The sequence below is a fragment of the Apium graveolens genome, chromosome 9 (genome assembly GCF_009905375.1).
Source record: "Apium graveolens cultivar Ventura chromosome 9, ASM990537v1, whole genome shotgun sequence".
NCBI classification, from domain to species: Eukaryota; Viridiplantae; Streptophyta; class Magnoliopsida; order Apiales; family Apiaceae; genus Apium; species Apium graveolens.
The window spans coordinates 20,019,860-20,091,948 of NC_133655.1; the positions used below are offsets into that span (position 1 = coordinate 20,019,860).

At 35.3% G+C, this 72,089-nt stretch overlaps 4 protein-coding genes and 1 long non-coding RNA gene across 6 annotated transcripts; 2 read left to right on the plus strand and 3 right to left on the minus strand.

Annotated features, from left to right (window-relative positions):
• Positions 1–12,108: 12,108 nt before the first annotated feature.
• Positions 12,109–12,558, minus strand: LOC141685085 (uncharacterized). The gene has a single exon (XM_074490211.1). It carries the CDS (start codon positions 12,556–12,558, stop codon positions 12,109–12,111), a length of 450 nt encoding a protein of 149 aa, XP_074346312.1.
• Positions 12,559–18,972: 6,414 nt separating this feature from the next.
• On the plus strand, positions 18,973–23,612 carry LOC141687470 (uncharacterized). Its single transcript, XM_074492763.1, has 5 exons — positions 18,973–19,126; positions 21,556–21,627; positions 21,919–22,085; positions 22,313–22,424; positions 23,013–23,612. The coding sequence occupies exons 1-5, from the start codon at positions 19,082–19,084 to the stop codon at positions 23,235–23,237; spliced, it is 621 nt and encodes a 206-aa protein (XP_074348864.1). The 5' UTR covers positions 18,973–19,081; the 3' UTR covers positions 23,238–23,612.
• Positions 23,613–24,365: 753 nt separating this feature from the next.
• On the minus strand, positions 24,366–27,992 carry LOC141687133 (uncharacterized). 2 transcript variants are annotated; one of them, XM_074492301.1, is made up of 5 exons: positions 27,857–27,992; positions 27,313–27,575; positions 26,246–26,389; positions 25,879–26,084; positions 24,366–24,720 (listed from the first exon to the last, which is right to left on the minus strand). In XM_074492301.1, the coding sequence occupies exons 2-5, from the start codon at positions 27,555–27,557 to the stop codon at positions 24,560–24,562; spliced, it is 756 nt and encodes a 251-aa protein (XP_074348402.1). In that variant the 5' UTR covers positions 27,558–27,575; positions 27,857–27,992; the 3' UTR covers positions 24,366–24,559. The 2 variants fall into 2 exon arrangements, with proteins under 2 accessions (XP_074348402.1, XP_074348401.1); XM_074492300.1 differs by having other exon boundaries at positions 27,313–27,580; positions 27,857–27,987.
• Positions 27,993–28,803: 811 nt separating this feature from the next.
• On the minus strand, positions 28,804–39,359 carry LOC141684781 (protein TPLATE). Its single transcript, XM_074489901.1, has 7 exons — positions 38,079–39,359; positions 35,414–36,010; positions 34,291–34,652; positions 33,809–34,112; positions 31,497–31,619; positions 30,683–31,138; positions 28,804–29,609 (listed from the first exon to the last, which is right to left on the minus strand). Exons 1-7 carry the CDS (start codon positions 39,207–39,209, stop codon positions 29,091–29,093), a joined length of 3,492 nt encoding a protein of 1,163 aa, XP_074346002.1. The 5' UTR covers positions 39,210–39,359; the 3' UTR covers positions 28,804–29,090.
• A 24,080-nt stretch (positions 39,360–63,439) lies between these two features.
• LOC141683690 (uncharacterized) lies at positions 63,440–63,995 on the plus strand. The gene is made up of 3 exons (XR_012560406.1): positions 63,440–63,537; positions 63,641–63,726; positions 63,831–63,995. It is a non-coding gene; the product is annotated as an uncharacterized LOC141683690 (long non-coding RNA).
• The last annotated feature ends 8,094 nt before the right edge of the window (positions 63,996–72,089 follow it).

Below are 72,089 nucleotides of genomic sequence, written 5' to 3' on the forward strand. Positions count from 1 at the left end.
CTAAGCTTCATGTTGATTGGTGATCTTGAGATAAGTAAAAGCTTAATTTCTAAGTTAAGGTCAGCCATCTATCAAATTGGAGAAGACACTGAAGAGAAGAGAAAGTTGGGGAAAAAGCTTGTTAAAGTCCTACGAGACAAGGAGGAAGAAAGATTGAAAAACTTTCTGGAAATAACTATCAGTTATCTGAAGATACTGAAGTAAGCTTTACTCCTTGTACATTTTGTAGATTGGTTTTGGCATCATTGAGAATGGAATTTGTGCTTCATTACATTAAGCATAAATTTGGGGGAGATTGTTACATATTGAATTCTCAATGATCAGAAGAAGCTCAGGATCTAGCTGTTCGAGTGTCGTCAGTATCTGATGTGTCGTCGGGATTTGACACATCATCAGTATTTGGATGTCATCAGTATTTGAAGACAGTCTGCTTAAAGGATTTGTTCTGTTCCTTGTAATGTGGAGCAGATATCTTTTACGTCTGAGTTATAGGGCTTTATCTATTCAGTTGAAGATATGTATCAGTTTCAGTTAGCTTTTGATAATGCATATCTTAGATTGATTTGTTGTAGCTGTGTAGTATATAAACACAGTTTAGGTCATCACTTAGAAGAGAGATCTCGAGTATCATTCGACCTAGCAGCTCTCAAGAACATCAGTATTTCTTGAGAGGATTTTGTAACAGTTTTTATCAGAAATATAAAAAGCTGTTATATTTCATTACTTGTTCGAAACATTTATACAATTGTATCCAACCCCCTTAAACAATTGTATCTTTACTGGACAACAAATAGCCACAATTAAAAATTTCCTTTGTGTTGTGGCCATGGGGAAAGGCCCGAGGATATTCATCCCCCACATAGAAAAGGGGATGGGGGATTTGATGGAAGTTAGCATCTCGGGGGGTTGTCGGACAACTGGTGCGTGCTTCTGGCAACGATCACACTTCTTCACATAGTCTTTGGCATCAGCCACCATTTTCGGCCAATAGAAACCTAACCTGGTTATCTTGTGCGCAAGAGCTCTGCCCCACAAGTGTTGTCCATAAATTCCTTCATGTACTTCTTCGAAGGCCAAACGTGCCTTATCAGGCCTAAAGCATCTCAGGTAGGGAACCACGAAAGACCTCTTGTATAAAATTCCATCAATCAAAGAGTACCTCAGTGCTCGTACAACCAATCTTCATGCATTCGCCACGTCAGTCGGGAGCCAACCAGTTTGAATATGGGCCTTGATGGGATCTATCTATGATTCTCCAAGCCCTATAGGAGCAACAAGCTTAACATCTATGCTGCGTGTTTTTAAAACACGAAAATACATGCTCCCAGAACTTTCTTCTACCTCTAACGAAGCGAACTTGGATAATGCATCAGCCTTAGCATTTTATTCTCTTGGGATGTGCTCAATATGGCACTCATCGAATTGGGTCATCACAGCTCCCACCAAGCGCACATACTTCGCCATGGTTTCATCTCTTGCTTCGAACTCTCCCTTGACCTGGGATATCACAAGTTTCGAATCTCCACTAACTTTCAAGTTTTTGACTCTCAACATCCCTGCTAGGCCTAGGCCAGCTACTAAAGCCTCATACTCTACTTCACTATTCGTAGTTAGAAAATCTAACTTCATAGTGTATTCAATCAAGAACCCATCGGGGATTTGTAAAACTAACCCTGCTCCACTCGAATATATTTTTGATGCTCCATCAAAATAGAGAACCCAAAATTCCTTGTCCTTGTTCTGTCCTCCTTCATTCCCCCTTTTTTCCCTCCATGTCCTGAGGTACAGTTCCTTCCTACCCCCCGACTTCTTGGTTGGGGATGGTATATTCAACCACGAAATTAGCCAAGGCCTGGGCTTTTATAGCCGTTCGTGGCTTATATTTTATGTCGAATTCCCCCAGCTCAATGGCCCATTTAATCAACCTCCCACTGGATTTAGGACTATGAATGATGCTTCTCAAAGGATGATTTTTTAGTACCTCAATCTTATGAGCCTGGAAGTAAGGACACAATTTTCTTGAGGCCATCACTAGGGCTAAAGCAAATTTTTCAATAGTCGAATAATTTAACTCAGCTCCGTGTAGAATCTTACTGACATAATATATGGATTTCTGGACTTTAAGTTCCTCCTTAACCAATACGGCGCTTAAGGCATTTTCTGAAACGGCCAAATTCAAGTCCAAAATTTCATTAAGAACTGGTTTGGCCAACAGCGGTGCTTGAACCACGTATTTCTTCAGCTCCTCAAATGCCACCTGGCTTTCTTTTATCCATGCAAAATCTTTCACCTTCTTTAAAGCCTTGAAGAAGGGCAAACACTTGTCACTAGACTTGGAGATGAATCGACCCAAAACCGTAACTCTCCTAATGAGTTTCTGGACATCCTTTACGGAACGTGGAGGTTCCATGTCTAAGATCGCCTTTATCTTGTCTGGGTTTTCCTCAATTCCCTTTTTGAAGACCATCAATCCCAGAAATTTTCCAGATCCCACTCCGAAAGCACACTTTGCAGGATTTAACATCATTTTATGGTACCTCGGGACCTCAAAAGTTTCCCTCAAATGGGTAATGTGGTCAGTCTTTACAAGACTCTTGACTAACATGTCGTCTACATACACTTCCATAGTTTTCCCAATAAGTTCTTTAAAGATCTTATTTACTAACCTTTGATAGGTAGCTCCTGCATTTTTGAGACCAAATGCCATAACAAGATAACAAAAAATACCAAAGTCAGTAATGAATGATACCTTTGGGATGTCATCCTTATGCATCTTGATCTGATTGTATCCACTGAATCCATCCATAAAGCTTAGCATCTCGTGACCATCAGTTGCATCTATCAGTGTATCTATCCTTGGCAACGGGAAACAATCCTTTGGGCATGCATCATTCAAATCAGTGAAATCCACACACATTATCCATTTTCCATTAGCCTTCCTCACCATTACAGGATTCGCTAACCATTCCAAAAAATATATCTCTTCAATGAAACCAACCTCTAAGAGCTTCTCTACTTCTTGATTGATTGCTTCCTGCCTCTCAGGGGCAAAACTTCTTTTCTTTTGCTTCACGGTCTTTCGATTTGGATCCACGTTCAGTTTGTGAGTGATCAGTTTCGGGTCTATGCCAGGCATATCAGCTGCCGAGCATGCAAACACATCACTATTCTCTTGTAAGAAACTCACTAACTTTCCTATAAGGGACTCCTCCAGTGATGCTCCAATGAAAGTCACTTTCTTGGGATTCTTGGGAGCCAAAGGGATCAGAATCAAGGCTTCTGTTGGCTTTCCTCTTTTCTCGTCATTCTCACGAATATCCAGATCTTCAATAGGCAAAACCCGCCCCCCGACTCCATCTGCCCTAAGGGAGACTACATAACAACTCCTTTCTATCTTTTGATCTCCTCTCTCTTCCCCAATCTCGTTCCGGGTGGGAAACTTCATCACTGAATGGTAATAAGAGGGGACTGCCCTGAAAGCATGTATTCCTGTTCTTCCCATGATTGCATTGTAAGTTGAACCGGCCTTTACCACCACAAAGTTCAACATCTGTGTTGCTTGCCTTGGTTCATGACCTATAGTCAAAGGCAACTTAATTATCCCTTCCACGGGGCATTCGAATCTAGCAAATCCATATATCGGCATATATGTCAGAGTTAATTGAGAGTCATTATATCCCATCCTTATAAAGGTGTCATAGAGTAAAATGCCCACCCATGCTCCTTTGTCTACAAGGACTCTTTTCACCGGACTGTTCCCTATTATGGGTGTTATGACTAGGGGATCATCATGGGGAAACTTGACACTTTCCAAGTAGAAATCATCAAACACCATTGCTACTCCTGTCTTGGCCCTTTTCGGAGCTTCCCTCACTATGTGCATAACTTCTCTAGTATAAGCTTTCCTTGAGTTCTTTGACAGTCCAACAACAGTTGGTTCTTCGGGATTGAGTCAACGTCTTACTCGGTTCTAGGATACTTGTCCCTAGCATTATATTCTAGATCGGTCTTTCGCTTCTTGCCACCAGTGGGCTCGTTGTTTACCACTGTCTTCCTTATACTTTCCTCCACCTTGATATACTTCTCAGCCCTATCTTGGAGCTATAACATGCTTTCAGCGGAGCTCTTAGCTAAGGACATCTTGAAGAATTCATCTCTAGTTCCCTGCTGCAATGCTATCATAGCTATCTTATCGTCGAGATCTGGGACCTTCAAAGCTTCCTTTGTGAAACGGTTCAGATAGTCTCTTAAGGGCTCCTTTGCTCCTTTCACGATGCTCATGAGAGATGCTGAACTTTTCTCATGTACTCTTCCACTGATGAATTGCTTAATGAAAGCTTCGCTCAAATCCTTAAAGGATCCAATCGAGTTTGGAGGTAGACGGCTGTACCACCTTTGAGTCATACCCGACAGGGTTTGAGGAAAAGCCCGACACTTAATAGCATCGTTCACAGGCTGTAGCAACAGGGCGTTAGAAAATGTCCTGACATGATTTACCGGACCGCCAATACCATCATATGCCTTGATGGTGGGCATCTTAAACTTCTTTAAAATATGGGCATTCATTATCTCTTCAGTGAATGGTGGAGTTGTCAGGATCTCCTAGGGGCATAAGATCACTTGGATCGGCCCTTGGAGCAGCAACCCTTTTTGATATTGTACCATCCAGGTCTATGATTGGAGGAGGATCTCTCCGCCTCGGAGCAAGTGGGGGTCTTTGGGTCAGGTGTGTCTCCAAGTCGCGTTTCAGCCTTTGGATCTCAGCTTCGTGAGCCCTGATTCTCTCCTGGACTTCTTGGAGACTCGTCTCTTGAGTGCTCCTAGGGCGCTGGTTTGTATCAGAAATTGGTTCTTTACCAACACGCCTCCTTCTTGGAGCAACATCGTCATCCGATGACTCGAAATCTCTATCAGTATAAGGTCCAAAGAATTCTTGATCCTCCGGAATAGGAGCCAAGCCACATATATATTGGGGCGTCCGCCCTTGTGCTTCACTCCGATTAGAGTGTCCACTCCCCCCAACCTCGGGGTATAAGGGCATCCCGTAGGAGGGTTAGTGGCCACGATCATTGAGTATTCATACCAACGGGTCAAGAATTCACAGGTGCATGCAGCTGCTGAAATTGGGGATCGTCCTTTAAGGAGCTGGGAGATTCGTCCCTTGTGGCTGAGGCTCAGTGGCTCCTACCAGAGTACCCTCTTGGGTGGAGGCATAGGTTGAGTGCAGGGGTATCTCCACAACTGATGAGATCGTTTGGGTCGTTCCAGCTGGTATTCCTTCAGGGGCGTTGTTTCTGCTCTGTGTGTTCACCATGGTTGTTGTTATGCTTTCCCACAGACGACGCCAAATGTTATGGGTAAAAGATTAGGGTGTATTTAATGCTAAGGTTCGTAAGCTTCGAGGCTCGATTTGACTGCTCTTGTGCTTCGTGACTCAATCTTCCTTCACAAGATGCCTACATACCTTGTTGTTTGCCAAGGATCAAGTCAAAAAATGTAGTTCTAATTTGTGGGGTGAAGCCCCTTATATAGGCATAGACTGCCTTGAATTAGATTAGGGTTAGAAGATTTGGTGAACAAGTCTCATGAATTAATCTTCTTCCAGAGTTTATTCCTTAGCTTGAAGGCTGTTCACAAAAAAATTCTTCAGTCTAATCTACTTAACATTTTTACAAAATCAAGGAATACAATTACAGAATACAAATATAGATTATCATACAACTTATCCTTAGGGCTGTCAATATGAATCAATCTTGTTATATATAGGCATGTCTTGCACAAAAATATACACATGATTTGATCTCATTATTATACACATATGCCCTTTCTCGCACATAATTTATGTCTCTATATACAGAGATAATACAAATAATGGAAGAGCCCTCTTCGACCTCACCGCGCCCCATTCGCTACTTTACCGCACAATTAGTGTCAAGGGCATCATCAGCTACTTTGGGGAACTTAATCAAATTAATGAGACAATTGTCAAATAAGAATATGACACAAGTTTCTAACGTAGTGTCTACTATCAATATGAACCCATGGCATAAAGCTAATATTGAGTTAGCAATATTAGCACAGTTTAATAAAAGTTTGTTACATTCCATTTGGAGTTAGTTAGACAACATTGACTAGTTAAGTTGACCGTAGCAATGCTTATAAATAGTTCATTCCTCTGTATTTGAGAGCTTAAGTTTTTGATATAATATTTTGTTCATTTCTTTCTTCTTTTTCTTCTTCTACATTTTGTTAAACACACACAACACGCACTTACAAAAATCTGTTATGGTATCAGAGCTCATGATTATTCGTCATCAATATCAGATCCTTATCTTCGTCTGTGCGATCTGGTAAACAATTTTTATTCATTTTGTATCTACAATTGATTAAGAGGAGATATTGATTGAGATCGATCTCGAAACCCTAGATTTACGATTTTGTTGAGTTTTTTTTCAATTTTTCAATGTTTTTACACAATTAGATTGTGTTGATTCATCAATACCACTATAGTATTGTTGATTATCGATTGAGATCGTTTTAATAGATGCTTTTGAAGACTGAGAGGATGAAACCCTAGTTTTCTATAATCATGGTGCATAACAGTTTTGCAAATGTTTTTCAAGGACTTAGTAACAGTACTGGTGCTAATAAAAATAATCTCATTCCTGAGGATGATGATGTAGCGAAAGATACCCATGATGGAGTAAATTTACGGAATAGCACAAATTTCATCGACAATAATTCACATCCTTTATTTTTACATAATAATGATCATCCAGGCCTCGTTTTGATAGCTACGAAACTAGTAGGTCTAGATAATTTTGGTTCATGGAATCGATCAATGCAAATAGCTTTAAATGCTAGGAACAAGTTTGTGATTATGAATGGAGTTTTTGGGAAACCTTCAGAAGATTCTCCACTGTTGGCACAGTGGGAGAGAGTAAATGATTTAGTGATTACTTGGATTTTGAACTCAGTTGTCGATGAGATTAGTGATGGTTTGAATTATGTCACAACTGCTCGAGAAGTCTGGTTAAAGTTGACATAGAGGTTTTTTAGAACTAATGGCAACATGATTTATCAAGTTTTAAAGGATATTCACAGTCTAGATTAAGGAAATAAGTCATTAGAGGTTTATTTTCATAAGCTCAAGTTATGTGGGATGAATATGTTGTTTTAAAACCAAATGTTAGTTGTACTTATGGAGCATACAAGGTACAGATTGAAAGAGATCAGAAGAAAAAGCTATTACAGTTCTTATGGAAATGCAGCTGTGAGAGGCCAAATTCTATTGATGAATCATCTTCAAACCGTGTCTCAGGTATATGCTTTTGTAAAACAAGATGAGAAGACTCGACAAGGATATCAGAATAATGTTACAACAGTTAATCCATTTGCTAATTTAGTTGTGACTGGTGGAACTGCAGACTCAGCAAACAAAAGATTTCCATCTAATAGAGGAAATTTTTAGTCTGGAACTACAACTGGTAATCTATCAAAATCTGGTCTCAAGTGTTCCTATTATAATTTTAATGGTCACACCAAAGAGAATGGTTACAAGTTGATTGGGTATCCACCAAATTGGAAAAGGAAAGAAAAGCCTGGTATGACTAATTCTCCAGTTGTTGGAAAGTTCAGAAATTTTCCCAAAGTTAATCTTGTAAATGTTACAAGTTCTTCTACAGCTCACAAAATGTTCATCCTGATCAATCTAACTCGCAGTTCAATCAGTTGCAATAACAAATCAATCAGTTGAGTCAAATGATGACTAACTTTGTTGGTATTGGCAAGAAAATGTCCAGCCATGAGGAGCATATGACAGGTATGGCTGTAGCTTATACTAATCTTGTGCAAACATCTAGAAGCTCACATATATGGTCAATAGATACAGGGGCGACTGATCACATGTGTTACTCACTTCAACTATTACATAACATAGTACCTTTAAGTACACCCATTCATATAGTCTTGCCAAATCGATCTCATGATATGGTTAAACATAAGGGATCTTTCTATTTTCATGACAAATTAACACTACATAATGTGTTGTTTGTACCTACTTTTAACTACAATCATATATCTGTTCCAAAATGGACATCAGATACTCATGGTATAGTGACATTTTTCCTTGATCACTGCACTTTTCAGGTCCATAACTAGAAGAGTACTATTGTACTTGGTAAAGTGAAATCATGACTATATCATATGGACTTATCATTTTTCTAGTCTTAATTCAGTGTCTAAACAACAATTAAATGCTTTATTGCATATGAGAATAGGACATGTATCTACCCCTGTGCTATGTAAAATCTCAGCTATATCTGATGACATTTCAGCAAAATGTAATAAACTTTGTCTAATTTGTCAATTGTCTAAACAAACAAAACTGTCTTTTTCTTTGAGTTCTTCTCATGCTGCAAATTTGTTTGATCTTATGCATGTTGATTAGTGGGGTCCATATGCACATGAAACTACTTCCAGTTGTAAGTTTTTCCTTACAATAGTAGATGATCATTCTAGAGCCCTCTGGACTTTTCTTCTACCTACTAAGCAACATGTATATCAAAATTTGACTCATTTATGTATATATGTACAAAACCAGTTTCACACTACTGTTAAACAACTTAGAAGTGAGCATGGGATAGAGTTCTTTAATCATAATTTTCAATCATTTTTACTTGAAAAGGGAATTATTCAGCAAGCTTCTCATGTCAATACATCTGCCCATAATGGTATGCATAGAAAACTTTTATCAATTGACAGAGCTCTTAGATTTCATGAAGGGTTACCTATCAAATACTAGGGTGACTGCATTTTAGTAGCCACGTTCTTGATCAATAGATTACCTACTCTAGTATTGGACTATAAAATACCTTTCAATTTTCTATACAAATTTCCTCCCACTTAGACACCATTAAGGTTTTTAGATGCTTATGTTATGCATCAGTTCATAATTCTGATAAAATTTCACCAAACTTCTTGGTAAAATTTGGTTAACCTCATGGTCATAAGGTTACAAACTTCTTGATTTAAATACTAAACAGACTTTCATCTCTAGACATTTGGTCTTTCATGAGACAGTGTTTCCTTTTCTGAATAATACCCATACTTCAACATCTAATGATCCTCACTTCTTTCAAAATTGGATTGAATATCCCCCTCATGTACCACAATATATTCCTTATCCTATCTGAAATCAGGTTGTTCAACCTCCATTAGTATCTAAAGATGTACATCTTTTTGGAGTACCTTCAGATTTTTCCCTTAATAACCATCTTCTTGAATGTCTTGATGATTCTGCAGATTCTGATCATCACATCTTTAATGGTTCTAAGTCATCATCTCTTGATATTTGGACTAATTTACCACCTGAATGTGATACTCTAACTAGTTTACCTTCATACATTGAGCAACCTGTTGGTAGACATTCTACTGGAGAAAGGAAAAGACCAAACCGGTGGTCAGATTTTGAGACTGGTAAATCAAAAGCTTCAATTGTGATTAAATATCCTATGGCTAATTTTGTATCTTGTCATTCTTTTTCTCCCACACACTCAACATTTCTTGCTAAGCTTAGTCATAGTCCAGAACCTACTATATTTCATCAAACCATTAAGGATCTACATTGGATTTCTGCAATGGATAAAGAATTTGATGATTTGAAGTATGGGTTTTAGTTCCTTTGCCTCCTGATAAGAAATTAATTGATGTAAGTGGGTCTATAAAATCAAATATCAGGCTAATGGTGAAGTAGAAAGGTATAAATCACGTTTGGTTGCTAGAAGGTATACCTATGAAGAGGGAGTTGACTTTCATGATACTGTTGCCTCTGTGACAAAAGGTGGTACAGTCAAATTAGTTTTTGCATTGGTAGCTTCTAAACACTGGTCGGTTTTCCAGCTTGACATAAATAATGCATTTTTACACGGTTTCTTACATAAGAAGTTTACATGGACTTACCACTTGGTTATAAAGTATCTTCTTCAGTTTCTAATCTGGTCTGTAAATTGGTAAAATCAATTTATGGTCTTCGTCAAGCTTCTAGGGAATGGCATACATTATTGTCTTCTAAACTACTTGACTATGGTTTTACTCAATCCATGGCTGACTATTCCATGTTTAATCATTCAGAAGGATCTAGTTTTACCATTGTCGTGGTCTATGTGGATGACATATTGGTCACAGGTAATAGTGTCACCTTTATACAATCTCTTAAAACAGCTCTTTATGATCAACTCAGCAGTAAAGACTTAGGTGAGGCTAAATACTACTTAGGGTTGGAAGTTAATAGAACTGATGCAGGGATTGTACTCAGTCAAGAGAAATTTATTCTTGACATGCTTGCTCTTGTTGGTCTATTAGATGCTAAACCTCTTTCGATTCCTTTAGATCAACATATTAAGTTGTTTGCTTCTGATAAATTTGGGCCTTTAATTTCCAATCCTTCCTTGTATAGAAGTCTGGTGGGAAAACTTCTTTACTTAATGTTTACAAGACCTGATATTAGTTTTTTGGTCCATTTGCTCAGTCAATTTATGCAAGCACCAAGAGGGAAGCATATGAACACAGTTTTCCGAGTCTTGAGATACCCGAAATGTTCTGCTGGTTTGGGTTTATTTTTTCCTTCTTCTAATGATCTTGTTTTAAAGTGGTATTGTGATAGTGATTGGGGAGGTTATACAACTACTGGGAGTTCTATCACTGGATATTGTGTTACGCTTGGTTCAGCTTTAATATCTTGGTCTTCTAAGAAACAGACTGTTACTTCTATGAGTACTGCCGAAGCAGAGTATAAGGCGTTAGCTTCTATTACTATAAAATTGATGTGGCTCAAGTATTTAGTAGCTGATCTGCATGTTACTTTTTCTAGTCCCATTTCTGTGTTTTGTGACAATCAAACAATAATTGATATTGCTTCTAACCTTGTTCAACATGCTCGAACCAAATACATTGAGCTTGGCTGTCATTTCATTCATGAGAAAGTTCAATCTGGTGGCATCTCATGATACTGACCAACTAACTGAGATGCATTTTTTAATGATTTGAGCTTCAAATCATTTTTCTCAATTATTTCCCTTAAAACTGCTTCTACTTCTCCAACACACTTAAGCTTGTTCTTGAGATACTCATTTTCTTGCTTAGAAGCTTCAAGACCAACAAGCTGCAGTTCTAGCTCCTGTTTCTCAATCTCAAGTTTTTCATTAGTTTTTCGACAGCCTACTCACTTCCTCAGTGGCTGCCACCATGCTTGTATAAATGTGAAACATTTCTACACTCATCTTTTTAACAGTTTTTTTTATACTGTGCAACATTTAAATCAATGGTAGTTAGGATAGGTACCTCGGACTTAGATACAGATGATTCTCCTTGCTCCAAAGCCATTAGAGCATAGTTTCCAAATTCTTCATTCTCATCTCCATCATCTGTATCACCCCAACTTTTACCTTCAACAATATAAGTTTTTCCCGGCTGCTTTCTTAGAAGTGCTTTTTACTTAGCTTCCAGTTCCAAATAAGCCTTGTCCTTTTTCACCTTTTTTGGCTTCCTGCATTCTGTGGCAAAGTGACCAAGTTCATCACAATTGTAGCACCTTATTCTTGATATGTCCACATATCCTGACTTGTAGCCAGCTTTTCCAGTTGCATGTAACTGAGTTTTTCCAATTGTTGTTGAAGGATGATTGGCCTTTACCCTTGAAATATTTAAGCTTCTTCACTCTGATGTTTGAAAATTTTCTTGCTAGATAAGCCATATATTGGTCCATTTCATCCAACTCATCAAGAGTGTATAACCCATCCTCTTCCAGCTCTAAAATTACTTGTTTTTTAGGTTCCTTGTTTTCTGCTCAACAGCTTATATAACTTGAGTTTGGGGTTCTATTTCATCTTCAGACACTTTGTTGTCATTAGCTATCAAGGCACTTGACACATCCACAACATGTCCTTGACTGACTTTTAGGGACTTTCTCTGCATCATCTCCAGCTCATAGGTTTTGAGAATTCCATACAAAACCTCCAAGGTTATTCTCCCTAAATCTCTTCCTTCTCTTATTGCAGAGATCTTTTATTCCAAGTGATCAGGAAGAGTGAGCAAAAATTTCAGGTTTATTTATTCAGCTTCATAGTACTTGTCATGAAGCTGCAAGTCATTTACTAGTTTGTTGAATCTCTCAAAAACTTCAGTTATGCCTTCTTTTAGTTTTTCCATAAAACCATCATACTGTGACACCAAGATCCTTCTTTGGTTAGATCTCACTTCTTCTTTTCCTTCACACAAGATCGCAATCTTCTCCCAAATTTGCTTAGCAGACTCATAATTGATAATGTTGTTGTACATCACATTATCAAGGGACTCAATGAGTATGAGTTCTAAGCCACTGTCAAGTGCAACTTTTTCTTTTTCAGGTTCAGTGTAGGTAGATGGATCTTTAGGACCAAAGTGTGCAGGAATGACCATGTCTCCTTCTGTTGACTCGGGAATCTTTTTCATATGAATAAAGGGTCCATGTCTAAGAATTTCAATGTACATTGGATTGGCAATCTTGATGAACAACATCATTTTCTTTGTTCACAGAGTGTAGTTTATCTTGTCAAAGATAGGAACTTGACACTAGTGATTTTCTGTGCACTCATACTTCCAAGATCTTTATCTGTTTACTTTCATATTTTGCTCTGATACCACTTATTAGGTATGAAATGCAACACGGAGGGGGGGGGGTGAATGTGTTTTATCGAATTTTAATTAACTTGTGAAAGTGTTTGGTTATTTAGAACAAGACATGTGTATGAATTTGCAGAGATAATGTACTAATGTAAAATACACAAGAAAATATCAAAAACTCACTTGATTTATTAAAATCAAATTTATTTTGCTATAAATCTGTGTTCTTAAAAATAAGAACTCAGCTACAATTCTTGAGAGAGAATTCAAGATTATTTTAGATCTGTTTTTGTATTTCTAAACAAAGGACCCGTGAATGCTTTATAAATCAATATGCACGGGATTACAAAACTTGCACTAAAATAGACTAACACGGTTTCTAAAGCTACTTTGTACATTTTCCATTTCCAGTGTTAGCAGATATGTGTAGAATCTAATAGGTATGTGACCCTCTTTTATCCAGTGAATCTTAGCCCTTGATCTTGAATTCTTCATGCTGCTTTTGTAGTCTTTCCAATTCAGTGATATAATTGTTTGTTGACTGATAATCTTGAATCTTCAAGTTGTCTGTATTCTGAATTATGAAGTAATTTGTCGAGATTTCTTTTGTTCTGTAGAGATGTCACACATCGATAAGTAAAATGACTTATCGATATCTTGAGTTCTCTACATGTGTTAATGACTTATCGAGGTCTCCAGTTCTCTACATGTAGAATGACTTGTCGATATCTCCATTTCTCTACATAGGCTTTTGACTTGTCGATATCTCTAGTTCTCTATAGGGCTGTGTATTCGGTTAAAACCGAACCGAACCGAATTTTTATTCGGTTAACCGAAACTGAATTACCAGAAAAAACTCTGCCGAACACCGAACCGAAACTTATTCGGTTTGAAACCGAAACCGAAAAAAATTAATCGGTTATTACCGAAACCGAAATATAAAACCGAATTTTAAAAGAATAGGCTAAATTTATCCAAAAAACAATCAAAGAATTTAAGTTTAAAGGCAACAATTTAAAATAAACAGAATTACAAGTTTTTGATGCTTCATAACATTAATTTGCATTCAAAACTTAACAACTTGGCTAATATTAAATGAGTCTTGAAATATAAGGAAATTGCAGTGATATTGCTTGGCAGAATGCCAGTTGGCACTTGGCAGAATGGCAGGTGATAAAACTCCAGACTCCAGTCCAAATTCCAGACTCCAGAGACCAGATCTCCATTTCTGCATTTCTGCACTGCTCTCCTGCAAGTCTGTATGAAAAAATAGATAGAATTCAGGATAAAATAGAAAGAATTCAAAAAGTATTTTAGATGAGCCTGAGCCTTTTGATCTTTTATACCATAAGAACCAGACTTTTGATCTTTTATACCATAAGAATGAATCACAATGCAACAACATTTTACTATACTTCACACTGCAGATCTAAAGGTGAACCAGATGATGAAGCAAATACACAGACCAGTAGACCACATACCACATTAGCTTTAATCTTCACAATCTGTAATTTACCAGTATAAAAATGTATGCAACTTACTTTAAAAGAATCAGTCCAGAGACTAAAAGAATCACTGAATCGGTACATTTATAAATTATAACAAACGACTATACTTATACACTTATACTTATACATACAAAATAAACAAAATCAGCTCTAAAAAGTAAAAATCAAAACTTTACAGGATGATATGTCAAGCTACCCGACAGAAGGCCTCAATCTGTAAGAACTAAGAAGCACAGTACTTCTACTTCATGTTAACCAAAGAATTACAGCTCTTACAAATGTGTTAGCAAATCCACATTTTTATCTACAATAAAAATCCTAACTAAATAACAGAGAAAAAATCCATACTACATATTAATCAATCTGCAGCAACAGTATATTTTCCATGCTGCATCTAGTGCACTGTTAGTGTGACCACAATTTCCAAGGCTGCTACATTATCAACTTAAAAAGAAGAATGATTTAAAATATGTTTGCACTTCATAACAAGCAAACTTAATGGCAAATATATTATGTCGTTCCGATTCACACAATAAAACATACGTTCACAAGTTCTCCAGCTCTTATAAGTTATATACTGTACAACTCTTAATTGTCAAAAAATACGAATTCAATTCAAATACAACCTGATCAACTATCATATTCATAACTGAATAAACATAAGCAAAACAATAAACAAACCCAATTATTTCAAGATAATAACATAAGCAAAACAAACCCAATTATTTCAAGATAATAATCATATCTTCAATCCAATTTGAAATCCCTAAATCCCCAAATCGAACAGTCCAATTTGAAGTATAAACTGAAGTACTTACTTCTCAGAAGTATAATCGACGCCGGTAGTGTGTGGACTGTGGAGGATCGGAGGTCGACGCCGGTAGCCGGTGTCCGGTAGGCGGTAGCTTCAAATCCATTACTCGCTTATGTTATGTCTGTACTGTAGAAGTGTAGTGTATAGACTGTAATTTGTAAATGTGAAGTACAGAAAGAAAGTATAGTAGTACTAGTACATATAATATATAAATAATAAATTATTATTACATATAAATAATTTCGATTACTTTAAACGGTTTTCGGTTAACCGCGGTTAAAAACCGAAAAACCGATTTTTTAAAAAATCATTACCGAAAACTGAACCGAATTTCATATTTTGGTTAACCGAACCGAAAAAATATCGGTTATTCGGTTTGGTTTTCGGTTAACCGAACCGGATGCACAACCCTAGTTCTCTACATGAAGATTTGTCTTGTCGATATCTCTAGATCTCTACATGAAGAAATGACTTTTCGATATCTCCAGTTCTCTATATGTTCTTTTTGACTTGTCGATATCTGAGATCTCTACATGCATATTGACTTATCGATATCTCTTAGGGCTTCTCTATAAGTCATTTTGGACTTCTCGACAGATTTCTCGATATTGCTTGATCTGTCACTTGTCGATATCTGACTTAGAATATTTTTCTTAGAACGGTTTTATTCAAATCCAAGCTGCTACACTTCTCTCTGAGGCATGATCAGGATTTGATCTTCTTCCAGGGTTTATTCCTTAGCTTGATGGTTGTTCACAGAAAAATCCTCCAGTTTAATCTACTTAGCATTTTTACAGACTCAAGTAGTACAATTACAGAATACAAACTTAGATTATCATACAACTTATCCTTAGGGTTGTCAAGATGTCTTAGTCTTGTTAAGTACAGACATGTATTGCACAACACTTACACGTTAATAACTTTTAGTAATTCAGTTAGTCAGCAGATTAAACAATTGTTAATCTCCCTCAAATATTAACGCTCTAAGAAATTAAATGATGCTCATGCACTCACATTCAATTATGCTAATCATAGATGTACCTATAGTGGTTAAAATCTCTCGATCTATACCCGTATTTACAAACACTTAATTTGATATCAGCCAATTACACAAATTAAATATTAAAATCTAATCAATTACAAATCAAATCACCGTGAAAATCATGTCAATATTATAGTGTAAACATGACTTCCGCTCTTATTCCCTAGAACTACTAGGTAATAATTAAACAATTGAAACATCTACAAAAGATATGGAACATAATTAAACTAATAAAAATAAAGAATAAATCCATATAAGAAAAACTGTAATATTCAATTAAGTCATCAGAAGAAAATCCATGACTTCTTCTAAGTAAGTGTGCATATAGAATCCTAATATTATTCCAGGACTGTGTAAAATAATATGTATCTCACCTCAAAGTGTGATCATCTCTCTAATATAAAGAAAGCAATTTTATATTCTAAATTGATTATAAAAAAGTATTCATAATTGAATAATTGAATAAGATTCTTAATTAAAATTCTTAGTTGAGTTTTGACTTCACTTTCTAGGATGTTCAACTGGGAATTTTCTTAATGGACTTAGAATTAAAGAAAATGTCACAAGTTTCGCGTTGTCCGCAAGATAATCAAAATCAGGTTTTTGAATTAAGATACGACCCAAAATGTATATGCACCCCGTGTAGACTTATTATTTTGAATTTTTGTGTGATATAGCTCCAGAATCAACTATTTTCCTTCATATTCATTAAAGATTATGAAATATTTATTTTTCTACGATAAAGTATTAAAATTTAATAAATAAATATCGAAAATAATGCAAAACATAATAAAAAAGAGATTAAAATCATTTAAATATATATATAAAGTTATCATCTCAAAGTTAAATTATAAAATCGATTCAAAATTTATAACGGTATATTCTTGATTGATTTCAGTTATTTTTAAGTTTTTTCGAGATCGGATGTGAAATCTGTTATAATTGTATAATATGTACTATGAAAATTAATTTTAACGTATAATAGCATACTTTAGTCGTAGTTGATTTTTAACTAAAATAATGTCTGATTAAGAATTTGATAATGAAAATCAATTCAACCAGAATAAGAATATAATTGTGTCTGATTTCAAATTGAAATAATGATTTATTAGTAATTACTTCGTGCCTAAAAATTGTGTATTATTTGAATATGGAAAATTAGTTTTAGATTGTATAACAATGTAATCGTGATTTGTTTGAAATTGAAATATTAGTAATTAGTTTTTATCTTAAAATTATGTATTATATGAATATATTAAATAAAGTAAATATTATATTTAAATTAGGATTGTTAACTAAACACGACTAATAAATAAATGGGTATGGTAAAAAAGAAAAACTTTCAACCTAGTACGACGCGGGGATACATAATTTACGGGGTTCAACTGCTCAAAATATTCGCATTATCCACCCAACATGCACACAGACTACGCATCTAGAAGACATGTATTCAATTTATTAAAAAATTGTAAAAATTGCGCATAATCATCATGCTTGTTGTTTTATTTTTGAAGTTCGGATTATTAGGGCTGGGCATAAATTAGCCAAACCGACCAAAACCGTCCAATCCAAACCGACCAAACCGAATTTCACGGTTTATTAACGATTTGGTTCGGTTACGGATTGACATTTTAAAACCGATTTTTTTCGGTTCGGTTTCGGTTTTTATGTCCAAACCGACCGATATAACCGAACCGAACCAAATATTTAAATTAAAATATTAATACACATATATTAGTAAAGTGCAATTAATAACAAATTATAATGTATGTAAACTATAACATATAAAAGAATTAATCATAATATATTTTATTCAAAGATATAAATATTTATGTATGTGTTATATTTTCACTATTTTTATTTTTATTCAATAAAAGCATAAGAATTGGTCGCATCTTTTTCGTTTTCTTGCCTTTTTTTATGTTTCAAAGTCATTATTTTTATATATTCTTTTTGAATATGATTATAATAGAAAATATAATTTTATAATATGATACAAAATTTTGATTCTTATTTACGAATTCAAGTTTAATTTAATTTATAATTTTGTTTTTATAGGAAAAACGGTTTAAACCGAAACCAAACCGAACCGAACCGTTTTAAACGGATTGGTTTGGTTTGGTTTGGCTTTTTTACATAACGGTTTGGTTTTGGATTGGATTTTAGGAAAACCGTTAATTTCGGTTTGATTCGATTTAAACCCTCCAAACCGCCTAAACCGACCGATGCTCGCCCTACGGATTATGCATGATCATCATGAGTGCGTTTCTATATTCACATCTCCAAGATATGTATTGACAGATAAAATAATGACAAAAAATAGGCATATCAAAAATACATACACATGTTCAAAATTCGTATTCAATGGTCATTAGGACGGATTCCGCCCTCCAGCTCATGAGTATTTTTAAAATTTAGAAATTGACCGTAATTGTTTCTAAAAACAATTCTTAACTTGTGATCGGTTAATCAGATACTGTGAGCTAAAACACGTTATAGTAAAGTATTACTCCCTCCGTCCCGGCCATTTGTATACAAATGGTTTGGGCACGGAGGACAAGATATAGTAGTTAAATAATGTTAGTTTTGGGAATTTTGGTAAGATAGTGGGATGAGAGAGAAGAATAAAGTATAATTTAGTGAAAAAAAAAGTATAAAGTTGGGTAAAGTGGTGGGACCAATCAATATTTAATGGATAAAGTGAGTGTAGTGGGGGTAAGTAGTGGATGTAGTTGATTTTTATATTATTAAATTTTTACTATTTTTGGTAAGTTTGAAATGTATAGAATTGAATGGGATATTCAAAAAAGGAAAGTGTATAGAATTGAATGGGACAGAGGGAGTATTAAATTGACGCTTTTCTAAAAATAAATAAATATGAAAATAGTTTACGACCAATAGGACATAACTCTAGGCCCATATAAATCAACCCAAGAGTCCTCTCTTCGGCTAGGGTTTAAGAGTTGCGAAGCCCAATATCCCACTAGACACTAGAGTACAGGGAACAAAATAATTATATAATTATTTTGAGAGCGAGAGAGAGTAGAGAGTAGAGAGATGGCAGCTTCTTCATCTAAAATTGCTTTCAGTGGCAATCTTAAGGTCAGTTTCTCTCTCTATCTTTCCCCATTTCTATGTTCTTGTATGTATCATTTTATACTTATATGTGAAAATATAAAATTGTTTATAATCAGTGCTGTACAAATAAAATTAGTATGAATTAATGTTATCACTTGATTTATGTACATTTTGTACTAATTTAATTTGGTTTTGTTTTTTGTTTGTGGGATTTGATTTTTTTTAAATGTATGCTATGTGTTTGTGAAATGTTGTGAATGAGTATGTGCTTTCATTATTTGCATCTCATTTGCTAAATAATGGTTATGGGGTTTTACTTTTAGCCGGTTTATTAAAGAAATTAGGTTTCTTGGAAGCAATTCAGAGTTGCAGGTGAGCATCTCGAAAGTGTTTCAGATCACAATGTTTGAGCATAAATCAGTCTTTTTGAGTAGTTTATCTAGCAAGTGGTTTGCAGTTTGTCTTGTTTTTCCTGTTTGTTTCTGGGAGACTATGCTTCTTTTATTGTGACTCTTACAACATGTTATTGTGGTTTTACTCATTTTAGTATAGATATCAGCTTACGGAAACTGCGTTTTCTTTGTGCACCACTACAGTTGCTGCGTAGTGAAGTCTATGTACAAATTTGACATGGTTTTTTGGCATTTTTCAATTGTTTATGTGAACGCAGGGGGTTAGGACCTTTAGCATTTTCCGTTCTGAATTCTTTCCAACAATATACAGTGACGTGAGTTGTTTTTGTTATGCTGAAAGAAACGAAGCAAAACTGATCTGATGCGAACACAACTAAAAAGAGCTGAATTGAACTGAACTTAATGGTGTAAATTATAGGTCTTAGTAGGTAGGGAGTTGTACACAATGTATTTTTTACGGTGTAGGTTATGTGAATAGAAGTTGAGTAATGTCTAATATGTGGTGGATAAGTCTACCTTCACTTAGTGTCCTGTCTAGAGTTGAGGGGGTTATTTGTTTGGGTTTTAAATTTCTGTTTCAGGGGTCTTGGGTCTTTATATGGTTGAGAGAATTGTTTACCTATGTTTTTCTGGTTTATTGGAGTTCTTTGGAGGGAAAAAGATGTCCTTGATACTTAACCATGACTTTTTTTTTCTTTTTTTTATTATTGGCAAATTTCAATGGTCTATAATTTGAAATTGCTTAGGATTTTTATTGTTTTTTCAAAAGTATTTTACTCTAGACTGAGGGTAGTCACGTTTTATTAAATAACTGAGCCTGAGTGTATAGAGCGTCTAATAGTGTTTTTGTTGGTTCTTGAAGTGGACACAAGGGTAGAGCTGCTGCACAACTAACACTAGAATTAAAACTAAGCTTCTGACATGAAATTTGAGGAATCTGTGTCAATAAGTTGTATCTATCTACATTGGAAATACTTTTTATTTTAGCAATATAACCATATCGAGAGAGCCCAGCTTGCATCTGTCTTGGTCTCTGCATCCGACTCTTCTTTGACTTTAAGTTCTTTGGTCTGTATTAATCTGACAGGGTTTAATGTTAGATGGATAACCTAAGGGCACTACAGATCTATTGTGTCCATTTTTATAATTTTTAATTTTCAATGCTCCCTTTCCTTCATCCTCTGGTCTTAGTGTACTCTTAAGCAGAAACAAGCAATACCAAGCAAATACATCTATCAATTGATTTTTTTTATTAGAAATGGACTTTCAATTATTCAATCAGACTTTTTTATACAATCTGCAAAGACAACAAATACCATCTTCAGAAACATCAAGGATCTAAATTTTTATTTGTTCTTACAGATTAACCATAAAATTGCATTACTTTATGTGGTTTAAGGCAAAACCATCAAACAGGATGTAGTGCATGTATCTCACGTGCCTATGGGTGTGGGACAACCTAAACCTTTCCTTTCAAAATCTTGAAGAAAGTATTGTCTGTTTTGAATTTAAGAGTTTTACTTGGATAAGTTTTTTTATAGCAACTAACGAATGCCAATGGATTACTGAGTAGGGTGCTGAAGTACTATTGTATTGTCAAAATGCGATTCACAGTTCCTCTAAACCTGGAGCTCCAACCTTTCCCATATTTGTCAGAATTAGTTTGGTTCTTTCTCATCCACTAAATTTGTATCTTCAGCTATAAATCCTGTTTCCTCGTCTACTTCATTATCACGGTAAAGTGTTTACATATTAAAAAAAGACCTCCCCCTCCCTGTTACTGCTGAATTTCAGCTTACATATAGCTTTGAACCCCGGGAGAGCTGGTAGCTACCTTCCCCTTGTTACCTTTACAGTAAATATATTTACAATAAAGACTTTGTATTGAAGACGTAACTGGTATCGTTGAGTTATGAACCGATAATGTGCCAAGTTGTATTATCTGATTATTTGGATACAAGTTGATTATTGCATGTTGTAGATGGCTTGATTATTATGATTACGTAACTGAAAATAATGTATTTGCTGGTCTCATTGTAGAAAGCACTTGCCGGCCTCAGAAGGATCGACTTGGAAGGTCTACGCTGGAGAGTATTTGATGCAAAGGGCCAGGTTGGTTTTTATTTTCTCATGAAACAACTCTATTTTGATCGTATATGCAAATCTGTCACACCTATTGGATACTTAGCTTGCTCTATTGATCTATCTTGAAAGAAAGAAAAATAGCCGTCCAGTTAGAAGTGATAAGTATTGGTGCTAGTCTATTATTTTTCTCTTGTACTTGCTGTAAATTTGCTATAGAGACTGCTGACATGATATTTATCATCGCCTGGCTAAAAGCAGAAATTTTAGATCTCTAATTCCTGGTTGAATCCTCTAATTACAGTAACGTGCTTTGTGTAGGTTCTTGGGAGGTTGGCATCACAAATTTCTACTGTGATCCAAGGCAAAGACAAACCTACATATGCACCTAATCGCGATGATGGTGATATGTGTATTGTCATTAATGCGAAGGATATAAGTGTAACTGGAAGAAAACTTACTGATAAGTTTTATAGATGGCACACTGGGTAAGTGTAATTATTCATGCCTTGGCTTGTGTCTTTTCTGTTATTGGCACATCCCATCTAAGAAAATTACATTACACAGTTACATAACTATGTCGTTGCATTTTCTTAGAATTTTTGAAGAACAACTTAAATGTTGATGATGTTGTCATAGTTTGTGACTGCTCGCACTTTATTCTATTAACATTTAGGATCTCTATCTTGATGCTTCGACTCTGTCTGTTGTGTAGGTATATTGGCCACCTTAAGGAAAGGAGTTTGAAGGACCAATTGGCTAAGGATCCTACCGAAGTCATCCGTAAAGCTGTGATGCGCATGCTGCCGAGAAATAAATTGCGTGATGTGAGTTCATACCGATTTTTTATTTTTGTAATAAAGGTTAACAAGTGTATATACTTCCCTCTTGAACTGTATCGGTTCTGTACAGTACACAGTTCATATTTTATTATATCAAACTTGTGTAAGCTGCGTGTCATTTAGAGAAACAAATGATTGTAGTAGGGCTAAGTATACATCAAAATGGTGACCAGACATGAGGAAAATGCCCTGCAGAATAGATCAGTTTTATGTAGCGTTGCTGACTGATACTGGCCATATAATTAGGTGCACTTTAGCTTTAAAGTTACCTTATCAAATCTTATACATAGGAGTGTGTGAGAGATAGTCATACAACCATCAGACCAGATTTTGTTTTCATAGATTCTTATGTTGACAATAGAACATAATGGAATCGACATACAACCAGGAAACATATGTTTATAATATATGTATCAAGTAAATCTTCGGTCTAGACGTGATCCATGTTGATTCATGTTTCTTCTAAGGTATCTGACTATTGGTTCTTTTCCGAGTTCGGGTGATTACAATCTTTGTTGCGGTTATTTTTTACCACCGTCTTTATTGACAAATCATTTTTTCCCTTCACAACAGGATAGAGATCGTAAGCTGAGAATTTTTGCTGGGAGTGAACACCCATTTGGTGACAGGCCTGTTGAAGACTATGCGATGCCTCCTCGTCAAGTACGAGAAATGCGTCCTCGTGCAAGAAGAGCTTTAGTTCGAGCTCAAAAGAAGGCCGAGCAGCAAGAGCAAGGAACTTCAGATACAAGAAAGAAGAGAAAAAGGGAAGATGTGGAAGCTGAGGCGAGCACATGATGGATAAAGTCATTGTCTTCACCAACAGAAAGCGTGTGAAGGAAACTCTGCTGCATTTACCCGTCTCACTCGTAGTCAAAACTTCTCTGGCATATCTACCGCCTCTTGATTGGGGTTCGTTATAAAATATGCATAGACCGGGTGGTTGTGTCATTCTAAACATGTCCTGTTGATAATGTTTTCACCAAGTCATAAATTTGGCTCCTTGTTTCCCTTTGGAAGCTTTTGAAACTGGATGCAACTAGAGAAATTGTATGCAATTAGTTTGTAGTATCATATTTCCGTTACCAGATCTTAACTATTTTTCTTCACGAAAGTATTTTGAACACTAATTTTAATGATGGATAATCAGCTGAAGAAGTTTGTGCGCGACAATTGTTTTTAGTTTCTGGATATTGATGCATCTTTTTCTAACAAAATGTTTAAAAACCATTTGTTGGCAAAAGAATTAAGATTAGAGCTTAGTTGCCATAAAAGTTAAAGTAAAACGATCTAAATCTGTCATCATTGTTAGTAGCAACTAGTAATACGTACTCAAAAACAACCAACTCACAGTTTGCACTTTGCAGAATAGTTGCATTATCAAAAAACATGGGAAAACTTTAATTAGTAAATAGAAGAAAAAGAAACAATACTTGGCACATCTGTATATTTAAGTAATACAACATAAGCTTAAATAAATAATTATCCAGTTATTATTACATTGATAAAACACACGCCTATCATAAATTTAATTATACAACTCTTCAACTCTTTACAAAATAACTGTAAACTTTTGTTCGACTCGTAATTCTGTTCGTCTTGAACCCTGAGTAATCATTCATTTTGAGTAATCATTCATTTTTTTTTGCTAGTTAAACACACTCACACCCGCCTTGCTGAACTTGTCTTCGACAAGTTTCAAACCCTCGACATCCCGTTAAGGGAGCGAGCTACACAAGAGGAGTTGGATAAATATGCTAGCACAAACATAGCCATTTAGTGCCAGATAATAGGTCCTCTATCTATCCCTCCTAATTGTATGAACTAGGGTAGACTGTGTTCTGTTATTGGATTCCCAATATTGAGCTTGAACTCGACCAAGTAACTTAAAATCATCAACAAGTTGAGCAACTAAGAAAAGGAAAAAATCAAGAATATAGGTAATTCCACAGATAACATAATTATATATACCCTAATACAGAAGAAACAATTGCAAAAGTAGCAACTAAAATTTCAATACAGAGTGCACAACTCTAGCATTTCTTTGTAATAACAACAAAAGAGCACAAGTCATAGTTAAGGAAGTTGGTTGATGGTAAAAGTGGTAAGAAGACACAAGTCTAATCACTTGAAGATCCATCCTCGTCTTCTTCATGTGCTGCTACAACTTTCTCCATAAACCTCTTTCTAACTTCATCAAGCACTGATTCCCTAGACATATCACCTCCATTCTGCCCATCATTAAGTACAGGATCTGATTGACATAGAACCAGAGCAACACCTAGAAACAAGTAGAAAGTTAAAGGTTTGAATGAACTGTGCAGATAAATGAAAAAATTGATGATAACCAGGAGTAATAGAGCACTAGGTCTAGAAGTCAAATGTTAACGCCAAACAAATGTAACCCTATTCAACAACCAGGACAGTTGACGGGGGCAAAATTTAACTTATAAACAAAGTATTTTAAACATGTGCGCAGCAATGGTTCTCAACTTAATGCAATTAAAATAAATACAAAAGAATAATTTATAAAGTTAGTCAAAAGAGAACAAAAGGCAGGGATAGTATAATTAATTGCCTAATGAAGGTAAAAATTTGTTGCAACCCAAATCAAGATGCTACAAAAATATAGCTAAAGATTTGGAGGATACATCACTGTTTTAGAATAAAACCTAAAATTGAAGCGACAGTTTGATATAGATGATACTTTGAGTTGACTACAACCCAGAGGTCCATTATATTTCATGCAATGACATCCGGTCAGAGTCCTATAACATGAATCCCTACCGCTCACCTTTTTATTATAAAATTTTATAAATGGATTGACAAGGGAATGAAAAATTAGGAAAACAATCAAAAGGTAAGTTAAGATGAATTACCCGAATTGAACATTACAACAGTTAATTTCCAGACATAAACTACCTTATACATAATAGATATCTCGGATCCCTTAAAACTACAAGTCCATAGAATTTCATAATAATAGAAGAGAATGCCAAGTATTAAAAAGTGGAAATCCTAATCAATCAATAGGTCATGCAAAAGTGATTATAATATATATATCAATTGGAAGAATTCCGTAACTGTAGTAAAGATTATAAAATGAATCTAAAATCATCATGGACTTCGATGGGCCACTTATTAATATAGGAGTAACAACCTATATTAAAATAATTTTTGTCCCTATTTAGATGTCCATTTCTACTTTCAAAACAAATTTAGTGGGAATTTTCCAAAACTAACCCTATGGTGTCTAGTTCCGAGGTTTGACTATTTAAATACTTAGTTAGATTCACAATTTTCAAGACATTAATTAGGGGTATTCATAGGAAAGGTTTATCTAACTAACAATTTCTTAATATGGGTAATTTTTTCAAAATGGACATGTAAAAGGGGACAGAGTGAGTATTATTTACAAAAAAAGAGAATGAACGTGTACCTTCAGGAGTGCATCTCCTACCAAAATTATGCATACCAACATAATTTGCCTTAACAGCACCGCTATTGTAAACCAATAGAGTTGGAAGATTACGATCGGGATAGTTAGGTATGCAATCGGTTGATATGATTTTGACAAATTTCGTGGCGGGGTATTTTGCTGCTAGTTCTTCTAGACACGCCATAAGCACCCCACATTCCGCGTACCTATCAGATTATACATAGATCAATACTTGTGTATAATATCATAAAAATGCATATTTTTCAAACACAAACTACAAATAATTCAGATAAAACAGGGGGTAAAGTTAACTTATATATTCTAGCAAGTATGGTAGAATTTCATGTAAAAAGGTCAGAAGTAATACCCATCTTTATACAGAATAACTACCACCCAAACATCAGGTGACGCTTGTGAAACCTCACGTACAAAATCTGATCCAGAAATTGGTATCACTGATCCAAATTTTGCAACCTTAGATGCTTCTCTTATCTCAGCCAGTCTCTTCTTCCTGTAGAAACACATTAACCACCATATAATTACAATATTAGATTACTAAAGAAAGCCAAAATATAAGAATTAAAAATCGGCATATTTTTTTGGACCTTAAAATTTCAAAAGGAATCATTAAATCTTGATGTTTAACTTGAATAAAAAAATTCTTCTGATTCCTTTAATTTAATTCATCAAATATTAATATATCAGTATAAATAAACCAGAATCAGATACACTTAAACTGGTACACAAAAATCAAGCACATTTGAGATTATCTATTTCACTTTCGAATATCACCTTAAGTTAGCTGCATTCAAGTCACAGCTCTGTGAAGAATGAACAACATTATTCGAAGATATTGACTTAACAAGTTGAATCAGTTGATTTGGGTTTAAATTCAATCAACTAACGACAACAGTGTTTAAGTAAATCAAACTTCCAGTAAGGTTCAATTATCACCTACTACATTGGTGGTTTTATACTTGTGATTTTAATAACTTACAATTCTTTGTATCATGGTTTCTAGGCCTATTCACTTGTTTTCACATTCGCATATTCAAAATATACCGGTAACTAGTGATATTGTCTGTTGCTCATAATGTTTTCTTTGAAATGACTGTAGAGCTTTACCCAAGATCAGAATTACGAATAATGCATCCAGAGTCGAATTAGATATAATGTGAAGCTACATTAAAATTTGTACATGTGATCATTGCTGTTTTCGACAAGAACAAGAAATGCATATGCAGTGAGGATCATGTTCCACAAAAAATCAGCTACAGATTAACCAAAATAGTACAAATCAATCATATTTCTACAAATTACCACTTCGTAATTTGCAAGCTAAATTTGTTTGCATATGAAAAATGACCAACACACACACAAACACAATTTAAATAGCAAAAAGAATGAAAATAAAGGTAGTTACCGTTAACTAACCTATACTCTTGAAGAAAACGATCATCATCAAGATCCTGGTCATCCTCTAAATCCTCAAGCTCTTCTTCAGTCTTATCATTAATCCAAGACTTATCTTTCGGCTTCGAATCTTGATCATCAGCAGGTGCAAAAGGAGCAGGCTTAAAAGCAGGTGGTTTAGGGGGTAAATTACCGAGCTTTCTTTGGATATCATCCCATTGTGTGGAAGCTCCGTCTAAATCCTTATAAACAAAATGATAATCCATTCCCCTTGTAATTTCTCTCTAGTCTTGCAACACACATACACACATAGCAATCAGTAGAATTTAGTTACAAAGTGTGCAAATTTAATGTAAAGATTCAATTTTTATTAACAAATATACATGTTTATATACAAATATGCTTATAAATTCAATCAAATCTTGGCAGTGATAAAGAATTAGAATTCTTGTAGTTGGGTATGAAATTATACAAGCATCAAACAAAATTAATTGAACAATTGAAATTATAATTAACAGATGAGATGTGTGTGTATACACACACACACACACGTATATAGACTTACGAAGGAGTAGGCTGGCCGGAGAAAGGAAGGATACAGATCTCACCCCAAAAGTGAAGTTTAGACAAAAGCAGAGACGAGCTGGAGGAGTAAGAAGGTTATTATTCGAAAATTATAATTATCTACAATAATATAATAATAATTTGGGTCTACGTCTATGTCTATTTGATAATTTTTATATTTGATAGTTTTGTTTAGAGTGAGTTTTTTTTTTTTTTTGAGAATAATATTTAGAGTGAGTTGAAAATTATCATGATTATGATTAATATTATTATTCATCATCATCATCACTAAAAATAAGTTTTTTTTGTTAAGTTGGCTTAACTAAAACCAAAATGATGTAATGTTGTCCTGTTCAATTTTTTTTGACAAACGAATAACCGTTTTCATTAATTTGAATAAATAAAAATAATATATTAAAAATAAATTGTTTAACATAGTATTTAAAATTTTTTGAAGTTTAAAAACAAAATCAAAAAAGTTAAGTGATCGGAACGATACCAACATCTCTAAACAGCAAAATCACAATTAATTATCACGTAAAAATAATTATTAACCCAGTGTTCAGAAACACCGATCACATAAATTAAAATCGGAGAATCTGCAACCCACTCCAGCTATTCCCAAATATCAGCCATAAACATGCCGAAGACCCCGTTATATACATGCAAGATATTAGCTGTAAACATATGGATTGTAATTATATTTAACATCACATATTCTAGAATCGCACTCAATATTGGGTTATGAATTCTACTCACTCATTCCAATATTTCATCCCAATCTTTATTAGAATCATACTCATTTACAAGTTCTATAAGCTTACTTATTCAGAAACATGACTCAACATTACTCAACAATGTTGAGTCACATTGACTTGGCTAACTTGCAAGCAACAATACTAGACAAAAAGTGTAAACTATTTTAAGTTGCACAATTACTACAGAACATCAAGAAAAAATGCTAATCGATCAAGTTCCACAATTATAAAATAGATTACAAGGATATGAATCGACCGATAATGGAAAAGAAAGCGACCACCAGATCTCCCCGTGTACTGGTAAAAACAAATCAAATGACTGCTGGTCCTTTTAACTAAAAACACTCATCTACAAGAGGATTGTACATACATGAAATACACACACTGCACCAAGAATTAGAATGGCAATATGAACTCCCCTATAATTGCCTCTGCATATACAACAGAATGCCAAAAATGTCCAAAAGATGGTCTGTATCAATTAACTTTCGTAGTTCTATCTTTACACAGCATATGCCATTCCTGCAGAACCGCCGCTTGAAGTGCATGACTCTCAACCTCCTCGGCAGTGAACTTGGATAAAGTTGAAGGTCCCTTGTGCTTACCATTTACTTCACCATTTTCCTTATCTTTACTTGAATCTTCTTCGTCAGATTTGTCGTCCTCTTCGTCATCAGATTTTGGCATTTTTGGTGGAGGCTTAGCTGCCTTGAGCAAAGCAATGCGTTCCATTGATACTTTTAGTCTCTCAGCAGCAACCTCCTTCACTTCCTCTTCTGGCATGTATTCGACCCCCCCATCAGTAAGGTCATCCAACCAAGACTGTAGATCTGATTCGATCTCTTTGGTAATTGATGCATCTGAAGCTCGAACCACAAATTTGCACAACATGGTTGTCGTTTCATCTCCTAAATCCACATTTGTGCTCACTTCACTAGCACCAAAAATCATCATACCCAAGAATCCTCCGTACCATGTCTTCGCCGCATAACATAGCTATTCAGGACCACACACGAAATAGCATTACAAAGTCAGTTTTGAGAAAGGTAGCAATACGATAGCTACAGGATACAGCCAGTGAAGGGTGCAAGTATAAAAAGAAAGTACAATTTTTAAGCTAGATACTTAAATTTGTTAAAAAGATTTTGAACTTTCATCAACCTTACCATAGTGAACTTTTTGACTGTTCAACAATGTTTTAACCACTCCTACAACAAACATACTAATCTTTGCTCCTATTCCAAAACTGGATCAACTTATGTGGGGAATATTTGGCATGTGTGAAAATAATAATTTTTTTAATTTAAAAATAATATTAAATACAATCCGATTAATGCTCCGATCAATCCCCTATTAGCTGCAAGAAAATAACTTAACCTCCTAGCAATTTTCAGAACACTGGTACATACAAAGTAAATATTAACATTCAGGTTTATTTAGGTATAAGTATGATAGAAAAACCATGAACTACTGGTTACGATTTACCTATCAAAAACTAAATCGAAAGTGCAAATTGTAACTCTTTCTTTTTTGACTGGGGTGGGAGCAACTTTAACTTGCCAAAATTTAAACTGAGTTTTAACACAGATAGAAATACTTAGCCAGACTGAGGAGTAACAAGGTGCTTGCCCATTTAAAATATAGCTAACCGGCTACATAAAACTGATTCACAATAGAGACGATGAAGTTGAGGCCCTGATGTTTGGCAACTATTTATGCCTCTAATAAGTTATGAACAAACAAGACAAGCACAAAAAATCACACCTCATCACCAATGCAAATTAGGTCTACATAATGATTTACTACGTGGGGAACAAAACATGTAGAAAGACAATAAGACATCAGAGAAGATAAAAAATTGTTTCTAGCTTCGCTAATTTTCTAATTGTGGTAGGACATGTTTATACTGATACTAGCTATCGAATTTATTGTGGTCTTAATTAAAGTGGTGAGTGCAGAACATAAGTTGGTTGTCTTAAAGCTAAAAGCCTAAAATATACTACTAAATCTTAAAAACAGAATAGCAGAAACTTTTGCGAGATAAGCTGTCATCAATAAAGGCAATGTACCTGAAACCCAGCTACTGTTCTAATGATGTGGGAGCAAACTCTATGGAATGGCTTGGAAGATAGAGATTTTAGTCCACTTAAAAAAGGTGAAGCCCCATATTGCTGTGCAGCGGTAGCCTTAAATCCACTTCCTTCATATGTGTATGTACCAGTGTATTCTACTATAGCAGGTAAACTAGGCCATAGGCGAAAGTATTCAACTGGAGAGATATTGTGCGGCAAAAGAAGCTCAGTGAGTGGAATCTTATAAGGTTGACAACGTAAAATCACAGGTTCTCCAGTTTCTGGCTTCATGCTTCTCTTTTGTCTCATGACTTGTGGATCCTCTTCAGCATAGTCCCCTTCATAGTCTCCAGGAGCACCAGTTCCATAAAAAGGGTAATACAAGACTTGAACCCAGAGGGCGGATCTCTCGAAATGCGAGACACCAAGAGTCACACTGCACAGCACTGGATCCTGCATATTAATAAATAGGATGTGTAAGATACACAAATGCCGAAGGAAATTATAATGAATCAGACATCTATGTCATACAGAAAATCATCCTTTTCTCTCTCCTTACAATAAGCCATATTCTTTCATTTTGAAAATTGTGGATGTAATTAACTGTAACCTAATCCCATAAGACAGTTTTAGCTTTTATTCAAAAAGAGTTTGTGGAATTAACAATTTACTAAAAACATCATAAACCACTTCAATTAGTGTTTGAAAACCTAAAAATATACATCACACTAGAACATTAAAAGTTAAATCTGAATTTTAATGAAAATAGCATGGAGAAATGTTGAAACATGGCAAGTGGTTCCAGAAAAACCTGTGAGTTGAGATTGCGCAACTGCCGAACTGCTTGTGGAGATCCATCCATGAAAACCAAAGGACCAGTTAGCCCTACCCTTATATCCACCCGGTTTAGTTCAATATCCGTCAAATTTAATACCTGGATGAATTTTGAAGGTCAGCAGCTGAAATTTTCCAAAATTTTAAGATATATTCAACAGCCTAAATAACCTTATGGCATTTGTAAACAAATGAACTAGCAAGATGATATAACATTTAACATTCAGCTTCTTTGTTGGCCTGTTCATTAAATCTACAGAATATTACTGCATATATTAAAGGCTTATAATTAGTCCTCCGTAAGCAAAAACTCCATTTATTTGTTGCATAGTGTTTAGAGGTAAATTCATCACCAGTGCTTCTATATACTTCCTCCATCCCACTTAATTTGTCACTTTGATCAAATTTTGCTCAAATTGACCAATTTTATAATGAGAATTATCTATACTATATTGTAGTTATAAATCATTTTAAAACTTACTACAACAAGGAGCAGTTATCATATTATGATATTTAATATTAAATATGAAAACATGTATAATAAAATTATTATTTGAGGTCAAAATTTGGTCAGTTTGACCAAGATAGTCAAATTAGGCCAAAACAAATGGGATGGAGTGGATAATATTATAACATGTGCATATATAACATAAATTTGCATCTTAGAAGGAGAAAGTGATAATACATCCAATTTTTACTAATACAATTATGAAATATATCTCAATGGTACATCGCCCTGGACACATTTTGAAGCAAAATACAACACATCAAAGTTTATTTAGACTGGGACAGAGGTGCATTATATTACCTTGCAGATTAAAAATTTTAGCCAAACAATCTTCAACAGTTATTCAAATTTCAGTTCCGGATAATACTGAAATTTGACCCAGGTTGAAATTCGAATTAATTGGCTCACAGAAAGGCCAAATCAGGAAATCAGTATACTAGGAAGGCTACTTTTCAATCTAATAGCAAAGTGATTGATATTTATGCATCTTCCTATCTGGTAAGGTAACATAGAAATTGGTGCCTAAACTTTACCTAATACTGAGCAATGCGCATGTACGGATTATGTCTCATGTGCCAGGTCGATCTTTAATACTCCCTCCGTCCCACTAAATTCTTTACATACTTTTTCCTCATGCTTGGCACGCATTTTAAGGCTACTATAAAATATAGTTCTATAATTTATTTTTAGAATTTTCTTTTTTTGTATAAAAATTTAAACATTATATTTTTGTTTAAAATCAGGGAACCATATTTTACGGGAGCCTTAAAATGCGTGCCGATTACCATACCCCAATGTAAAGAATCCAGTGGGACGGAGGGAGTAACATAGAGTGATGCGCCGTCCTTAAGTGAAGCTATTCCTACTAAACCTCAAGAAAGCTTGATCCTTTGCAATGTTCATATTCCAATTGAGTGAGTCCCATAAACCTAAAAGATGGCATTTTACCCTACATCAGGCAACTTTTCCAGTGCCTTCTAATACAAACATCTTACAGAATATCTGATGAGGAACGGAAATAACTCATTAATTTATATGTTATTAATTAGTTTATATTTGTTTAGAGTAGAGATAAATAATGTATTTATCTATATGTTTTATATGTGAGGTTAGGAGTTTATTAAATAAGTAGTTTATTTACAATAAAGCCCAAATGTTTACGGGCCTTAGTCCATTAGGTTAATTAGTAGGGTTTCTATTCCTATATAAGTATTTTAAGACCCCACATATTGCTCAGCTCTGATTATACACTTTCTTGGGAATAATATTGATTATTTATTCTTGGGATCGTATATTTCATTGCTTAAATCATTTGGTTCTTGTTTTTATATTATAATCATTACTTCTTTAAATCTGTCCTACATCAATATCAGTATATTGCTAGAGCTCTACGCTAAACCTAGGGTATTTGTTGGCACACAAATAGTGGAAGATTGCCTCGGATGAAGCATCCTATTCAAAATTAGAACACATTCGGGGACTGGAAGCGTCACAATTTTAGTTGATACCATGAGAATTAGGTGCAGGTAAAAAATTTGTTTACGGTTCTGCGATAGCCACCTGATTCCTCTCATTGCCGAGCTCTACTATTCAAACTTATGGTCTAGTTTCTAGATTTAGCCTAGACTTATATAGGGTTCAACTACTACTTCTCCAAACGATATCTCCCTATCTCTTAGGGAGGAATTTAGGAACCAATAACATGGCCTACGATAAGTAAAGGACATTCACATATTTAATTTAAAAGCAATTTACACTACAGACATAAAGTCATCTTCAACCTTTAAGTGTAAAGTAATTCTCCCATCATTTGAATCTGTCAAATGATATGCTTCGACATAACAGGGATCGCTGCTACTGCTTAAAGTAGATGCACTTGGAGGGACCTTGAGTAGAGTGGAATCTATTCCTTTTGTCAATAAAAGAGTCAACTCGCTAGGATCAGGCCTCCATAATTCTATAATCGCTTTGTGGACCAAACCTTCCAACTTTCGATCCTGGGCTGCTGCTGGTTCATAAAACTGAACAGTTAATTTGTGATGGCTAAATGGGTAGTCTCCTCTAGCTTCACTAACTCCAGCCCACCTGATAGAAATTAAGACAATATGACTAATTGTAGAAAGGAACTTTAACTTTCACACAGGAATTAAGCTACTACTAGCAAAAGCAAAGAAAAGGTCATATAATGACATATAGTTGTGCTGCGTGACTGTATTAAAGAAGGCACAATACACAAAGAATGAGAAAGAAAAAACAAACTCACTTGCTTTCTGGATGATTCAAGATATATTTAATTCGTTGTAATATCAGACGAGATTGATGCTTGTTGACAGAATCAGCCAATCCATCAGTCCTAAATTCTTCTAGCTCTTTAATCATTAACTGACCTGCCCTAACATTGCGTGACCCAAGTCGCTGAGCACACAAAAGCACAGCTTGAACATCTTGAAGCCTATTGGATGTAATTGCCGATGAGTCGAGGTTAAATAAAACTTTATGCATATTTGATATGATGATGTTTAGCGGATCCTCAGGATCATCAGCAAGAAGCGGGTCCAATCCCTCTAAATCGATGTGTTCAGCAATAACCCAAATAAGACGAGCACAAATTCTGGGAGTATTTACCTGCAAGATGTTTATTGGTTAATTAAATTCATATATTAACACATTAATAAGCAATTAAAAATAACAATATTTCCAAACTAGTAGAGAATGAAGCAGAAAAAATACAGGCCAGATAGGAAATTATACTAAAATAAGAACAAGCACAAACCTTAAAATCAATTCCAAATGTTATTTTAAAGTTAACAAATTGGCAATTTTTTTAATGCTCAATTAATTTAAAATTATCAGTATGGAAGACTTGCATAAGAACTTGCTGTTCCAGCCAACTTTTCAGTTTACCTTGTTCATTAAGAAATATACGTTATTAGATAGGCAATGACAGGGGGTACGTTAAACAAGCTTCCAAAGATGTCATCCCCCATCCATTGGGTTAAACCAATTTTCAAAAAAAAAAATCATTTTAAAAACCTTCAGGCGAAGAAATGACGGATACTACAAACCTAAAATTTGTCCAGACACAATGTTCTATTACATATTATGTCTGATTCAGGATAAAATATTACCTATACAGATGTTTCAGTAAAAACCTACTTTCTTACTATACACGAATTTGGTCAAAATCAAACAATGCTAATGAACTTGTAGAGTGAAGACAAATGAGGTAATTACTGAGTCCCAATGGTGAACATTTTAGCTACAACTGAAGAATGATACTTCACTAACACAGGCACGCTAAAGGGAATGATGAGAGACGAAATTATAAAATTGAGCTATGATAATTTCAGCTTATTAGAACATCTAACATATGGAAGGCTGCTAACCTCGCGCAAAGCTTGGATAAGTTCACGTTGCAGATTCTGCAGGCGTGTCTCGTTTAGGATCTGATCTTGAGAAGCACCATCTTTAACTCGCTTAACACCTCCTCTTGTATCATATATATGGCAAAGCCTAACCAGTAATTTCAAGTAGCAATCAACTGCATATGTTCTACCCTCGCAGTCCCATTTTACACAAGGTTTACACACTTCAACCACCTCCAAGGCCGGCTCAGTCCAATTTAATGCACCGTAACCAGTTCCATATGCCAATGCTCCAATTACTCGGCTCTCCATACCTGAACTCTTTTGTTCGGGTAATGGCAAGGATAGCTGAAAGCAGCTTTCTACCAATGTAGCGACTAGTTCTTCTCTAAATAAACTTTTACTAGATACATTGTTAAGATCATCTTTTATCATCACATCTTCGAATAGCGAAGCAATATCTGTTCCTTGAAGAGGTTTTTGTCCTCTGCGGACATTTTCTTTTGCAAAAAGATCAACACAAAGTGCAGTTCTACATATGCATGCTAAAGCGTGCATGCGGTCTGATTCTGCCCTTAAATTTTTCACCATGAGAAGCAATCTTTTAAATAAGGAAACCTGTGGGAATAAAGTTCGTTTTGTCAAAATGTAATACTAGCTACTTTAAACAAGTTAGCATTGTTATAAGCATGTAAGTACAAAAAATTAATTATATCTTTTTATGTTCTGATTAGTTTCAAATTTGGATCATATACAGTCCTTAAGCCTGATTCAGCACAAACATTCAACAAGACTTCAAGAACAGAAGAGATCTTTAAATTTTATTATTTTGCTTATTTTATCTTATAGCCAATCATTGTTGTCAAGGCGGTCGACTAATCGTGACTAGTAGTCGACGACTAGTCGGTTTGAGAAAGTCGATTGGAGAGCTCGACTTGCAAACTGTCAACTAGTCGGTTGACTAGTCGGCCGACAAGTGCAAAATCCAATCAAAATTTAAAACAAAAAAATAAAAATAAATTCTAAAAACCTACTCAACATCAGCAACGATCAACATGCTAAGTTCAACTTATATATCTTTAGGTGGGTGTGTTTATGTATGTACAAATTGATTAAAACTGAATATACATGTAGTATAATCTGTTTATATATTTGTATAGTCAGCTTATCTATGTGAGTATATAAAAGGGAACATATTTTTTTTTTGTGTTTAACATCTCTATTTTGTGATTGATATACATATGAGAGTATGGGAATGTTAGACTTTTGTTGTGGAAAGCCACATATATAAGAAATATATTATTACATATTATTTATTTAATTTAATTATTATTAATTTGTCGACTAGTTAGCCAATAGTCCATGACTATTCGACTAGTCGACAAGCTGGACCTCCATCGACTAGACTCGACTTGTCGACGTGACAACCAGGTAGCCAGTGCCAATAGTCCTATGTGATCAGACTAATTGTCAAAAACTCCAACAAATTTTCCAAATTTCGTACATTATTTTCTTTACTTTTCGCTTTTTATTTTTTGGTTGGGAAGGGGGAGTGTATCAGATGTTCTCATTTACAAGATGCGGAGAGTATGTAACAAGATTATGCATTTAAATACACACATATATATATATAATTAGGGAAATAACTTCAAGGTCCAAAATAATTGAATAATTTTTTTTTACACCATTGATATTGAGCAACTGAAACTTTCAGCTTAGCACATGCATGCTGAAAGAGGAGATATACTACTTGGTGCCAGTCTACGTTACTCCGACTCGTCACTTCCGGCCACCGTACCCGTGTCGACCCGACCCGACACGGGACACGACCCGGAATACGTACCGGATCCTTCAGGTGAATTTCCGACACATTGTACTCGTCGCCGGAAAAATTTCAGATGATATTTCAGTTTGTACGTTTTTACTGATAAGGGTTTTATAGGCGGCGGGATGGAAGAAAGGATAAGAAGAAACGAGGAAGACGAGGAGATGATGTATTGTATGCGTGTATCACTGTATGTATGGCTGTATTGCATTATTGAGCCAGGTGGACCGTGGAGGGGTTTAGTTCCCCAAAATAAGCTGCTGTATTATTATGCTACTGTAATCAAAGTGTGTGAATGTATTCAACTATTATAAAGTCTCTCTTTAATTTTAAATTTATTCAAACTTATTTAAATTCCATTTAGCCATTAATAATTTAAAATAAAAGTGAAATTAAAATGCTTGTCATAAAATCCCGACGGTGTCCCCGTGTCCTAGATTTTCAGAGGTGCCGAGTCCGACACTCGAATACGTGTCGTGTCCGACACTCCGTACCCGAGTCTGAGCAACTTAGGTGCCAGTGATACGATAGTCATAACAACATATAACTGATATAAATATAGTGGCACGAAAAAAATGATTGTCCCATATGCATAACAAAAGAACATACATAATGTATAAGTGAATGGGCAAAACTGATGAGTAACAAAACAGTTATTTATTAATTATGCTAACAATACATTGTAGTACACAATGCATAAACATCCGAACCATTTTTATTTATTGTTTGGACAGATTAAATTATGATTTGCAGGTGTGGAACGCTTGGAAAACTCACAATGCTAAATTATCATTGCATCGATCCCGTACATTTCTCTATCAAACTAAAAAGTAAAACGAAGCCAGATAGAGAGACACAAACCTGCATGCTAAGATCAAGAAGATGCAAATTGGTAACAACAGCTCTGACAATGCTCTCTCTGGCAGAAGAAAATTCCTGCCTGTCCCACAATGTAAGAATAGCAATTATCGAAGCAGAAGCCCATTCAGGCTTCCCTCCAGGTACATCGGCCAGGTACAACATATTAAGCCCCACTTCAAAAATCAATGCAGGATCCAACGAAGAATTCAAAAATGGTGCCAAATGTGAAACCACGTCCGACACTCCCACAAATCTCTCCGCATTATTAGATACATCCGAAGTTCTACTTTCATTATTCCCCGTGGACTTATAAAGCTTCCGAATCACATCCAACGAACCCGAAGCAACAGCCTTAACTCCATAAACCAACGGATAAACAGTGGCCCTAAAATTCTCCACAGGAAGAATCACCGACCTCGCCATCAACGCATTCCGCTTCCTCCAAACAAAATCCACCATCCACGAAACCCAATTCGACCTAATCGCCACCGAATTCTCACTATCCACTAACTTATCACCAGCTAACCTACTCATCCTCTTACTCTCAAACTCCTGAAACAGTCTCCCAACCGACTCAAACGCAACTTTCGAGACCAAATCCGACTTATCCAACATATTCTCCCCAATCCTCTTCCACCAATTCGAAACCCTATCTAACAAACTAATATTATTCTCACACAAAATAACCAAATCATCTCTTGCCAACACACACCCTAACGTCTCCGTAATCGAGAACCGTAAATTATCACTAACCGAATCGAAACAACTAGAAATCTCCTTATTACAATCAGTAATCAACTTACCGAGACGGTGCGAGGGGATAGCAGCGAGAATCGAGACAGCGGCAGCGGCCACATCGGGATCGGGGAAGTCGAGATCGGTGCGGATGCCGAGACAAACGGTCTCCCAGAGATCGGAAGTGAGGCGAGTGGATCGGATAAGATCGAAGGCGAGTTTTTTGGAGACGGCGGAGGCGGGAGAAGCGATGACTTCTTCGACGGCGGATTTGGCGATGACGGAGATGTCGCGACCGGCGGCGGATTGTTGGAGAGCTTGGAGAAGTGCGCCGGATTGACGGAGAGCGTCGTTGGATCGGAGATCGGCCTGGATTTGTGCGAAGAGGATGTCCATTTTGTGTGTGTTAATGTAAATGTGAGTTGAATTGGTGTTAGAACGTTGAAAGCAGAGTGAGATTCATGAGAAATTGAGTAGACTGTTGGTTGTTACTTTTGCTCTGCTGGAATGTCTTAATAAAACTGTTTTAAGTTCGTCATATTCTGCTTAATCCAAATTCAGGGAAAGATATTCTGCTGGGTTGGTCCGGTTTAGAAATATAATTCGTTTTTTTTTTAAATTTAACCTGTTATTTCAAAAATATTTATCCAACCCAATTCTTTAATTACTAGTTTATAGCTCGTGTTTTGCCCACGAGTATTTTAAAAATTATTTAATAAAATAAATAAAGAAATTTATGATTAAAATTGAATAATATAATTCTAAAAGATTAAGTTATTTATATAATAAGTGTATTGTATCTACATATTATGATAAAATTTATTTAAGAACTACTTTCGTTACATAAGTTATCTTTAAATTATATATTTTATGAGATTATTTCTATAAATAGATCTGTCAAAATTTAAAGTTTACTTCAAATTTATATTAAAAACTTACCATAAATAACACAATTCATATTTATAATTATATTGCAAAGCTTTCATAATTAAAATGGATCATAATAAAACTTCCATATTTAACCCGTTATTTTAAAAATATTTATCGAACCCAATTCTTTAACTATATGTCAGGTTGAGTCAAATTAGTTGGGTGTTCAAAATGTATACTTCGAAAAAAGTATAATAAATATTAGTACAGATCAAATGATTATCAAGTTGATATAATTTCAACATAACACTTAAATAGAACATTTAAATAACACAATAAAAGATAATTAACTATCTTTACAATGCCAGCGGGGAAGATAGATATACATAGGCTCCGTTTGGTATTGCTGTTGCAGATAGTTACAGCAGCTTTTTGCTGAAAAGCTGTCAGAAAAGTGTTTGGTAAATTCTAAAAGCAGCTGTCTGGAAAAGCGTTTTTGGTCTAAAAGTTGATGTTAGCAAAAACATGTCCCCCATGCTTTTGGAAAAAGCGATTTTCAGTTTTTGTAGGAAGTAGCTATCAGTTTCATTATCAAATCTTCTCAAAAACATTATTTTTATCATGCTTTTGAAAAAAGCGATTTTCAGTTTTTGTAGGAAGTAGCTATCAGTTTCATTATCAAATCTTCTCAAAAACATTATTTTTATATATTATATCTCAAAATATGCATAAATTAAAAAAAATTACCAAACAGTCATCTAATTTTCCTGACAACACTTTTTCTCACAGCACATCAGTTTCCAACAGCACTCCCAGACGGAGCCATAATGGGGTCATGTGAAGATGCAGAACGCATGTTTACGTAAAATAAATTCTATATATAACACTTATACTAGGGCGTCTTGCCTGTTACGCATGGTGGATGTAGAATTTCGTTTTAGAAATAAGATATATTGCAAGTATTGGATTTTCTGCAATAATATAATATAGAAGCTGACGATTTACATAAATAAAGGTTTGTGTATAATAATACAGTAATTTAAAGATTTGTCTTATAGATTTGACTCTAGAATAGTATAGTAATTTTATTATTTGGTTTTTGATGTTTGTCTTCAAATAATAATTTTTTATAACAGGATATAATTTTTATTATAATTTGTGGTTATTTTTTTATATAAATTGTATTTATCAATACGGCAGTGAAATAAATTTTTTGTCTCGAAGTAGTTGTGAAAAGTGATACTTGTCACTTTATAGTTGGTTTATAAAGTTTGACTTGTGGAAACGGGTGAAAGTTATTAGGTTTGTAACGTTAAAAATCGTGTAACTCCATTAACTTTTTTTTATAATATCAGTTTTCCTCCTTTTACATAGATTAAGTGGTTCTTTAGTTTGTCAAATACCCCCATCCCTTTCTTACTTACAGCCGTTACTACTGAAGATCGGTAAGTTTACATGTCTTCTTCTTCCAAAAGCATATATTTTTAAACAGCTATGATGCCCTGATTCTTATGAATGTCAATTCCCTACATCTTTTATTTAATTGACTTGAATTTAGGGTATTTACCTTACTCCTTTGTTTCAATTAGGGAAGTAATTGAAATGATGGATTTGACCCCCAAATTTGCGCGCCGTGTCCGATTATCCGAATGCTCATCAAATGAAATTGTAAGTATACTATTTTGTATGTTGTTGAATAATTTTGTTGTAATTTTTTATCTCAGATTTTTCATGAATTTTGAATGTCAGCGTGTCCCTAATGCATTTTGTTTGATTTATGGTGGTCGTATTCCGACAACTCTTAAGATTGTTGTTCGTAATGGATATGAAATATGGGTTGATTTTGACAAAGTAAATGAGAAGTTTAAGGGGTTTCGTGAATTTTACCACGACTTCGGTATAATTTCGGGTAACACTTTGTTGTTCGAATATGTGGGTAATTTTGACATGAAAGTTGTCATAGTTGACATGTATGGCTCTGAGATCTAGTACCCACATAGAGTGCATGAACTGCAGAAGCAGCTCCCAAATCTAGGTATGTCATGTATGTAGTTTAAATGTTGTTATTCAGTTTTGTTTGAACTAATTGTTTTGTCATTATTCATAGTTTCTATTTATGATGGCGGTTGGTCCTTTGTGAGGAATCTTGGATGGGGTGGTCCAGTCATTGATTCGGTTGTAAGTAACTATTTTGTGCCAATTAGTTGTAATTTATTCTATAGCAGAAGTGAAATAAGTAACATAAAATGTTAGGAATATGTGTATTAGTTTGATGATAAGTTAAACAAAACACTTAAGTAGAAATCTAGTGTTTGTAGCCTCAACGGATAAGACCATCTTGGCTATCCGTTGAAGGAGTAGCTTTACTTAGCAATAAGTTTAGTATTATAGCACATTTCATTCTCTGAATTCAAGTTGTAATTCTTAGATGTTGTAGGAAATTATCAGTCATGTTGACTACTAGTGGATATGCAAATAGGAGGGCTAATTGTAAATATTTCATGCCTTGTAATTTTGTATAAGTGAAGAAGTATCAACTGATATTGAAGACCTTCAACAGATAAGAAACAAAGTTTCAACGGATGTCTCTAAACCTTCAACGGATAATATCCATCAACGGATAAGTGCTTCAACGAATAAGACTTCAACTGCTAATGCATCAACGGATAAAGTTTCAACGGATAAAGCCTCAACGGATAAGGCATCAACGGATGAAAGCTTTAACGGATGCTTAGTTCAATAGTAGTTGATAGTGACAATTCATAAGCTAACAGAGGCACATGGGTTGACAGAGACAAACTGGAATGTGGCAGCCTCTAGGAGGAATCAAGAAAATGCAACATTTCCATTCTGGTGCAAACAAGGGAGTATTCAAAGATTAACAGCTAAACCTAAATTGCATTGGATAGAGAAATGAAGAAGAAACATGTGAAGAGCCTTTTAATTGTATTTTACAGTTTTGTCTTCACTTGTAAACTTGGTGATATATAAACCAAGTAGCAGTTAGTAATTATATGTGAATTTTCCAGAGCTGTTTAGAAAAATCCAGAGAGAAAATCATCTAGTTTGTACTAGGAAGCAGCTGTGATTTAATTCTTTGAATCACAGATTTTCTGAAATAACACATCTCTGGTGGAACAACAAATCCACCAGAAAAGTTTTTAAGTTCTTTGTGTTCCTTACATTTGTGTTTGAATATATATCTGTATGTATTAGCTTCAAGCAATTCACACACATTTGCTCACTAAAACACTTAGCCTTAGAAACTGCTCAAAACTTGAAAAAGTTTTGAGATTTACATTCAACCCCCCTTCTGTAAATCTCATTGTTAGTCCACTGGGAATAACAATTGATATCAGAGCTAGCCCGAAGCGAAGAAAAGGCTGGATCAATAAAAGGGGGTACTACCTCTTAACATACAAAGAGTTTAAAGATCTATTCTGCTAACATCATGAGTGCACAGAAGAATCCTCCTGCTAGGAAGGATATTGGTATAAAGATTCCAGTCCTAGAAAAAGATAACTATCATCACTGGAAAGTGAAGATACATTTACATCTTCTTTCTCAAGATGAAAGCTACATCAACTGTATTGAAAATGGTTCTCACATCCCTCACAAAGTGGCCACAGCTGCTACTGCAACAGTTGCTGTTGGACAGTCCATTCCCAAGCCAAAAGCATAATGGACTATTGAAGACATGGAAGAAATCCGCAAGGACAAGAAAGCCATGAACATTTTGTTTAATGGCTTAGATCAAGATATGTTTGACAATGTCATCAATAGCCAAACTGCAAAGGAAGTTTGGGATACTGCACAAATCATCTGTGAAGGTACTGAGCAGGTTAGAGAGAACAAGATGCAGCTTCTTATTCAACAGTATGAATATTTTCACTTTGAAGAAGGAGAATCATTAAATGATACCTTCAACAGATTTCAGAAACTGTTAAATGGATTGAAGCTGTATGGTAGAGTGTACCAAGTCAAGGATTCCAACTTAAAATTTCTGAGGTCTCTACCAAAGGAATGGAAGCCTATGACTGTCTCTCTAAGGAATTCTCAAGATTATAAGAACTTCACACTTGAAAGATTATATGGAATTTTGAAGACTTATGAACTTAAAATGGAGCAGGATGAGCTGCTGGAAAAGGGAAAGAGAAAAGGAGGAACAGTTGCACTTGTAGCTGACAGTGAGAAGATTGAAGCCAGGAATGAGGAGAAGACAATGCCAAGTCTCAAAATTGGCACAAGCAAATCGGAATCAAGCAAGGGTAAGGAGCAAGTAGCTGAGGATGAAGACAATTCCAGTCAGGATGACTCTGATGATGTTGATGAACATCTGGCTTTTCTGTCCAGGAGGTTTGCAAAGATGAAATTCAAGAAAAATACAAAATTCACTAAGCCAAACAAAAACATGGTGGACAAATCCAAGTTCAAATGTTATAACTGTGGCATTAGTGGACACTTTGCAAGTGAGTGTAGGAAACCAACCTCTGATAAGAAGAAATTTGAGCAAGTTGATTACAAAAAGAAGTATTTTGATTTACTCAAACAAAAGGAAAGAGCTTTTCTCACTCAAGATGATTGGGCAGCAGATGGAGTCAATGAAGATGATGATATGGAATATGTCAACCTAGCCCTGATGGCTAATTCCGATGAAAATAAAACTAGTTCATCAAGCAACCAGGTAATTACTACTGATCTCTCTCAGCTTTCTAAAAATGAATGCAATGAAGCCATAAATGATATGTCCAATGAATTATATCATTTGTGTGTTTCCCTTAAATCACTAGCTAAAGAAAACACTAGGATCAAAGAGAATAATGTGTTTTTAAGTGATAGGAATGTTGTGTTAGAGGATCAGGTAATTGAGTTTGAAAAGATTAAACTTAAATGCTTGACTGTTGAGAGTGAACTAGAAGAAGCTGTTAAGAAAGTAGAAATTCTTTCTAAACAGTTAGAGAGTGAGCAAGAGGTAATCAAGGCCTGGAAAACATCTAGGGATGTTAGTGTTCAGATTGCCAAGGTTCAGGGAATTGAATCATTCTGTGAGGATGCCTGAAAGAAAAACAAAAAGGAGTTAGAATTAATTGATGGATTGTCAACGGATGTGGAATCAACGGATGATGAAAGTTATCTGTTGAAAGAAGAAAAAGAGCATCCGTTGAAGGCTCATCAATTAAAACAGGCAAGTAATTTTAAAAATAAAAATCTCAATAAGAAGGATGGTTCAACTTTCAAGAACTTTGTCAAAGAAGGAGCTAGCACATCCAAAGATGCCAGTAAGGTGAATATAGGACACATGACTTTAGATCAGCTGAAGAATGGGCTCAAGTTGGTTGAGGATAAAAAGGAAACTAAAAGAAAATCTAAAAGAAATGGGAAGGTAGGGATTAATAAACATAACAATTACACACCTGATAAGTATGCTCCTAGAAAAAGCTGTGTGCATTGTAAAAGTGTTAATCATATATCTGATAACTGCAAATCTGTTAAGAATACTCCCATACCTTCAAATCCCTCCATATCTAACATGTCTATGTCACATCTGCATGTTATGCCTGTTATGTCTCATCAGAATCCCCATGCACATTTTGCAAACATGCCATATATTAATAATCCTTATTTTACTGCATTTAGTATGCCTCAAATGCCATACAATATGCCTATGTGGAATAATATGTTTGCACAATCTATGCCTTATCAAATTCAATCAAATGTGCTAAATGATTCTGTGACTAACCCTACGCTTCAACCAACTACATCTGAGACCAAGGTTGACCCAAAGTTACCTAAGTCAAAAGATGCAGGAGGAATGAAGTCTAGGAAAAAGACTAACAAGGCTGGACCCAAGGAAACTTGGGTACCAAAATCAACTTGATTGATTTTGTTGTGTGCAGGGAAAAAGAAGGAATCTATGGTACTTGGACAGTGGCTGTTCAAGACACATGACAGGAGATTTCACCCTGCTCACAGAGTTTAAGGAGAGAGCTGGCCCTAGCATAACCTTTGGAGATGACAGCAAAGGATTCACTATGGGGTATGGCTTGATTTCAAAAGAAAATGTCATCATTGATGAAGTTGCATTGGTTGATGGTCTCAAGCACAACTTATTGAGCATCAGTCAATTATGTGACAAAGGGAATACTGTTTCCTTCAATTCTGAAGCCTGTATTGTCACAAGTAAGAAAGACAATAAAGTGGTTGTAACTGGAGTTAGAAAAGGGAATGTGTATTTAGCTGACTTCAACTCTACAGATGCAGAATCTATTACTTGTCTTTTCAGCAAAGCAAGTCCAATTGAAAGTTGGCTATGGCACAAGAAGCTGTCCCACTTGAATTTCAAGACAATGAATGATCTAGTCAAAAAGGATTTAGTTAGAGGAATGCCTCTAGTAGAATTCACAAGGGATGGACTGTGTGATGCTTGTCAGAAAGGAAAGCAAAAGAAAGTATCATTCAGTAAGAAGCTTGAATCTGCAATTGATGAACCATTACAACTGCTACACATGGATCTTTTTGGACCAGTCAATGTATTGTCAATTTCAAGGAAAAGATATTGCCTAGTGATTGTAGATGATTTCTCAAAGTTTTCATGGGTTTATTTTCTTGGATCAAAGGATGAAGCTAGTGAAATCATTATCAATCATATCAAGCAAGTCAACAATCATCTTGATTTTAAAGTAAGGAATATTAGGAGTGATAATGGAACTGAGTTCAAGAATTCAATCATGAAGTTGTTCTGTGAAGAAAATGGGATCATGCATGAGTTCTTAGCTCCAAGGACTCCACAACAAAATGGTGTGGTGGAAAGGAAGAACATATCACTAATTGAAGCTGCAAGGACAATGCTTGAAGAGTCAAAACTCTCAACTTATTTTTGGGCTGAAGCTGTTAACTGTGCATGTTACACTCAGAATATTTCTCTAATCAATCAGGCAAAAGGCATGACCCCCTATCAATTATTCAAGAGAAGAAAACCAACTTTAAACTTTCTGCATGTCTTTGGTTGCAAATGCTACATCTTAAGGAATCAACCTGATCACAAAGGGAAGTTTGATGCAAAGGCTGATGAAGGAATATTTGTTGGTTATTCTGCTGGAAAATCGTATAGGGTCTACAATCTAAGAACCAACATTGTCATGGAATCTGTGCATGTTGTGTTTGATGATAAAAAGATTGATGGACTAACAGATGAGGGACATCATGAAGGACTCAAATTTGACAATATTGAGATATATTATGATGATAGTGAAGATGAGAATGATGAAGAAGGCATCTCAAGAAGAATTCAAAATCTGCCTTTGGATAATGCACAGAATGCTGCATCCGTTGAAAGTCATAATTCAGCTTCCGTTGAAAGAAGCAATGCAGCATCCGTTGAAAGACAAAGTGCATCATCCGTTGAAGTTCACAATGAAGCATCCGTTGATCACAGTCTGTCAACGGATAATCAATTCACTTCATCAGTTGATAGAGCTCCCAATTCCTTTCAAAGGATCAGCAACTCAGGGGGAGTTTTAACCAATCAACATTCTATCTCACATCATGACAATACCGAGGCAACCTCATCTAGAGCTAATCTACCACCTCAAAGGAAATGGACCAAGAATCATCCTTTTGAACTGATCATTGGTGATGCTACATCTAAAGTGCAAACTAGAAGGGCTACTCAAGATGAATGTCTGTATAGTAGCTTTCTATCACAGGAGGAACCTAAGAGAGTGGAAGAAGCTCTATTGGATCCAGATTGGATTTTAGCAATGTAAGAGGAGCTAAACCAATTTGAGAGGAACAAAGTATGGAAGCTGGTACCCAAGCCAAAGAACAAGAGTTCTATTGACACAAAATGGGTATTCAGAAACAAGATGGATGAAAATGGCATTGTCATAAGGAATAAAGCCAGATTGGTTGCTAAAGGCTATTCTCAACAAGAGGGAATAGATTTTGATGAGACATTTGCTCCAGTTGCCAGACTTGAAGCCATCGGAATCTTTCTAGCCTATGCAGCCCATGCCAATTTCAAAGTCTATCAAATGGATGTCAAGAGTGCATTTCTAAATGGGGAATTGGAGGAAGAAGTTTATGTAAGCCAACCTCCAGGATTTGAAGATCCAAACTTTCAGACTATGTGTATTATCTGTTGAAAGCACTCTATGGACTAAAGTAAGCACCTAGAGCCTGGTATGAGTCTTTGTCAAAATTTCTTCTAGATAATCACTTCACAAGAGGTACTGTTGACAAAACTCTTTTCTTTAGAAATGTTAATGGCTCTACAATACTTGTTCAAATTTATGTAGATGATATTATATTTGGATCTACAGATGATAAGCTTTGTAAAAAGTTTGCTAAGTTAATGCAAAGTAAATATGAAATGAGCATGATGGGAGAGCTATCTTATTTTCTTGGTTTACAAGTTAAACAAGTTAATGGTGGAATTTTCACTAGTCAAACTAAATATATTTATGATCTTTTAAAGAAGTTTGACTTAATGGACTGTTCATCTGCAAAAACTCCCATGGCCACTGCCACCAAGCTTGAATTAAACAAGGCTGAAAAGTCTGTGGACATTTCAAGTTATAGAGGCATGGCTGGCTCACTTTTATATTTAACTGCTAGTAGACATGATATAATGTTTTCTACATGTCTCTGTGCTAGATTTCAAGCTGACCCTAAAGAATCTCACTTGGTGGCTATTAAAAGAATCTTCAGATATCTCAAAGGGACTCCAAATCTAAGAATTTGGTACCCTAGAGAGTCTGGTTTTGATCTAACTGGCTACTCAGATGCAGATTATGCAGGCTGCAAAATAGACAGGAAAAGCACAACCGGCACCTGTCAATTTCTAGGGAACAAGCTTGTGTCATGGTTCAGCAAGAAGCAAAATTTTGTTTCTACATCAACAGCTGAAGCTGAGTACATTGCTGCTGGTAGTTGCTGTGCACATATACTATGGATGAGGAATCAACTATTTGACTATGGACTAACTGTTGACAAAATTCCTATATTTTGTGACAACACAAGTGCCATTGCCATTACTGAAAATCCAGTGCAGCACTCAAGAACCAAGCACATTGACATCAAGTACCACTTCATTAGGGAACATGTGATGAAAGGTACAGTGGAACTTCATTTTTTTCCAAGTGAAAAGCATATTGCAGACATATTTACCAAGCCACTTGATGAATTAACATTCACAAGATTAGTAAGTGAGCTAGGTATGTCCTCTTTATAATCTGCCTTGAAGCCTGAAATGAATTTGTTGCAAGAACAAAGTTGGCTTTAAGTAAAAATTATTCTATCAATGGATATTCCCTATCCGTTGAAAGCCAAAATTGTTCTATCAACGGATGTTCATTATCCGTTGAAAGACAAATACATTTCTGGTAATTTTATCCCTCAACGGATAAAATAGTGTTGATCATCAACGGATAACTATTTACCTTATCCGTTGAAGTGTCACATCAGTTAATTTAAGTGAGTCACGGCCGTTGATTCTTTTACTTAACCGATTGATACAGATATACACTGTTGTATGTATTTATATTAAAGGCAGTTTTCAGAATTTCTACAGTTTTCTTTATTCTCAAACAGCTGTAATTTATTTAAAAGTATCATTTAATAATTTTATTTATGTTTTAATTCAAGAAAGTATAAAATCCCATTGAATTCTTATTTTCACTTTACGCTTTCTTGCAATTTTTATTCTCTTTCTCTCCCAAAACTCTCAAGTTTTTCTCTGCAACCTCTACTCACAACAATGGCACCGGTAGTCAAAATTATGTCTCAGTCTGGATTTGTTTATGAAAAGAACAATTTCGTAGCCTTGGTTGAAAAGAATGAAGCCCATTCTGATTATCACAAGATGATGGACTTCATCAAAAACTGCAAACTAAGCTATGCAATGCTGGAAGCCCCAACCATTTACTGTGAGGTAATTGAGGAGATTTGGACAACTGCAGAGTTCAACTCCACAGATATGACTATTTCCTTCTCTCTCAAAGGTAAGGATTATTGCATTAACTGTGATGATATACAGTCCTGCTTTAAGTTGCCTGAGAATAATGCCATGACACCACATACTGATAAAGATGTATCTGCTATGTTAGATTCCATATGCTATGCTTTTGATTCTGCTAGTTTAGGTAGTATTAGAAGGAAGGGCCTTAGGAAAGAATGTAGTTTTCTTGGAGATGCCTTTATCAAGGTTTTCTCTGGGAAGATTAGCAATTTTGATGCCATAACTTCATCTCTTGTTAATATGCTCTATATGCTAGTTTCTGATAGGTACTTTAATTTTAGCAACTATGTCATGCTAGAATTAGGTTCCAGGTTAGGTAACAAAGCTAATAGACCCCATAACATCTAATATGCTAGATTCTTTATGTTATTGGCTAACCACGTTGCTGAAGGGTTGGTTATATCTAATGAGAGCAATAAACTCAAATGCTGGGCTCAAGAGAAAAGGGTCCTTGCAGACCTTGTGAGAATCAACCTCAACAGCCAGGTGTCATTGGTATATTTACCAATAATGAATGCACCACAGGTAAGTGAGGTAAACACTTCCATAACTCCTACTATTTCCAACCCCACTGTTTCTTTGCCTTCTAGTGTGGCAATGAAATTTGTGTCTTTGTCCCAGCAGGTTCCTACCAAAGCCACCAAAACTAAAATCTCAAAACACAAGTCAAAGAAAACCACCTCTGTTGTTTCTCAAAAGACAACAGTTGTAACAACTACCATAAACCCTGAAGGGAGTGAACAGGGTGTGAGTGGTGAGGGGAGGGGTGAACATCAAGAAACCCCCCAGGATAAGGTGGGAGAGGTGAGTGGTACCCCAGCCAGCCAAGCCACAGTCTCTCAAAAGACTGTGGTGGTTCAAAAGGAGTCAAACACATCCCTAGTTGCATCCTCCCAAAAGGATGCAGCTATTGAAAATAGTCCCCAACCAGGGACACAAAACAAAAGAGGGAGGGACACTAAAGCCACACATTCACCAATCAAAGCCTTTTCAAGGAAGAAGAAGGCTAAAACCCTAGTTTCCACACAGGGGGCACACACAGCACAGATACATCCACCTGTATCTTTGCCTTCTCAAATTCAGCTTGATGTGACTCCAACAAATGTGGAGTCACAACCCCATTCTCTCATAATAGAAACACATCAATCATCAAACTCTCCATCACCCTCTCTGGATGTGGATATGATATTCACATCAATTCCTGATTCTCCCTCCTTAAAACTTAGGGAGGAGCCCCACTCAAAACCTAATGATCATCATCTTTTAGATGATTTGTTGGATCATCAGCCAATTCTTTCATATATAGTTGAAGAATCTGTGTCACCTCACTTAAAATCAATTCACACAGATTCAACAATTATGTCACTCTCAATATCAACATATTTTCATTCTTCAACGGATATCTCTCATCCGTTGACAAGTGGTTGTTCTTCGACGGATAAGCTTAACAGCAGTTATCCGTTGATATCATCAGTTTCCACTTCAACGGATACTCCCTATCCGTTGATGGTCTCTACACATATAACAGAAACAATTCCAACTGTAGAGGACATGGTTACTGTACAATCACTTTTAAGTTTGAGGGAAGGGAGTGATAATTTGAGTGAGAGGCTGGGTTGCTCCCAGGCAAAAGGAGAGGTTGAGAGTCACCATATGCATGCTATTTCTTCCAGCATGGCAAAAGTAAGTGAGGGGAGTGCCACCTTAGAAGGTGAGGGTGAGGGTGTGAGGGTTTGTGTGAGCCAGGGGGAGCCCCTGATGCAAGAAAATAGAGAAAATGAGAGAAAGGCAGGTACAGAAGCTATAAGGGTGGATCCAACCATTGCTAGTGAGTCAATAATTGTGGATGATGCAGAAAAGGAAAGACAATCTCAGCAACATTACAAAGCTGTAATTGATAACATTTCCTTGGATGCTGACACTTTTACTCACCCTGTTCCAGCCTATCAATTGTTGGCTGCTCAGGGCAATGTGGAGGCAGAGCAGACTTTGAACATTGTACACACTTCAGAATCTCTCCTAAGAGACAAAGCTGCTGTTAATAGGCTGCCTTCTCAAGCTGGTGAGCCATCTGAAGAATTTGGAGTAAATTCTAATGATGATGACTCTAATTCTTTGGATGAGAGTATGAACTTAGGGGGAGCAACATGCCCAAGTTCTGTTCCAAATCTACCTGATTGGGCATGGGCAAAGGAATCTACACCAGGACGGTTTGGTGTAGCTTTGGTCAAGCAAGTAATGACTATACAGAAGGCCCTTCAGGAGACTACAGATGCTAGTACAAAGGCAATTCTTCAAGCTCATCTAGACTCTCTGCATCTCTTGCAGTTGCAGCATATCAGACAGAATCTAAGTGTGGATGAACTCAAGCAGGATATTGCTGATCTGAAATCCTACAATGCTGAGAAGTTGGATTCAGTCATGCCTTATGGTACTATGCAAGATTTGTTAGTGAGATTGAGGAGAGAATCTGATGCTGACAAGAGGCTGGCCAGGTTGGAAAACAGAGTTCAGATCATTGAAGACTCTATGGTCACCATTCTTCAGAATCAACAAACTCAGACAAATCTACTAATGCAGCTGGCAAAAGCACAATGCTTAACCCATACCCTTGATGATAACAAAAAGGGGGAGAATAAAAGGGAAGGGGAAGGAGAGCCATCAACAACGGTTCAAATATCTAAAGTGCTAATTCCTGCCATCACCACTTCTCCACCTATTCAAATCAAAGGAAAGCTTGATGGAATTGATCTAATCCAGATAGCAGCAGCTGAATTGCAAGTCAAAGAGCAAAGGAGGAAAATTGATGAAAAGGTGCAACAAATTTTTGGTTCTACAGCTTCTAAATCACAATATGTGAAGCATAGCACAAAGGTGGAATCAATTATTATGGAGCTCAAGCCAGTAAGGAGGAATAAGGTTGGAGAGACTTCTGCCAAGAATATGAACCTATGGTTCTCAAGCCCAATGAGAGATCCATTAAGGACTCTACAAAGAATCCTCTAAGCCTTGCTCAGATGAAAGAAGTGGATTTTCCTCTTTCAAAGCCTGATGAAGACAAGATTTTGGGTGGAAGTATCATAAAGCACAAAGAGACCATGGATGTGGTTGAAAGGATGAACATGGCTATTATCTTTAGAGAGGGAAAGAGCATTTGTGTGATGCAAGGACATCCCAAATTCTCAATAGCCAAGAGGGAAGAAGCCAGAAGGTTGAAGGAAGAAGCCAAAAAGCTAAAGGCTGATAAAAGAGCACAAGCAAAGCTTGAAAAACAGCTAAAGTCAAGTCAAGCTGAAGAAAAGAAAGAAATTGAAGACAAGAGTAAAGATGTAGGTATGGGGGACATGTTTAGTGATGATATGGGAGAAAGAATTGAGGAAAAGAAGAAATGGCAGAAAGGGAACAGAAAGAAGGCCAATGCAAAAAGAAAGATGGTAGATGAGACTAAAGAAACCCAATCAAAATCCAAACCACTGCCTTCTATTCCTGAACCCATTGTGCCTGACCCCTTCATAAATATCCATGGTGAAACAATCACTCTTAAGGAGGAACCAATTGATTGGGACACCATCAAATTGCCCACCTTCTTAACCACTTCTCCACCCTCAAAGAAACAGAAAAGGAAAATCAAATCAACACCTCCTCTAACCTCAATCAAATTCACTCAGAAGCCTAAGCCAAAGCCACAAGCCTCTAAGGATGATTATGTTCACATTTGTGACATAAAGGAATTCTCAGACATTGAACTCTATCTGGATGAGCTGGAGGAAGTAAGGGGAATAGTGTTGGATTTTTAATCGCAGCGGGGGCATGGTAAAACATTTTTACACATATAAAATCCAAATAAAAGCATATAAATCGTGGTAAAAACATAGGGATCGAATCTAACCTTTAAAATAATTCAGAGACAACAATCAGAGATCCTTAGCAGTTGCTCCTCAAGTGTGAAGCACTCCACCGGTATCCACCAAGAAAACGATGTTAAGGAGGAGGAAGGAGGTGGAGAGAATTGGGTTTTCCAAACTTTTTGGGTTTTGGGGTTCGAATGTTCGAATAAAAATTGGGTCTATAATAGTGTATTTATAGGCAAAATTTTCAGCTGAAATTTTCCCATAAATTTTATTATTATTATCCCATTTATTATTTTCATTAATAATTAAAACACCTTTTAATTATTAATCCTTTTTCTAAACACTTTGAAAATAATTCTCTCTCTTGATTTAATTTCCAAAAATTAAATCCTTAATTAATAATATTAAGAACTTTTCTTAATTAATTTATAATAAATTAAATCTCATTTAATTAATTATTAAATTTGCCAATTAATTATTTATTTCACAAATAAATAATTATTAGCCATTATTAATTAATTCCTCCACCAATAAATCATTCTCTTTTTATGGTGTGACCCTGTAGGTTCAATATTAAGCCGGTAGTAGAAATAAATAATAATAAAACTATTTTATCATTATTTATATAAATTCTCTAATTTATTAAATATGATTAATTAATTAATCACATTTATTCTACATCGTGAGGGATACTTCTCAGCATATCGCGACTATCCGGATAATATGAATTCACTGCTTAGAATACCAAGAACCTATTCATTGAATAGTTACCGTACAATAAACTCCTTCTACCCTACAATGTCCCGATAAAATACAAGGCATGGATCTCGTGTCAAGCCTATCCTATTCAATCACTTGCTTACCATTTACTATGCGTAGTTCTATGCAAATTAGAAACTCCTTTCTAATTTCATTCACTCTGGCCAGAGATTCCTGAACTAGCATAATTGGATCAGCCTTGAACATTCGCTTCCTTCACTGGAAGTGGTAGATCCTTTATTGATCATACACTATCTTCGTGTACAAATTCCTATACCCAGTAGAGCCCTAATAATTGTCCCTGGAGACTAAGAACTAAACCAAAGCATAGTTCAGTGACACAAGATGACTATGATGACCTCAAGTCTAAGGATACTTGTACAACTATCACTAGGTGAACAACTGCTGACACGTGAGTGAACTCCATCAGTTGTTCAGCTGGGCGAGTCATGTTCAGTGAACTTATTCTATAATAAGCACCTACATACTAGCTATAGTGTCACCACACAAATGTCTATGAGAACAGACATCCATCATAATGAAGCAAACATAGTATGTACCGATCTTTGCGGATTATTAATTACCAGTTAGTAATCCTACGACCAGGAACTATTTAAGTTTAGAGTTATCATCTTTTAGGTCTCACTATTATGATCTCATCATAATCCATAAAAAACTTTACTCTAAACTATGGTATATCTTATTTAAACACTTAAATAGATAAAGCCCGTAATAAAAACAAAACAAGTCTTTTATTAATATCAATGAAATCAAAACAGATTACATAAAAAGTTATTCCTAAATCCTAATACATGATTGGACTTAGGACATATTCCTTTAAATCTCCCACTTGTACTAAAGTCAATCACTCTGGTATCTAATACCCATCTTGTCTTTATGACGATCAAAGTGACTTTCATAAAGTAGCTTTGTGAGTGGGTCTGCTATGTTGTTATGTGTGTCACTCTAATTCAATACAATACAAAAAATGTTACCGCGCTCCCACTAACCCTTTTCTAGACGCATGGTTCATCTACGTTCTTGATTAAATCAAACTCTTTGATTGTCTCATCAAAACGGATATTCCATCTACGAGAAGCTTGCTTTAAACCACATATGGTTCGCAGCAGCTTACACACTAGGTTTTCATTTCTCTTGGAAAGAAAACCATCTGGCTAATTGCCAGATCTCATAGTCATAGTAAGCAGCAATCGCAAGCAAAATCCGTACTGATTTTAACAGGGCTACAGGTAAAAGGTTTCATCAAAGTCAATCCATTGCCTTTATTTGAATCATTTTGCCACAAGCCTGGCCTTATAGGTCTCCCCCTGGCCATCTGCTATAATCTATCTTTTGTATACCGTATACATAGATTCCATTCTGGATTTCATGGCACTATGCCATTTCTCTGAGTCAACACTACTCATAGCCTCATTATAGGTCACAGGGTCGTCATCATCAATGATCGACAACTCATTGTCATTCTCAATGACAAGGCCATATTTCCTCTCAGGTTGGCGAGACACTCTCCCTGTTCTATGAATGGGCTGTTCCACAAAAGGTTGTTCTGTCAGAACAGGTGTTTCCACATGATCCGTAGTAGTTTGTGCTTATTGAACTTCATCAAGTTCAATTTTGCTCCCACTGTTTCCTTCAAGGATAAACTCCTTTTCCAAGAAGGTAGCATGTCTGGAGACAAACACCCGATGATCGGTGCAAAAGTAATACCCTAAAGTCTCTTTAGGATATCCCACAAAACTGCATTTTATGGATCGATATTCCAGCTTATCTGGGTCAACTTACTTGACATAAGCTGGACATCCCCAAATCTTAACGTGTTTAAGACTCGGTTTCCTTTCTTTTCATATCTCATACGAAGTTTGAGGAACAGATTTTAGAAGGTACCTTATTCAGTAAATATGCTGAGGTTTCCAATGCATAACCCCATAGGAATACTGGAAGATTTGCATAGCTCATCATGGACCGAACCATGTCTAACAGAGTTCGATTTGTCCTTTCAGATACCAATCTGGAGGCGTCCACTGGGAGACTATACCATTTACTTTGAGATAATCCAGAAACACTCCATTAAAATATTCACCACCTCGATCTAATCGAAGAATTATAATACTATGTTTGGTTTGTTTCTCCACTTCATACTTATATTCTTTGAACTTTTCAAAGGCTTCAGACTTGTGTTTCATCAAACACATATCCGAATCTAGATCTATCATCTATGAAAGTAATGAAGTATGAAAATCCACCCATGGCTTGCTTAGACATTGGTCCACATATATCTGTGTGTACTATTCCTAGCAAATTTGCAGTCCTCTCTCCATGTCTAACAAATGGAGACTGCAGTGCCACTATAAAGTGAGATTTTCATCATCCCTTTTCTTTTATTAGTTTGTTCAATCTGAAGTAAATTATGTCACAAATATACAGACCATTATTTAAAGCACCACGTCCATAAAGAATATTATCTCTAAGAATAGAACATTCATTATTCTCAATAATAAATGAAAATCCAGCCAAGTCTAACATGGGAATAATATTTCTCACAATCGAGGGAACAAAATAACAATTATTTAAAACAATAGTCTTGCCCGTAGGCATATGTAAATAAAATGATTCTACATCTTCAGCAGCAACTCTTGCTCCATTTCCCATCAGTAGAATCACCTCATCTTCCTCAAGAGTCCTACTTCTCCTTGGTCCCTGCAACAAATTGCAGATTTGAGAACCACAGGCGGTATCTAATACCCAAGTAGAAATTTGATTTAATGACATATTCACTTCTATCATGAACATACCTGAATCAGAAGCGGTAGTCTCACTACCCTTCTTCTTCTTCAATTCTGCAAGGTAAACCTTGCAGTTCCTCTTCCAGTGCCCCACCTTGTTACAGTGAAAGCAAACAATTTTGCTCTTGGGGTCTTCAGCTTTTGGTGAAACCGGCATTTTCTCACCTACTTTCTTCTTCTTGGAAGAGTTCCTCTTCCTTTTCTTAGGATTGGAACCTTCACCAATTAGAAGAACAGAACTCTTCTTAGGGGGAAAATTCGATTCCGCAGTCTTCAACATGTTGTGGAGTTCAGGCAGGCTGACATCCAACTTATTCATGTGAAAGTTCACAACAAACTGCGAGAACGAACTCGGAAGCGATTGCAAGACCAAGTCTTGGCTCAGCTCCCCATCCATGGCAAAACCAAGTTGTCCAAGACGTTCAATCAAATTGATCATCTTAAGTACATGGTCATTCACAGATGATCCCTCAGACATCCTACAACCGAACAGCTTCTTCGATATCTCATATCGAGCTGTCCTCCCTGCCACATCATATAACTCTTGTAAATGCATGAGGATAGTGTGAGCATCCATATGCTCATGTTGCTTCTGTAGCTCAATGTTCATGGAAGCTAGCATGATGCATTGAGCAATATTTGCATCATCTATCCACTTACGATACACAACATGTTCATCATTATGTGCATCACTAGCAGGTTCAGTAGGCTTAGGTGAGTCAATCACGTATTCCAGCTTCTCAATCCTGAGAACAATTCTCAAGTTTCGAAGCCAGTCAGCATAATTAGGACCAGTCAATTTATGAGCATCTAGTATGCTCCTAAGTGATAGTGCAGAAGACATAATGTATATTGTAAATCTGTAAATGATAAACACATAACAACACTTAGCAAATATTTGATTTCATTTTAAAACACTACATGAATCGGGTCTTTATTCATAAGTGGCTCCCACTAGTTTATCTAATTTATTCAACCCCCTACGTGAAAAATTAAGCATTCATAATGCTAGTGGGAATAGGGATCCTACATTCCATTACACGACCCCGGCTGTAGCACGAACCGCCATGTAATGTTCAATAGGCAGACAACTATTGTCAATTACATCTCATGTTATTCCCTAATCAAACTTTAGCCTCTTGAATAATTGAGTCTCGGCTGTAGCATGACAAACTCAATATTCTAAGTTAAGTCTAACCCAACATTCCGTACAGTTGAATCAGTCCCCAAAGGCCCATGGCTGTAGCACGTACCAACCTTTAGATTCTTATTCAATGTACACATCTCTATGTAATAGACAAGTATTTCTTATTTCGAAATCAAAGCCCTCGGCTGTAGCACGAACCGACAATGATTCAAAAATAAGAACTACTTTCTATCATGTTGGAAGGCTATGACCGACACAAGCCCGTTGTATTATTGGCCAATTACTATTTGATATTATTTAATTTTAGAGGGATTATATTACGTTACAATCATAATCATATTATAAAGAGATTCTTCCTTTTAAATTAAATATTTCAAATCAATAATCAATAATCAGATGATTCCCAGATCGGGTGGAGCATTGTCAAGAGGCGTCACTTAATAACCCTTTCTTACAGATAAAAATCTGTTGTTGACAGAATCATCCTTTCTCTCATATCGAAAATTCATATTCAATTACGTGTTTGACAAGCACAAGAATCTCATGATTGTATTCATAATATTGTTATTAAGGTTATGAAAGAATTTCACTATACTAGGTTGTCTAACAAACGCCTTATGTTCATTTAAGTTCACCTAAATCTATCATCGCATGATAAACTAAGCATATATCACATATATCAACATGAATAAACATCAAGGTAGGCATGTTATATCATCTAGCACATTAGTCTAAGCATTATACATGTCTATGTATCACATGAAGCATTTAAAAGCAGTTAAAACAGTTAAAAACAGCTTTAAAACACTTTCGGAAATATAAACAGTTCAAAACTTTTATATAAACTAAAATTGATCATCCATTAGATCCGTCTCGGAAAAACGAATCCAACGGTATATTGCACGCCTAAAACGGAGTTACGAAACTCCCAGAAAATCAATTTTAATGTAAACAGTCGGGCTGTAACGCATTACAGGAACGCGTTACAAGCCCTGTAACGCATTCCGGTGATGCGTTACAACCCTTTTAACCAATTAAAAGGTGTAACACATTCCGTGAATGCGCCACAGGGTGTAACGCATTCCCGGAATGCGCGACACCCTTTTTTTTTTTTTGCAGCCGCCGCCGTTCCTTTCTCGGTTGTCATGCCTGACAACTCACCTGTTCTTTCTTTCCGTGCAAACAACAGTAGTAACAGAACAGCAGCAGGCAAGCAACAGATGTACATATATATACTTACAAATAATATATATATATATAATTATTTAATTACGAATTTAATTGTAAGAACTTCAAAAATTCATAATAAAAAATCTATACATCATAAAATTATGAAAAAAATACCCAGACGATCTACAACACTTGTAGAACCCAGATCAACATTCAAAATTATTCTGAGAAACGATTTCTCATCAGACAAAATTAATTCATGATATAACTTGTAAAAATCATAATTAATTCATACAAGCACATAAAATTCTGAAATTTTTACCACAGATCTATATGCATACAACCTATGCTCTGATACCAATGTTGGATTTTTAATCGCAGCGGGGGCATGGTAAAACACTTTTACACATATAAAATCCAAATAAAAGCATATAAATCGTGGTAAAAATATAGGGATCGAATCTAACCTTTAAAATAATTCGGAGACAACGATCAGAGATCCTTAGCAGTTGCTCCTCAAGTGTGAAGCACTCCACCGGTATCCACCAAGAAAACGATGTTAAGGAGGAGGAAGGAGGTGGAGAGAATTGAGTTTTCCAAACTTTTTGGGTTTTGGGGTTCGAATGTTCGAATAAAAATAGGGTCTATAATAGTGTATTTATACGCAAAATTTTCAGCTGAAATTTTTCCATAAATATTATTATTATTATCCCATTTATTATTCTCATTAATAATTAAAACACCTTTTAATTATTAATCCTTTTTCTAAACACTTTAGAAATAATTCTCTCTCTTGATTTAATTTCCAAAAATTAAATCCTTAATTAATAATATTAAGAACTTTTCTTAATTAATTTATATTCAATTAAATCTCATTTAATTAATTATTAAATTTGCCAATTAATTATTTATTTCACAAATAAATAATTATTAGCCATTATTAATTAATTCCTCCACCATTAAATCATTCTCTTTTTATGGTGTGACCCTGTAGGTTCAATATTAAGCCGGTAGTAGAAATAAATAATAATAAAACTATTTTATCATTATTTATATAAATTCTCTAATTTATTAAATATGATTAATTAATTAATCACATTTATTCTACATCGTGAGGGATACTTCTCAGCATATCGCGACTATCCGGATAATATGAATTCACTGCTTAGAATACCAAGAACCTATTCAGTGAATAGTTACCGTACAATAAACTCCTTCTACCCTACAATGTCCCGATTAAATACAAGGCATGGATCTCATGTCAAGCCTATCCTATTCAATCACTTGCTTACCATTTACTATGCGTAGTTCTATGCAAATTAGAAACTCCTTTCTAATTTCATTCACTCTGGCCAGAGATTCCTGAACTAGCATAAGTAGATCAGCCTTGAACATTCGCTTCCTTCACTGGAAGTGGTAGATCCTTTATTGATCATACACTATCTTCATGTACAAATTCCTATACCCAGTAGAGCCCTAATAATTGTCCCTGGAGACTAAGAACTAAACCAAAGCATAGTTCAGTGTACACAAGATGACTATGATGACCTCAAGTCTAAGGATACTTGTACAACTATCACTAGGTGAATAACTGCTGACACGTGAGTGAACTCCATCAGTTGTTCAGCTGGGCGAGTCATGTTCAGTGAACTTATTCTATAATAAGCACCTACATACTAGCTATAGTGTCACCACACAAATGTCTATGAGAACAGACATCCATCATAATGAAGCAAGCATAGTATGTACCGATCTTTGCGGATTATTAATTACCAGTTAGTAATCCTACGACCAGAAACTATTTAAGTTTAGAGTTATCATCTTTTAGGTCTCACTATTATGATCTCATCATAATCCATAAAAAGCTTTTTACTAAACTATGGTATATCTTATTTAAACACTTAAATAGATAAAGCCCGTAATAAAAACAAAACAAGTCTTTTATTAATATCAATGAAATCAAAACAGATTACATAAAAAGTTATTCCTAAATCCTAATACATGATTGGACTTAGGACATATTCCTTTCAATTAGATGCCTACAGACAGCTACCAGAAAGACTAGTGTTCAAATACAAAGGAAGTGGGGAAAGAACTTGGCCTCTCTACAGGATTCTGAATGAAGGCTACTCTACCTTGGTTAGAGTCTACTCAGCCATAAAAAGGGATTCTGGCTTTACCAGGACTGCCAAGACTGAGATTCTCAACAAGATTGCCAATATAAGGAAGACTTGGTGGGAGCCCAATGCCTTGCCTAGAACATTACTCATTCAAGAAAGAGGAATTACAGTTCACAAATCACCTCATTGGTTGATGGAATTCAGAGACAACAAAGGAGTCAGAAGATTTTTCAGACTTGAAGATCAGCTCAAGATTGCCAGTAATGAAACTCTCAAGGATATGCAATCTAAGTTGGACATCAATGAAGAAGATGAAGCTGAGTTCTACAGACAACTTCAACTTCAAATAGAGGAGAATGACAGGAGGCTAGGAAAGAAAATAAGGGATCAAAGGAAAAGAAATTAATCTGCTCAGGCTAAAGGAGCACCCTTGGAAACAATGTAATTCTTCAATTCTATCTCAACATACACATTTTTGCAGCACTTTTGAATTTCTTCTTTATTACAGTTAATATGTTTGTCAAGTGTTTTGTTATCATCAAGCTAAACCCAAATTTATGCCTACAGTTCTAGTAGACATAAATAGGGGGAGATTGTTAGGAATATATGTATTAGTTTGATGATAAGTTAAACAAAACACTTAAGTAGAAATATAGTGTTTGTAGCCTCAACGGATAAGACCATCTTGGCTATCCGTTGAAGGAGTAGCTTTACTTAGCAATAAGTTTAATATTGTAGCACATTTCATTCTCTGGATTCAAGTTGTAATTCTTAGATGTTGTAGGAAATTATCAGTCATGTTGACTACTAGTGGATATGCAAATAGGAGGGCTAATTGTAAATATTTCATGCCTTGTAATTTTGTATAAGTGAAGAAGTATCAACTGATATTGAAGACCTTCAACGGATAAGAAACAAAGCTTCAACGGATGTCTCTAAAGCTTTAACGGATAATATCCATCAACGGATAAGTGCTTCAACGGATAAGACTTCAACTGCTAATGCATCAACGGATAAAGCCTCAACGGATAAGGCATCAACGGATGAAAGCTTCAACGGATGCTTAGTTCAATAGCAGTTGATAGTGACAATTCATAAGTTGATAGAGGCACATGGGTTGACAGAGACAAACTGAAATGTGGCAGCCTCTAGGAGGAATCAAGAAAATGCAGCATTTCCATTCTGGTGCAAACAAGGGAGTATTCAAAGATTAACAGCTAAACCTAAATTGCATTGGATAGATAAATGAAGAAGAAATATGTGAAGAGCCTTTTAATTATATTTTACAGTTTTGTCTTCACTTGTAAACTTGGTGATATATAAACCAAGTAGCAGCTAGTAATTAGATGTGAATTTTCCAGAGCTGTTTAGAAAAATCCAGAGAGAAAATCATCTAGTTTGTACTAGGAAGCAGCTGTGATTTAATTCTTTGAATCACAGATTTTCTGAAATAACACATCTCTGGTGGAACAACAAATCCACCAGAAAAGTTTTTAAGTTCTTTGTGTTCCTTACATTTGTGTTTGAATATATATCTGTCTGTATTAGCTTCAAGCAATTCACACACATTTGCTCACTAAAACACTTAGCCTTAGAAACTGCTCAAAACTTGAAAAAGTTTTGAGATTTACATTCAACCCCCCTTCTGTAAATCTCATTGCTAGTCCACTGGGAATAACATAAAACATATTTATTTTGTCAGTATGTACCGACTGAGTTTGATGATCATGTTGGTGCGGTTATTCATAGAAGAATTGATGTTGTTGTTAGCAGAGGTTATGAGATTGTTGGGGAATACCGTCGAAGTGAAAATAGCTTAAGTCATTTGAGTGGTTTGAAGAGTCTATGCAATATGTTACGTGTTGTTGATTTGAATGGCTTCCACATGTTAGTTTTTACTTTCGATGGTCGACGTAAATTTACAGTAACTGCAATTGACACTTCACATATCAAGAGTCACTTGTCTCCAGTTAACGATGCGCCTGGTAATAACTTAACTGTTTATTTCCCTGAATTGTACTATTGCTTTAGTCGGCTGATTAAGTAAATCATTTGGTAGTTTATTTTACTTTGATTTTGACATTTTAGTTGCTGTATTACCTGATTTAAGTGGAGCCCCTGCTTTTCATTTTGTTGTTCAGCCATTTCAGCTTTTACACCATGAACATGGTGTGGTAAGTTATATACATCCAGTGAATAGGTTTATGTAGGATATTGATTTGTATCTTCGACTGTTGAATGTATAATTGAATATACCTTGTTTTTATATTTATTCCAGGATATCCCAGTAGAATTTAAAAAACTTTGCAAGTGCTGGATGAAGACTGATTTTATAAGTGTGTATGTGGGCACTCGTGTTTGGGCGCTTGAAATCCGTCGGAGATGCGACCGGAAGAGAACTACAATTAATAACGGATGGCGCATCTTTAGGGAAGATTTGCAACTTGAGGTTGGTGATACATGTATCTTCAATTGGCGAGATACAAGTATTTGTAATTTAATGTAGTAGTTTTGAAGAATGTGTCCAATAATGAGCCCTAAGTAATTCCTTTAGTAAGGAAATTATGTAACTTTAGTTGTTGATTAGACCCTATTATTGCCTTGTTTTGATGGTTTGTCTTAAACAGTTTGAATTATGTTCAACTTATGGAAGTCCGTTTTGTGTTTAATGTTTTATTCCGTTAATCGTAAGGAATCAAGTTTATCCGAATATTAAAACTCTGGTCATATAACACTTTGTTGATTAATGCTTTCTTCTCTTATAATTTTTTTGTAGTGAACAAAAAGTACATTACACATCCATAGTGCTGATTGGCCATGATGAGTAACCTGTTTATAGGCCAACAAATTTAAATTTTCAAAACACGTAATGAAATTGCAGTATGATACTAAAACGGACACATATAATCCATGCCTTTGAATAATTTTTAACCACAAAAGTAAACATGCACCTCAACTTTGGCAGATTTAATAAAAATTATAGTCATAAACTTAAAGCTGAAACAGGGGAGATCATATAAGCACTGCCTGAAGGGGATTCAAAAATTTGAATCTGATGGAGAGTAGAGAGGAATGAGAGAAACCCCATTGTCAAGAAGTTGTTGCAGGAGGAGAAACAGGGGACTGTTAGGTCACACTTTGAGGTATGTGTGAATTTAAAGTGATTTTGTATGCATAGTGTCCACTGTTAACCCTTCCAATACTTTTCCTTTACACAATTTTTGCTTTTTTCCTTTTGAAAGTTTGAATTTGATTCACCCGTAAAAGTGTATAATTTAATGTCTTGTGGACCATGAAAAATTGAAGACACTAACAGATTCTGATAATTTAAATTTCATATTTTTGGCCATGTATATCTCCTAACATTTTTTGTAATAGGATACTCTGATATGCTCAAATTTGAATAGATTACATTTGAGCAATTAAAAAGATATTATCTTCTTCTCTTTTTGTAAATTGAAGTTTTAAAAATTGAAGAAATAATCCTACATCAGCGCAACAACACTAATATTAATTTTTTGGCCCTTTTTCCTTATTTAACTCAGAAACTTTATTTTGAATATAGACCGCGGTTTAAGTCTGTAGTTTAAAATATAGTACTGAGAATACTTTTTTACATGGTTAATCTATTTGGAAATGTGTTTGGTTGTTCGGCAAGCAAAACACAGGCTACGTTTGCAACTAATAATAGTAGTTGTACATTTAATTGCGGTGCCGTAATTGTTTTGCCAATGCTTCCTATATACTCTCATTATTTCCATGTACGTCTAATTATATGACATAAGCCTCAATTTATGTTAAATAATATTTTGTAGTTCGAAGCAGTTGTCTTACTTCTCTGTCATACTTTCATTCACAGAGTTGCAGTTCTTTAGTTGTTCATCGTCATTATGAACATCTGTTTATTCATTTTGTGAACGTATGTACATTAAGCATAATCTGGGGAAAATAGGTGTTTCTCAAAAGTTTACATACCTAGGATAACACAGACTTAATATCCATTCCATTAAGAGTTTGATGGGAAAATAGGTAGCCATATTGGATACATCAATATGTTATGTAGACTACATCTACAGCTAATTAAATAAATAATCAAAATTACGTTTTCAATCTTCAAGAGTCTAGATCTCTTTAACAACAAAATCGGTGGATGGAAAATAATTCTTCAAGAATCATCATATTGTCACATGTGAATCTGCCAAGAAATGAGATTGTTTCATACATTTTTCTTAAGATGTATGAAAGGAATTGTGTTCTTGCTTGCATAAATATAATTCACTATAGCATTTCTAACCTTCTTTGTCCGTCGAGTTTCAATTTCCCATGTAGTTTAGTTGAGAGATTTCATCAATGTGGTATGAAGAGCCAGATTCCTGTTTCACCAATAAAAATCTTCATTATGTCTCACAGTGATTAAATTAATTTTTAATTCCAAAATTTTCCATAAATTAACCTGAGTAGCTACACTGTGTGTTGTTTGCATTATTTCCCTTGGATGCTCTACTACCTCCTCATAATCCCATCCAACTATAATTCCGGTACAAACATAATCCAGATTAGTATTGTCAATGTTCTCAGGCTGGATCATTATCTTGAATGTGTAGTCCTTTCCTTGAAGTTGTTTCAATTCTTTGGGAAAAGAATTATCCTGCAAAATAAAAAGTTAGTTTAAAGAATTTTATAGAGGTAATGGTGATTCCAGTTATGTTAGAAATGCCTACCTGAGTATCAACATCTTCCACAAGCTTGCCAATTAGGATTCTTATTTCTCGGTCTTTTAAGATGATTTGTAGTCCACCGGTTGGGTCTTGCACTACCGTACAAACGTTGAACCTGCAAAAATCCAAGACAAATAATAAATTGTTCCAATTATTTTAAGAGAGGTAATTATGTGCATACTAAAGTTGAGTCAAGTATAAAACCATTTCAAAGTGTGTGGCACCATCTTTTGACATTTCTTGCAGAATTGTTCATTGTTATCGAGGTTAGTTTCACAGTAGCAGGAGCTGCATATATATGTCTTCCAATTTGTTGGGGTTTCCACTAACTTCAATGCTGCTTTGCACACAACCTCTTCATTTACGTAATCTGTAGAAAGTTTTTTGATTTCCTCAATGGTACAAATCCTCAATGGTTTCTTCATTCTCGTAAATTGTTGGGTACAGAAGTTAGGATCTCGTAGCCTGTTTCGTATGGTAGCATAATGTGAGGTTTAATCCAATTTGTAAATTTAATTTTAAAATAATGACTTACTGTTTGCGTAGTCTGGCAACACTGTGATGATCATAGTTGAGGTAGAATCTAGTTGGGGAGTAGTTACAAATATCAAGTTCATCTGTGACTTGGTAGTGTTAAAAGTTAGAGTTCTATTTTATCGTTTTGCTGAGTGTATTGCTATTATCCTTACCATTCCCGCTACTGATTCTCCCAATTGCAATTATTAAAATGATTGGTTCTTCCAAAGGCTCATGAACTGCTTTCTCAAATTCTTCGGCAAATATTTTCCAGAAAGTAACATTGATTTTTTTCCTACATAATGATTTTTACTTATACTGCAACAACCACTAATATATATGTATATACATGAAGTTCATAGAATTACCTCCCATCAGTTATCTTGAACTTAATTTTAACTTGTTTGTTTGGGACTCTACTAATAGTCGGAATTTTCTCCAAAACACCCATGACATCTGATTAAAGGAAATAGTATAAATTATGTAAATAGTATAAATGCAAGTCGTAGTTTATAGATTTTATTAGAAATAACCTGTAAGATAAAGAAGTTTCCTTGTCATTGGTTTTAGGTCTGCATAATCGAACAAATCGAAACTATTTTTGGGTATAAAAAACAATTTATCATCAACTTCTTTCACTTTAAAAAGCACGCCCTTTATAGTGGCGGCATCTTCCTTAAATAATTAACATCATTAGAGGGCGCGTCCACTTTACGAGTGGCGTCTTCCTCGACAAATTTAACATTCTTAGAGGGTGCATCCTCTATGAGAGGAGTTCCTAATTCTTAGAGGGTGCATCCTCTATGAGAGGAGTGCCTATCTCGACAAAGTTTTCATCCTTCAAGTGTGCGTCCTCTTTACGAGGATCGTTTTGCTCAAAAAAGGTGTTCATCCTTGGAGGGCGCGTCCTTTATTTAAGGCGCGTCTACCTCGACAAGGGAAATCCTTTGGAGGGCGGGTCCTCTATAAGTGGAGCGTCCACCTCGACAAGGGTATCATTCTCGGAGGGCACGTCTCTTGTAAGAGGGGTATCCACCTCGACAAGGGTATCGGTCTTGGAGGGTGCGTCCCTTGTAAGAGGAACATCTACCTCGACAAGGGTATTCATCCTTGGAGGGTGCGTCCTCTGTACGAGGAGCATCTACCTCGACAAGGGAAATCATCCTTGGAGGGAGCTTCCTCGCAGAGGAGCATCTACCTCGACAAAGGTATTTATCCTTGAAGGGCACGTCCTCTGTACGGGGAGCATCTACCTCAATAAGGGTATTCATCCTTGGAGGGCGCGTCATCTGTAAGAGGAGCATCTACCTCAACAAGGATATTCATTCTTGGAGGGAACTTCCTTAAAGAGGAGCATCTACCTCGACAAGGGTATTCATCCTTGGAGGGCGCATCCTCTACAAGAGGAGCATCTACCTCGACAAGGGGAATCATCCTTGGAGGGAGCTTCCTTACAGATGAGCATCTACCTCGACAAGAGGAATCATCCTTGGAGGGAGCTTACTTACAGAGGAGCATCTACCTCGATAAGGGAATTCATCCTTGGAGGGCGCGTCTTCTATACGAGGAGCATCTACCTCGACAAGGGTATTCATCTTTGGAGGGCGCGTCCTCTGTAAGAGGAGCATCTACCTCGATAAGGGGAATCATCCTTGGAGGGAGCTTCATTACAGAGGAGCATCGACCACGACAATGGTATTCATCCTTGAAGGGTGCGTCCTCTATAAGAGGAGCATCTAACTCGATAAGGGGAATCATCCTTGGAGGGAGCTTCCTTATAAAGGAACAACTACCTCGACAAGGGTATTCATCCTTGGAGAGCACGTCCTCTGTAAGAGGAGCATCTACCTCGACAAGGGGAATCATCCTTGGAGGGAGCTTTCTTATAGGGAGCTTAGTGTACTCATGATGAAAGGTGGGCATGCACCGCAGAGCCAGCCAAAAAATCAATTTTTTGGTTCTGTGAGTCCAACATATCATCGTCTCCTGTTTGTCATGCAAAATAATTTTGTTGGGCTGCTCCATACGACATCTTTTTGAGTCCAGTATAAAAAGCCCATATGCATCCTCACTTACTGTCTCATTCTCCCGCTCTCCTTGCCCACTTTCAAATATTAAATTATATTTTGATATCATCTTGTCATTATCACCTTGATTCACGCTAGTAGATATCTTTTTTCTAACTGCATTTTCCCCTAAAACATCGCCTAAAATTACAGATCCCTTCTCCTTCCCCGCTAAATTTTTGGCAAGAGAATCATCCCTGGACTGTGACTGCTCCGCCGTCTTATCCACCGCCGGAATTGCACTTCCTTGTTTTAATCATTTCGAACCTTCAATATAATTTCTACGCCTTTGTTCCACCCTCATCCAGAAACCATATGGTTTTTTGATCTGCTCAATGGGGGTATCAAATAGCTTCTCACAAAACTTCTTATTAGGACCAATTAGACCACATATAAAACAAAAGGTGGGAACTCCTTCATAGTTAAAGTTTGCCTAACACCATTGTCCCTCGTTTCGTCTCAGCTCCATACGTCTTTTGAGTGGCTTCTCCAACGATATCAGGACTCTCACTATTAAATATTCACGCTAAACACCTATAAAGTTATTGTTGTTGGACTTCACAAATTTACCAATATAATTACTGATGTCTTGTACCACTCGTTGGGACATAAAACCCGGATTTATACCATGTATTTGGACACCCATAGCAATAAATTATTCAAACTTATAGTTCGAGGATTGTCCCCTTCCTTCAATCATTCCAGCACTAAGTGAAATATGTTAAAGGTCCATGAACTCCCATCTAGCACCCTTTTAATGTCCACTTCATGATAAAACTGAAAAATATAACGGTTTGGCTGCAACTCCTCACATATATGTCTCTTCCTGGTTTTCATAATGAAGCCATTTTGTGTTGTATGACCTGGAAATCTATTGCTGATTCTGTCAAAAAATGCCCCACCAAACACCATCTCACGCCAATCTCCGCCTGCTCTTCCTCCTTACCCTAATAGATCAGTCCTCCTTCTTCCTCATCTTCAATACTAATCATGGCGAAACCTGCTTCCATTTCCTTCATGATGTTATTGTTCTCTCCCATTGGTATTATAAAAAGAACACGACTAAGCAAATAAGGGAAAACAAGGTTTTACTAGAAGAAACACTGTAAATAGAACATGCCAAAAGGCAAGACTTACTCAACCGTGCCAAAAGGCAACACGTTTCTGAGTAACTTTTTAATACCAATTAATATAATAATATTGCAAGCTAAAATATTTAAAAAGCCCAAGACATGCTCAGAAATATATTTTGTATCATTATCTGAATTGAGAACTTATACATTTTTTAAATTTGTTAAAGATTTTATATAAAACAAATTCTGAATTTGGTCACTCTACAATTTTCGTTAGATAGATTTTCTTAATTCATGTCAATTAACCATTAGACTTATATTGAATATACATTTTTTTGTGAAAGTTCAGGGCCATGCTAGTGGGTTATGCTAGTTATTGAGAGTTCGAGACTAAATTATGAGGTTTTATTTCAAAAATATATTTAAATATATATTAATTGAATGAAATTTACCTAATATTTTATAAAGAAATTTTAAGGTTAGTTTTTATATTATTGAATTATGAAAATACGTTTCTTATAAACAAATTTAAAAAAAAAAGTTTTTAACTCGATGCAACCTGTTGTAATCCTGAAGGCAGTCACAAAAAAATTCAGTTATTTTTTAGAAAATATAAAAAGAATAATTGCATATTTAGTTGCAAACCGTATTTTTACAATTTTTTCAGAAGCTAGTATTTTTTAAGAAATTAATATATTTGGCAATTTCATGTAAACTTTTATATCAAATATATTTATTGTTATAGAGTTTGATTACATATATACATATATGCATATATACATAAAAAATTATTGTTCAAATAATTTGATGATAGGGAATTTACCAAAATTATTATTTTTTGTAAAATTATTTGTAATTTTAATAACTTCAAAAATATTTAAAAATACATTATTTTGTTTTAAAAATATTTGCAAAGTCCGAGTTTGCAAAATAGGGCATATTTTTTGTTGCAGCACTAGGTGCAAATTAAGTTGAAAATATGGTTGCAAAGTTTTAGAACATATTTTTAAAAATATTTTTTAAAAAGATTCGAGTTGCAAACATGATTGTAAAACTTATATTTACAAATATTTCTTAAAACTGATGGTATTTTTAAGGGTTTTTTATACTCTTGCATTTATAAAAACCCCCATAAAATATCATAATTTTAAATTCAACTAAAATTTTAAAATAAAAAATATAACTCCTTATTTATATAAAAGTACTTATCAATTGCAATTCAACATTAAAATAAAAGAAATTTAACTATTCATATTTATAGTATAAAAATTTTATATTCTTAATTAAAAAGTTGATATAATTCTTTTTATAATTACTAAAAATTATTTTTTGCGATCTTCAAATATTAGTATGAACAAAATTTCTAATTTTTTTAATTATTAAGAAAATATACGTATAAGTGATAATTTTTGGGGTCTCTGAAAGTTCGGACCTTAGCCGACGGCCTAAAATTAGACCCGATAATTTTTCATACGTCATGAAATTTTAATATTTATGTTTGCATTTAAGTATACTAGCTTACGGCGGGTCTTCCTTAATATTTTTATTTTTATTTTATATAATTTATTAAAATTATATATAAGTAATTAAATACTAAATACTGATTTTATTCATTGTGTATAATTTTAAGTTAAGTTCAAATAGTATAAATAGTATATGATTGATGAAATCTTATTCATAAATAATTATGTAAATGTTTGTTATTTTTATATTCAAACTTGAAAAATTATATGTATCTTTATAAATAATAATTTAAATATTTATTGTTAACGGGATTCGACCATGAGAACCTATATGTATCTTTACATATAATAATACAAATATTTGTTGTTGACGTGATTTGTAACGTCTGGAAAATTTACGTTTGTATTATAGCATATTTATAATAAATAAGGTGTATTGATGTGTCATTTATGTGTGATTATCTATCAAACCCTAATTGTTACGTGTTATGTGCATTCTGTGTCATTTCTGTATTTTTAGGATATTTTTCAGAAGTTTTATTTTGCATTCATCGCTTTCATTTCAAACGTTTTACGACCCAAACCATGATTTTAAAGCCAGTATTTCAAATAAAATAATGGGCCTTATTTTTCATCAAACGGCTTTTACCATCACATTATTCTAAACATCTAAACATTTTATAAATTTTCTCGTTTTACGA

Excerpts from the sequence above, each read along its gene's own strand:
- LOC141687133 (XM_074492301.1), bottom strand. The coding sequence starts at position 27,557 with ATGGATTATCATTTTGTTTATAAGGATTTAGACGGAGCTTCCACACAA. Across the intron at positions 26,390-27,312 it reads CGTTTTCTTCAAGAGTATAG|GAAGAAGAGACTGGCTGAGA; the intron begins GTTAGTTAACGG and ends GTGTTTCTACAG. Across the intron at positions 24,721-25,878 it reads TAGGAGATGCACTCCTGAAG|GTGTTGCTCTGGTTCTATGT; the intron begins GTACACGTTCAT and ends ACTTGTTTCTAG.
- LOC141685085 (XM_074490211.1), bottom strand. The coding sequence starts at position 12,558 with ATGATGTTGTTCATCAAGATTGCCAATCCAATGTACATTGAAATTCTT.
- LOC141687470 (XM_074492763.1), top strand. The coding sequence starts at position 19,082 with ATGGCAGCTTCTTCATCTAAAATTGCTTTCAGTGGCAATCTTAAG. Across the intron at positions 21,628-21,918 it reads TATTTGATGCAAAGGGCCAG|GTTCTTGGGAGGTTGGCATC; the intron begins GTTGGTTTTTAT and ends TGCTTTGTGTAG. Across the intron at positions 22,425-23,012 it reads CGAGAAATAAATTGCGTGAT|GATAGAGATCGTAAGCTGAG; the intron begins GTGAGTTCATAC and ends CCTTCACAACAG.
- LOC141684781 (XM_074489901.1), bottom strand. The coding sequence starts at position 39,209 with ATGGACATCCTCTTCGCACAAATCCAGGCCGATCTCCGATCCAACGAC. Across the intron at positions 34,653-35,413 it reads TTATCCAAGCTTTGCGCGAG|GTAAATACTCCCAGAATTTG; the intron begins GTTAGCAGCCTT and ends AACATCTTGCAG. Across the intron at positions 34,113-34,290 it reads TTGAATCATCCAGAAAGCAA|GTGGGCTGGAGTTAGTGAAG; the intron begins GTGAGTTTGTTT and ends AATTTCTATCAG.